Below are 70153 nucleotides of genomic sequence, written 5' to 3' on the forward strand. Positions count from 1 at the left end.
CACCCCCACAAAGTGGTTGCCAAACTCTGTTTTATAATAGATGTTTTATCTGTATGAATCTTGACGGTTCTGCTAATATTTCAGCCGTGTTGGAGGGTGAATACGCAGGCCAGCGGGTCGCCGTTAAGAACATCAAATGTGACGTAACCGCTCAGGCCTTCCTGGAAGAGACGTCGGTCATGACGTGAGAGCATTTCCTCCTCCGTTAGGAATTTATAACAAGAAAAATGTCCAGACACATGGTTGTTATTATAATTTTGTATTACGGTAATGAGAATTATTTTGTTTTAAAAAAATTAATAGGCTTTAGTTTCTTTCCCCCCCCCCCTTTTTGATATTAGGCTGAAACATGACCCATTATTCCTGACAGGTTTCTCACAAATGCTGAAATTCATAATTGCACATGCTTTATTATCTGCTTCAGTCCTCAACAAGGTCCTGTAAAGAAAGAGACTTTCTGCTTACGTTGTACGTGCAATTCAGAAATGTATTTATTGTAACAACAGTAATAAATTTTCTACAGGAAGTCTTCTATATTGTAATCACTTTCTTTTTACATTGATGAAACATCACGTTTATCTGGGATTGGCACACATATCTGCTCATTTTGTGCTGTAATTGTCCAGAAATATGGCCAGCGACTCAAAGCTTAATAAATCAAGACCACAATGTCACAAAGACTTGAAGGTTTAGGACTCTTTTCCTGCCAGACAGGAAGAAACCACCCAGAGCACCTCAGCAAGAGGCTAAACATCATTTCCCAAAGGTTCATGGGATTTATTTTCATTGCGTTGATTTGCTCAATCCATCCGTCGTCAGTGAACGATGCCATTAGATTGGTGTTTATCTGTCACCCATGAGACCGTCAGCAGATTGAATTTCCCATCTTTATTCTGATTTATGAGTCCTCAATAGGATGATGTGTAATACCTCGAGATGATTTTAAAGCTCTGTGACCTGCACTGAGGAGCAGATGTGGTCGTTTATGTGCGGGAAATCTCAAATCTGTGCTCATAAATTCAAATTCAGCTCATTCCTGGTCATGTTTTGGGTGTTTGTGCGGTGGTTTCTTCCCGCCTCATGCGGAAAAAGAAACCTCTTTCCATTAAAAACTAGGAGACACTAAGGGTAACTTTGTGTAGGATTGATTATGAGTGAGTTGCACAAGATAAAGTGATGATCTGTGTTGGAAGCGTTTGGAAAATGCCGTTGAGATGAGATCTGTGCTGTGGATTTTGCTCCCGGAGAAACCGTGTCACATGTAGCACGAATCACAGTTTTGACCCAATATAACCGGAGAATATCAATCCAAAAAATACTTGCCAGCAAAGATCTCTTATGTATGGAAACCCATTTCTGCCACATAAGAGAAAATCATAATTATGAGATAAAATGTCAAGATTGACATAAGTAGACGTGATTGACATAAGTCGACTTGTTTCATAATCTTGACTTGAATTTAGATTTTTTTTTTTTTACTGTTTTGATTTGATCAAAATTTTGACTTTTTAATCATATTTTCAATTTGTCATCATTGACTTGTTGCCATAAATTACGGCTTAGTATGTAGTCATTTTGACTTTTTATCTTATAATTGTTTTATTTCAATTTGTCAATTTAGATTTTTAAAAATTGTAACACTTTTCTCATAATTTAATGAGAAATCTTTTTTCGACTCATAATTTAAACATGTCATAATCATCACTGTCAGTATTTTGACTTTTTAATCTCAAAATAGTTTTTGTCCTAATCTTGATTTTTTAAATCTCATAATTGACTTGGTATTTTATAATTATGACTGTTTATCTCAATTTCTTTTTATGTTGCAAGTATGACTTTTTGTTGATTTCGGCTTTTCAGAATTTAGACTTTTTTTGTCATAAATTAAGCTTATCTCTCATTGTTGGCTATCTCTTTTGTGTCATAATTTTGACTTAATTTTGATGTTTCATAATTTTGACTTTTTATCTCATAATTTACTTAGTATTTGATAATTATGACTGTCTCTTTTTTTTACATAATTGCCTTTTTTGTCATGATTTAGATTTTTTAGTTCATGATTGACTTAACTTTTGTCAATTTAAATTGTCATAATTAATACTGATAATCTTGACTTTTTATCTCATAATTGGTTTTGTAATTTTGTCTGTTGATTTCAACTTTTCATAATTGTGATTTTTTTTCTTCTCATAATTGATTTAGTATTTAATAATTGTAACAATTTATCTCATACTTTTGAATTTTTACATCATTGACTTTTTGTCGATGTAAATTTGTAAATTTCAACTGATGTCAATTTTGATTTTATAATAGTTTTAAAAAGTTTTTTTTTTGTTTTACTGTTCCTTATGCTCATAGGTTAATTTGAGGTTTTCAGACATCCAGTGCAGAGGCGTGCTTTTAGAAACCAAACATTAATTGATCTAATTTAATCCTATTAAATCAACCAACATCCGTGACTCGTGACCAGTGTCTCCCTCTACTGGTCTTCTTTGGTATTACGTGTGTGTTTGTGTGCAATGTATTTGAAAATACTGTTTGGGCCTGCTTCTCACATAAAGCTATTGCTTCAGAAGACTTAAAGACTTATAGTCAAGAGAACTACTAGTTTTGTACTTTTAGTTATAGTATTATTTATAGTCACCACTATGAACAACTGTTGAATGGAAAAGATCTTTAAGCGTATGTTTTAAGTGTTGGTTTTTGTGTATACGTGCACCATGCTGTAATCTCTCTCTCAGTCATGGAAAGATTTAGCTGGTGATGTCAGAGTGGGAGGAGCCTGTGGACCCTTTTAGAATAAGGGGGAGGAGAGAACGTTTGACTGACAGGTGAGGCATCTAATCAGCCGATTAAAGGCCGAAGTGCGTCAGCGCCTCCCGAGGAACATCAGCTTTAACAACGTTAAGAGTATCAGATTAAGTGTTAAGGAGGAAAGTTTAACCTTCTTCTTTCTGGGCTGTGAAGCGGGTAAACTGTCTTTTGATCCTGCAGGGGCAAACAGGGCCATAAACACAAATTAAGGGCATAACATGGTCGCTAATGCAGCAGACATCTCTGAAAGCTGTTAAAAGCCATTAATCAACAGTGTGTTACTAACAAAAACAAGATTTTCTAATGATGTGATGTTTACCCATGCAAAAGTTGCTATGCAGTCACAGGTGTTCTGGGTGTTTTTTTGCATATTGCTGAGCAGATTTGAGGAATCATTCATGTCTGGAGCACAGTAGTTACACAATAGTTAGTACTTAGTGTAAGGGGTTTGATCAGGTCACTAATGCTAACTATGAGCACTAGTAATAGTGATGCTTGACTTAGCAAGAGCCACGTATCACAAAACCACCTAGACAACGATTAGTTCAGCAGTTTACATGTGTGACGCATCTTACTACACATTATTGCACTGACTGCTATAATTGCATTGTTTTTTTAAAGTCTCTTCCCAACAGGGGTCCCATGATCAACCTGCACGTTTGTCCAGAGAGCAAAGTGATGAAATGTGTGACTGGGTGTGAGAATCTGATGCTGAATTCCAGCGTGAGCCTCCATATGGTTGTCTGCTTAATCGCTGTACAGGTAAACTGCACACAGTCGTGTGTTCACTGGGTTGACAGAGGGGTCTTACGCGTTAATCTACAGATTACTAAAAGATGTCAGGAGAACTGGGAGGACAACACTGTGGGATAAACACATGTCAGTCACTCTGAACAGGATTCGTCTATTTCCGGGTTTATACCCACCTCCTGACATGCCATGCAAGTTCAGCTGAGGCCAAATATAGTTTTAACGATGCAGGTTTTTCCTCATATTTTGCTATTAAACCCTCACCCTCAACTTGCTTTCTTCTATGGAACATAGAAGATATTTTGAAGAATGTTGGTGACTAAACAGTTTTTGACTTCCATAATATTTTCTTCCCCCTCATACTATGAAAGTCAATGGGGACAACTGTTTGGTCACCAACATCCTTCAAAATATCTTCTTTTGTGTTCAAGAGAAGAAAGAAACTCATACAGGTTTGGGGGTGAACTATCCCTTTAAAAGCCGTTTTATTCTACATTGAGAGGGTCGCCTAATGGGGGCAGACATCTTTGAGATTACATGAGCTGAAAACTGATCACTTTATCTCGAACTTCCATTTCAATAGCAAAAATACATGAATCATACTAAGAGTTGCCGGTAACCGCAAATGGTGCATTTACGCAATAGCATCGGTAAGCAAAAATGCCACTAGTTTGTTGTGTGATCCAAAGTGAATGCTATCCACCTTATTTTTCAATGCAGAAGTAAGCTGTTTTCTGTAAATGTGCGAGACTTCTGGTTCATTAGCCGCTGTAGGGAAATAACGAGAAGAATAACAAAATGCAGTAAATGGTAAAACCGTTTGCGCTAAAAACCGGTGTGTTTGTAATTAAGATGATACATTAAAATAATATGGTAAGAAACCCCAGTTTGCAATCAAGCAGCAAATCGAGTTGTTTTGTACAGCTGAAAACACCTGGAAGTGAATGACACTGGAAGCCAGACGCATTCAATTTACAAATGACTGTGCCCGCTCTTACGGGGAAAATAAGGTGGATATGGCTAACTGTACATTAGCATTCATATTCTACTCAGTGAATCTTGTTTACTGGTCAGGTTTGCACATCTGTCACCTTTTAACAGCCCCATTAAATCAAATTTGGAGTTTTGTGACTTAGTCCTTTTCTGTTAGCTCTGAGGCTAGCATCTATATGCTAATGCACTCATAAAATTTAACATGGTGCATTTGTTATCTTGATGAGTCCTCTTGGGCACACAAATGTTTTTTTCTATAAAATCTGGATGCACTCCCATCATACAAATTAGCACTAGCAAGTAGCAAGTCATGCTAATGGCTGGGAATTAAAGCAAAAGCTATTGGCTATATATAAACAACCCCAAAAAAACCTTAACCCTAACTACACCCATCAAGCAGATTCATTTGGGTCTTAAGGCAGTTCACACCAAAAACTATAACTATGAAGATAACGATAACTCTATTAGCATCCATACCAGTGCACAATAACATTGTTTATTATATTCACACACTTTGTCGTATGGCGCTTTCAGTGCTTGCGCTCTTTAAAGCAGAATTAATTCTGATTGGCCGTCAATCTTCTTATCGTTCATCAGCTGGAAAAAAAACGCTTTGAAGTGATTCCAGTGATATTGTTCCTCTATGTCGTTATTTTTTTAAAACTAGATCTTCATCATTAATGTTATACTTATCTTCCTTTGTGTGAACAGGTCTTTATTTTGGTTAAATGTTGGATTCACCAAGTCCATTTTATGTGCTATTATCATTCACATAAAGGTTGGAGCTAGTTGTTATGGTCATGAGATGAATTGAATGAAATACTTTCCATATACAAAACATTGTGTACAACATTCTGCCTCTCGTCTTTCTCCTTGCTTCCCCCCGGTGAGCTGACACAGCTCATCTGTGTTAGCTGCTTTGCGTCTAATAGGATCAGAGGGCTTTACATTGTCATCTGATAAACCTAATCCTCTTGATAGCTGCGCTGCACCTTCTGAGCCAATTTATACTCAATTAGCGTAATGAGGAAACAAGCGCAGAGCTTCAGGAAATACATCAGTGTGATTGAATAATTGTCTCTCACCCAGTCCCATCAAACATCAAACTGAGAACTCTAATCATTGACATGAAGTCACCTCTCATGACCAAGACCAATAGACTAGTCATGGTTCCCGACTGGTTGGACCAAGATTTGACATTCCCAACCACAATTGTTTATTGTACAAAACTGAAGTTTGACGTATTCATTCTCTCAAAAAAAATTTAGAATATTAATGCAATTTTGCATTACTTTGGAGAAATTACTCAACATTGGACAAGTGCCATGCTCTCTCTGTCTATGTTTAACTAGCTTCCACCGAGAACAACCAAGTTGTGCTAAAATGCTCTAAATATATGGAGACAGATGACAATATGTAAAAGGATTGGAGGACGTATAGATGGATTAAAGGGGTCAAATTTGCCTTGATCTTTTGACATATAAGCTGTCTTTGTACCATTAAAACATCCTGCAAGTTTCATAGCTTAAAAATTATACCCAGATAGCACATGTACATCTGCAAGATGTCTGTTAAAGATCGCTTCATCTGGAAAGCATCTGCTGTGTACAAACATCTGACAGACGTCTTTAAGATGTCAGTTTTACATTCATTCTAAGTCATAAACATCTTCTAAATAGTCTAAATTATTTTCTAAACGTCTATTTGACGTCTGATAGGAAACGCAAAATATGGCGCTCTATCGAAGGAAGCCCTGCAAGAGCTAATCGCTAAAGTCACTGTAGCTGCCATTAGAAGTCCTGGCTGCTATAGAAACAGTCAGCGTTCGGATACGTGTGCTTATAACTGCGGCGTGCACACTGGCTGGTCAAGCCTGAATTATAAGCTTTTTTTCAACACTATTTGAGCAAAAGAAACAACATTTATAAGACAGTTGTTGTCAGATTTCATTGGTGATTTCAAATATAAAATGTAATCGTAAGCTTAGCGAACAGTTTTGAAGAATTTGACGTTTCCCCATTCAAAGAGATAAGAGCTGTACTTGCATGCCCGAGAGGCGTTTCAAAGATGGCCGGCGAGTGACATGCCTTAAAGGGACTTTGATACGGTTCACAGTTGCGCATTCACTTTCTGACATGGTTCACCCACTTAATGAGTCTGTCGACAATAGGACAAATGGAAGAGTGAAAGAACATTTGCTTTGATGCGTTTAAACAGCTCTTTAATGCCTCTGAACAGGCTTCAGAAGGATCTCCGCGTCAGTAACAACTGGATGGTTTATTTTTAATGGCATCCCGGATCATGTCGGAGGATTACATGTTTGTTCGGAGCTGTACTTGCATGCCCGAGAGGCGTTTCAAAGATGGCCGGCGAGTGACATGCCTTAAAGGGACTTTGATACGGTTCACAGTTGCGCATTCACTTTCTGACATAGTTCACCCACTTAATGAGTCTGTCGACAATAGGACAAATGGAAGAGTGAAAGAACATTTGCTTTGATGCGTTTAAACAGCTCTTTAATGCCTCTGAACAGGCTTCAGAAGGATCTCCGCGTCAGTAACAACTGGATGGTTTATTTTTAATGGCATCCCGGATCATGTCGGAGGATTACATGTTTGTTCGGAGCATTTTGTTTTGTAACTTACAAGGCACAATGTAATGAAGAGTTCGCAAAGAAACATTTGTTAAAAGATGAAGCTGTACTGGATCTGACTTCAGCTGCATCACAACCCATAAGTAAATGATTTCATAATGCTTTGTCTGTAAATGGTGTTGATACTGTTGCGTATGCAATGATGTTAGCCAATCACAACACAAGACCCGCCCCTTTAAAAACGGATAATTTTTAGACAATGAGGGTTGAATATATTTTTTTTTGTGCAAAAAACTTTATTAACATTATAAGTGTACCTCAAGGAACATATAAAAAAATCCATGTAATGACCCTTTTTATTCCCATTCCTTTCTAGGAACTACCATTATCCTCAAATGCCTCATGAGCCAACAGAGATCTCATGCACGTGAGATGCAGCTGTACGATGAAACTCAAGCTCAAGCTTTCCAGGTACTTCCTATCTCCAGCTTGTCCTTTGACGATTGACTCTTGCTCATGAGAGACATCTATTTGGCAACATATAGGCAAACATCTGGTTAAAGTCAATCTTTCCTGGAGGTCTTTGTGTTGGCTGGTATTGGCCACTTGCACTGGCTGTAACGTTTGGCTGATCCAAGGTATTGTAGATTTCAATGAGATCCGAGAGGTTGTTTGGAAGACATACTTTCATGCAGTCCATTAACCAAAATTTCAGACCATCTCTTTACTCTTCATATCACATCTCACTTCTGTACACTAACACTGACCCTAAACAAATACATTAGGTGAGCTTCTTCAAAGTATCTTAAGACTTCACTGAGGTCAGAGTAAATTTTCAGTGTCTTTAGCTTCATTGGAGGTGTCGCTGATTAGCCCATCAAAGATGTAGACTTCTACCAAAGATTGAGCCCAACATACCAAGAAGAGACGACAAATGCTTAATCAAATCAATGTTTCTATTGTATGTTTAATAGAAATTATAGTCTGTACTGTATTTGACACACAAATATATATATATATATATATATATATGTTGAGGTTCTCTGTTGTAATTTACTACATTCGTGTTAATGGAAGCAGTAAGATTGTTTACATGGATTCATTTGAACGTGATCGAGTTAATCTTGTTCTGAGGTCATATCTCTTAAGCACCGATCACTCATGAGTTTGCCTGGGTTAACTCTTTAATGAGTTCTTAAAAGAGTCTGCGCTCATGTCGTTTGCTTTAATTAGTTGGCTAATTATTCCACAGGTGATAGTATTACGTATTTACTGTAATACCATCTGTGAAGCGTGCAGTTCATGCCAACATGTGCTCTACGTGTCATCTTGTCAATATACGCAAATATATAAATTTAATATATTTTTTACAATTTATAATCATTGTAAATTGTATTAATATTTGATCACATTATTTATACATTTATTTAACATATTAAAAAGTACAAATATTTAAAATACATATAATTTTGTAATATTATAAATAAGAAAAATGTATGATAAAACTGCTAAAATATATTTATAATTTATTTACTAATATTTCTTATATAAGATTGAATATTTGTTTATTTAGTAATGGCTCTATCATTTGCAAGACAAAACACTTTCTCTTTGTAGACATTTTTATGTATTTATGTCAGTAACAGCTTTCCGGTGAAAGATCTTTGTGAAAACTTTCAGTTCATCCTTTTGTAGCTAAAACAATTTAATTTTCTAAGAGGAAGGAGAAATGGCTTCATTAGTGTCGCCCCCCTCCTGTGGGGTGAATTCAAGCTCCATTTAGAGCAATTACTTGAGCAGAAACCGTCTGTCAATCATTCTTAAGGGGGAAGAGTCCCAATTAATGAGCTCCTGTAATCCTCTGCTATTATTTCCCTTCTGAAGAGACACACACACACACACCAGCTCTCTGTCCAGCGGAATCCACTAGAGAACCGTGCATTCGTGTATGTTTTCACGTTTAAAGTGAGAGCAGTTGAGGTCAGTCGGGGCGTACAGTAGCAGACGGAGGCGTGCTCATCACCCGCATGTGACCCGCTGCAGGGAGAAACAGGTGGATGCGGGTCAGACTGGAGACAGAAAGAGCACGGAGCATCTCGTGTCAGAGGTACGTCCCATGCTGCGGTCACTCTGTGCTGGGGAAACTTTCTTCACTTCAATTAGATGTCATTCTTGGGTTTTGATAATATACATGATATTACATATTAAAATGTATATAATTGCTATAATATTTCTATATGCTATTATATACATGTAGATATAATAAATATAAACATTTAATAAGATGGTTATATAATAATATTTATATAATACATTTATTTTAATTTGTTTCATAAATATTTATTTTCATATTTAACCATTTAAAAACATTTCTACATAAACTAAGTTTTGGGGGGTTAGATGTTATTTAAATCTGAATTATGTATGTATTAATTTCACATTTGTCAGATTATCAATATATTATAAATATAAATGTTATGTTAATGTTAATGTCTATATGTCATATGCCTAGATAATCTGGTTTTCTGAGAATGCAGACATAGTGTGTTGTTAAATGTGGTGATATTTATTAATTATGCATAGATTTGCCTAAACTTTTTTTTTTACATTCTTTAATAGTAGATAAAAATAGAAAGTGTAAGTAATAGAGCTTATTTGAACTTTATTAGCCTATTAAATTATAAATATTAATGCAAATGAGACCTCATTAAGACACTAATAAACTCATGTTAATGAAGAAATCAATCTGAATTTTTTTTGTGCACTTTTTCAAAAAGATTGTGTCATATGCATGGATGATTATTAATTCTGTATATTAATTGGGATGATATATATATATATTTATATTATCTGTAAAAATAGAAGTAGAAGAGCTTATCTAAACTTGCTTAACCAAACCGTTAATACCTGGGGGAATAGCTTATTTATTCTATCTATAAATATTCATAGTAATGACACTAATAAACTAATATTAATGAAGAATTTGACCTGAAATGTGTAGAACTTGGCTTCTAATACATTATTTAATGCACTTGTTGATTTTAGTCTCTCATCGATGTCTCCAACCAGGTAAAACCAGTCCGTTTTGGATTCTTCCATCAGATCAAGTGGTTTTATCAGTTGTACGGCCCCATCCCAGCATTCGAATGCATTTGTCACTGGACACCATGAACATGATGGATGACAGCTGTCTTTCGCCCAGTAACTTCCATGAGATGATCAAAGCGGGGGGCGTGGCGGTGGGCACTCGTGTCCACAGCATAGATGTCATCCTGGGCTTCAACAAGGACCAGGATCCTTTGCTGAACCCTGGAGGCAATGTGGCAGCACACAAAGTTGGAGGGGAAATTCTTGGAGATCCAGGGAAGCAGGACCAGCGGGTACAACCCTACAGGAGCCTGCCACCCCTCAGGGATGTTTCAGAGCAACCTGCATTTCACGGTGAGTTGCTCCATGGGTCAAATGTCAAGTGTTTCTTGCAATTACTCCCAAAATAGCTTCGTAGGATGGCTATTTAGTACATTAAGACAAACTGTTGCTAAAACCCAGAGACCGACACAGACCAAGTTCTTATGCTGAGCCTTCCTGTTGATTTTAAGGTGACAGTGGCAACTTGCCAAGGCATTAGCATCAAACGTCACCTTAAGAGACCTAAACAAAAGTCTGACGCTTCTTTTACGTAACTTACAAAGCCAACAGCACCTAGATGCATTCTGTTAACGTGCCATCCGTAGTTTCCATTAACGCTTTGGATTGTAGAAAAATGGACACTCCTAAAGGATCATTGTTTTGCAAAGAAGTTGTTCTTTCATTGTGCTGTTGACTTCAACGTTGCCTCAGATGTTTCACCTAAAATTCCTTGGTGAAAATGTAGAAGATTGTTTAACATACATTAGGATTATAGCTCAGATAATTTGGTTTTTGGAGAATCTTGAGAAATGGTTGACGTCTCGGACTTTGGTTGACAAGAATTGGGACATCCATTTGTCGAGCATTCAATCTTCTTGATTTTTTAGGAGAAACTCTTGCAATTATAAAAAGATCTTGTTCTATGGGATGTTTTTTGGCAGTGGTGATATGCCAGGCTAAATTGAAAAGCGATCACATTTTCATGTCTTTACAAGGTCCTTTCAAACCTGAAAATAATTTGGCAATGGGGCTCATCCCTGGTTCTCATCCCCTTGTGGAATTCCCATAATCTGCTCCTATCTTAAACAAGATTGCACAATCAACAAGATTGTGCATGCCGACATAATCATTTTTCCATTCTGCGCCATTTTTTTTCCATTGGGCTTATAATCCATTATGCTTCTTAGTCCTGTGATGAGAGAATCTCTTGCATGACCCAGAGTTGACTTGTCTGTTATTTTGAGTCAGACGGGACAAGATCCTTTTGAATGGTTAAACCTTTGAGATCGCTTGTTCTCATTTGACGCGAGTTGCCAGCAAGTCTGAGCATTTTTATTGGGCTGTCTTGAATCTGACGGGCGGTGTGCTGATCCTTGAACCAGGATTGACCCTTGATTGTGTGAGTTCAGTCTATTGCGTGTTAATGATGCTAGCTCTGCTAACCCAGAAAGCTTGTTCCTGCCTGATCATTAAACCCTTTACTTCTAATGTTGCCAAAGTGAGGTGTTTAGTTTTCTTGTAATCAGTGTTTTAAGAAGTGTTAGCTATTCTAACAAACCTAAATTGAGATATTTTGTATTTTATTTCCAGTATATTTCCACATTGGAGAAGTGTATTCAGGCAGTCAGAAAGTCTATGTTCATTAGCATACACTTCTCCCAAACTAACCATGTGCTGATTGCAAGGACAGTCACCCCAGGAAGATTAAATATGCAGTTAAGTGTCCTCAAGGACACAGTAATGATAAGGGTTCACTTCACAGTCCAGTTCATTGGTTGATCTTATCTGGGATTGAACCTGCAGCATTTCAGTTACTAGTAGAACCTGCAGCATTTTTTACTAATTCAAAAAAGCTAACAGATAAAAGTCTAGTGCTATTATCGATGGGTAACACATTTAACATTTATAAATAGTTTTTGCTGATTTCTGTAGATGTTCAGCACTGAAAATGTGAAAAATGGTCTGCAGATTCAATCCTGTGATTTTGCATCATGCTCTCCTTGTTGGGCTTCATGATACTATCCCCAATTTAATGTTAACATCTATTTGGCTTGCATGTACATAACATTGCAGCTATTGTTAATGTTCACTTGTTCAGTCAGCATGTGTGCTGAGCTCGTTTACAATTGGACAGCACCAACTTAAAGAGTACGTCAACTCATCTTGTGAGTGCAGTACACAAATCCACTTGCCCTGATGACCAGTATTTTACTGGAATTAACTGAATTAGCTTGTCAACTGCCAGTAGGTCTCTCCAGTTCACCAAGCTAAAGCTTTTCCTAGAAACATAACCTTATGTTGAGGACATGAGGTAGAATCAAACGAAGCCCTTAGGTAGATTAGGGCCTGGTCTACGGGCAAACCATCAGGGGAATTAACAGGCTACATCTGTTTCTGCTTGGATCATGGGATGGGAAACCCTCAGTGAAAGCCATGCCTACCATCAGTGACAATAAAACTGCTCTAGTCCAAGCCTGTTTATTACAAGAGATTTTGTCCAGGAGTATTATGGGATTAGAATCTCAGTTTTAGAAATACCATAATCAATAATTAATTACATGCAGTCTGTATTTACCATCCGTAGATCATATTAGTCATCTACTTAATTTTACTTCAATGTGAAATGGTTGTGTGGTGTTGTCAAGAATCAGGACTGGTAATAAGCAAGGTTGCTTGTTCAATTCCAAAAGAACTTTGTATCCTTGAATATGAATCTTAACCCCAGGTTGCTCCAGTGGGATTGCAATCTTGCAGTATGTTCATAGCTCAATTCTGTTGAAACATCATGATAAAGTCTGTCTAATGTGGACTCTCAAGTTATGTCTTTATAACGTGTCACGTTATGTCACCTGTGGCTTTAGATGCTGATATATTCTCCAACAAGTGTGACGGGGAGTTGGGCGATCTGCGGAAGTCCATTGAGAGTGACAGCAAGTCTCCGGACTCGGCCGATGGGGAGCAACCCAAGAAAAAGCACCGCCGCAACCGCACAACCTTCACTACATACCAGCTCCACGAGCTTGAGCGAGCCTTTGAGAAGTCCCACTACCCTGACGTTTACAGCCGAGAGGAGCTGGCCATGAAAGTCAACCTCCCTGAGGTTCGAGTGCAGGTGTGTTTCAATCTCTTTGTGAAATTAAAAGTATCAGTTTCAGAGGAGATCATACCGTGTTGATAAAACCACTCTCCAGTGTACGTTGTGTTTCGGGAACTGGTATGCTGATCCCTACCGTGCTGGAGTTCTGGTTTCTCCTCACCTGGTTGCTCAACCAATTGCTGAAACCACCTTGCTTAAACTTCTTAACCAGCAAGGCCACATTAGTTGACCACCTTAAACAAGAACCAGCTTATTCTGCAAGACCACCTTGTTCAAGCAGCTTCATCGAAAAGATCAAGCAGCACTAACCAGCATTCATGCTGACCTCAGCTGGTCTTTTCAGTAGGGTTTCTAAACATCATCCATGACTTAAATCCAACTTTGGTTGTTTCCCAGTAAGTTTGGGAAACAAATAGTTTGATGGCACAGATGCTTTTTGTGAAACACCATCTTACTGTTTTAGGATTGCCATACCAGATTGATTATTTGAGGTATCTGTGTTTGCCCAGGTTTGGTTCCAGAATCGCAGAGCCAAATGGAGGCGACAGGAAAAAATAGACGCCAGCACTATGAAGCTCCATGACTCTCCCATGCTCTCCTTCAACCGCCCGCCAATGCACCCCACCATGGGCCCCATGAACAACTCGCTGCCCCTTGACCCTTGGCTGCCCTCCCCTCTATGCAGTGCCACTCCAGTGCACAGCATCCCAGGGTTCATGGGTCATACACAAGGACTACAAGCGGGCTATGCCAATCACGGTTTCCTTAGCCCACCCCAACCCATGGCCCAAAGCATGCAGCCCATGGCGCCACCTCCATACCAATGCCATCCTCCCTTCACTGACAAATATCCTCTGGAGGACGTAGATCAGCGCAGTTCAAGCATTTCCGCACTGAGGATGAAAGCTAAGGAACACATCCAGTCCATGGACAAAACCTGGCAACCCATGTGCTAAGACAGGGTACATCTCTCTTTAGCTTTCTTGGTTACTAATTGGTACTGAAGGCTTCTCAAGAACCATGTTTCTTGTATTGGATGGTTATCTTATTCTCCAGGTCAGAAAAAGTTGGGCCAGCGAAATGTAGGTGCTAAATTAGTTGTGCCATTTATTTATTTTTTTGCAACTGGATGTAAAAAAAAAAAAAACCTTCCAAGCAACTGTTGAAGAAAAAAAAAATCTGTTCCATATATGTATTTGTAACGCACACATTGGCATGTTTTATGTCTTTCACTGTCCTAATAGGCTTAATTGGTTTTGGAGTGGTTTCTAAAACCAGAGTTACTGAAATGTGAATATGGCATGTTTTGCATCACATAACCTCTGTCTGCAAATTCACACTTCCTCCTTAATGACTGGTCCAGATATTTTGGATTGAAACAGAAGATAAATATGGTCAGCGGTTAGAAAATACCTCTTACACAGGCAGCTGATTTTATCAAAACCCCTCTTTTTGATCACAAAGGCAAGGACAAGGGACAGAAATTATTTGTTTTGGGGGAAAAGTTTGTACGCCTCAGTGTTCATTAGAGGCAAATGCTTATTGGCAGACCCATCTCCTGTACGTGCAGAAGAGCAGAAGGGGAAACTATGCCATCACCCCTTCATGACTCCCCCTTTGTTTGGGCCAGTTGATTAAAGTCTGATCTTTTTGTTTCAGCTTCTTTAGAGGGAAAGATTGTCAGAGACTGTCACTTTAAGACACCAATCAAAATCAGAAGGTTTTTTTTTTTAGATAAAACACCATCATTGTGCTTTAAGTCTCATTTTATTATGACTCCAAGAATAATTAACCTTCAAAGGACAAATGTCATGTCCCACAAACACACAAGTGGGATTTGCTGCTTACTTTCGAAAGGAAACTCACTCAGTTCGTGTTGCCAGAGTTTTTGTAGCAATAAATCATGTGTAGTTGTGTTTGACTAATAACGTTCTGGACAGCTAGATATTGATTCCTGTCAGGAAAGGTATTACACCTTCAGGTTGATTGAATTATTCATTTGAACAAACTATGCTTACTAATAATGTTTTAAGATTAGCTGTATAGGATGTCAAGGATGAAGAGTTAGTAGATGTTATAAATACATACAGTTGATTACACCGTATAAGCCAGTTGTTTTTTCTTTAATGTTGCTTCCCACAGTTCTATTATGAGGCCCTTTGGGCCAAATGTTAGTTTACAATCTGAATCTATGTTTAGATGACTTGCACAGTTTGAATAATTGCAAAGCCAAAGTTAGACAGCAATATGACAATCATGAGTAATTAAAATGAGTATGTGTGTATGATGTTTTTTGTCCAAAAATACAAATGTGGTTCTCATGTTTGTAATGTGTCCTAGACGTTTTCACTATTACCTTTGAATCAAGCAGAGAAATGAATGTCCACAAACGTTCTTAAGAATAAACAAATCTAGTTTCTCAGAGATTTTCCATTGACTCATCCATTCCTGGAAAGATTGTTTTGAAGTCTATGTCTCTGGTTGAACTATAGGAAAGACTGTCTATTTCACAACCCCCTCCTGTCTCTGTTTCTCCTGACCCATGGCGCCGAGCCAGCCTGTTAGGAAGATGAGGTTCCAGTCAATCAGCCTGGCCCGGGAGGGGGCATTGGCCCCAGGGTCCACTGTTCCCTAATTGCCTCCTGACGCTGCTGTTCAGGCACATGTTCAGAGTGCCTGGTGCTCGGCTGTATTCATGATGTGTGAGCAATGCTCTCAGACAGATGGAACACTACGGGGCCATCTGGGGCCCCAAAAAACATGTGCTGGGAAAAGAGCAAAGGGGTGTGAACGTGGGTTCTTTCGTGTTGTACAGTTTCATATGATGATTACCAAAGTGCAGAAGGTGTGGACTTGCGGACCGGATTTTACATTTATACTTTCATGTAAATTTAGAGGGCGAAATAAACAGACAAAAATTCCATAGGCTTTAAGGAGGGACAGAAGCCAAGGGGCAGATAGTAAGCAACCACCCACCACACCCTAGCAACCGCATAGCAACTTGATGATATAAATCACTCCAAACACATTTGCTAATACATAGCAACCAGTGTTGGGGGTAACGCATTACAAGTAACATGAGTTATGTAATCAGATTACTTTTTTCAAGTTACTAGTAAAGTATTGCATTACTTTTGAATAAAAAACAAAATCTGAGTTACTTTTTCAAATAAGTAACCCAAGTTACTTCATATTCCCATTTATTCACAGACCCCTCTCCTGACCCTATGTTGAGAGAAATCAGGAGTGAGGTGCAGAGATAGAGGCAGTTCCTTTAACCTGAGGCTTATTAATTTCACTTTTGGTGTGAAAGGGCCTTTACCGTTTCTAAAACTATAGCATAAAATAAGCCAGCCCAACCCAGATGACAAAAAGTAACACAAGTAACGTAATGCGTTACTTTCCATAAAAAGTAACTAAGTAACTCAATTAGTCACATATTTATGGAATAATGCAATATTGTAATGCATTACTTTTTAAAAGTAACTTTCCCCAACTGTGATATCAACACCTTAAGAACCACCAAGAACAACCTAGAAACACACTGTAGTTCTAAAAAAAACACAAAAAAACACTCTGCTATCACATTGAAATGTCCCAAGGACAATGTAGAAATGTGCAAAACTAACTTAAAACAACCTAGCAACCGCATAACATAACACTCAGAACACTTTACCTAATGCATAGCAACACCATGGCAACCACCAAGAAAATCCTAGAACCATTTACTGTAGCTCTACTGTAGCTAAGACATGGCAATATCCTAGGAACCGCATAGTAATGTACGGAAAGTAACTTAGAACACCCTAGCAACAGCATAGCAACATGCTAAAACCATATTGAACACTTTAACTACTGCATAGCAACACCTTGCCAACCACATGAACAACATAAAAATCACATATTGCAGCAACATACTACAAAAGCTCTACGATAACCCATAGCCACATCGTAAGAATCATCTGTTGAAACTTAGACTAACCTAGCAACCACGTAGCAACATAACAATCCAAACACTTTAGATAATGCATAGCAACACCTTGGCAACCATCAAGAACAATGCAAAACCACATAATGTAGTTCTACCAAAAAATACTCTGCTACCACATAGTAATGTACCAAAACTAACTTAGAACAACCTAGCAACCGCATAGCAACATGCTAAAAAACATAATGAACACATTAGCTGCATAGCAACACCTTGGCAACCACCAATAACAAACTAAAATCACATATTGTAGCAACATGCTACATAAACTTTCTGCTACCACACAGCAATGTCCTAGGAACCACATAGTAATGTGCTAAAACGAATTAACCCTATAACCACACCATCATTCTGAACACTTGTGTAGTAATGCTAATGGTAAAATCAGTTTTAGTGAAAACAGGTTGAATTAGACATTGAAATTGTGGGAATATACAGTCCTTACCATCTGTTTTGCTGTTGTAAACGCTATACATAGAAAAAAATATTAGTACTGTGGCTGAATTTTGCAGTGATCAAGGTAGGAAGTATTAGCGATTGCGCGGATGGGAACGGAGGGTGGGAAGGCTGCTCATCAAGGTTAATGATGGAGAAAATCCCCCAATTAGAGCTTTTCCCCGCAGGCCAGGATGAGTTCAGTGTGAGGATTAGTGGCCAGGCCGAGACCGAACAGCCACTGACCGCTGCACATCTTGGCAGACGGGCGGCTGGGTTGTGGGTAGGCATGCATTCAGCTGGACTGGCACAAAGGAATCATGGGAAAGTAGCAGTTCATCCACTGCGAAAAGCTTTGTTCACCAGGTTGAGGGAAATATGCTGTTTTTCCACTCTCATGCTTTGAATGTGGGTCAGTCTGTTGTGTTTAAGGTCCATTTTATAATCTCACGTACGGATCACAGTTTTTTTTTTTTTTTTTAGTAGGTTAGATGCTTTAATAACAGTTGTGTTTTGACTAAATTTTAAAGGTGACATATCATGAAAATCTGACTTTTCCAGGTTTTAAGTGCTATAATCAGGTCCACGGTGCATCTACCAACCAAGTAAACGTGAAAAAGATGAACCCAGTAACTTTGGTTTAGGTAAGCCTTTTTCTGCAAGCATCTGAGAAAACGAACGCGTCTGATTTCGCTCCCCTGGTGGCGTGGCAAAGGGATCTCATTATAATATCACCGCCCCTTAATCTGTAAACTTCCACTCAAGGCACCGTCATTTTGACTTCGCAAGTGCTTCTCATTTTCAAAGTCCACCGTACTGATGCATATAATGTTAACCATGTAATCTACTATAGGAACGAATCAGAATGAATAAGAATATGGACATTAAAACATGAATATATACACACTGTGATTATAGATGTAGAATATAACGGTCACAGTATTGGTATTGGGTATTATAATTGGACAGCATCTTTTTCTAAAGTAGAGCTTAAAAGTACTGTAGAATAGTTGCATGAAGAAAATTGTGGCTGTTTGTTACACCAATTAAATATTAAATATTTAATTATTAAATATGATTATTTTTATCATAATGCCAAAATATGTCTCATTACTGTAATGTGAAAAAGAACCCAGTGATATATCATTAACTATTAATATTAAAATTATAGAATGTTATATAATTCATATAATACTAATATATTATTGTATTGATGTATTAGGGATGTATTTATTGTGCTGTCTTTAACTTAAGGTAATGTTTAAATACTAATAAAAATATTGTATAATTACTGTATACAGAAATTTGATATAATGTGAATCCCATTGGTATTCTATTGGATTTCAGAAATTTGGCCTGGACGTGCTTTCATGACTTCAGTTTGATGAACTAGATTTAAAATGGTCATAATATCATCTAATATCAGCAATGACAAATGTGGTGATAATTATTTGTGATCCCTGTGAGCTATAACATGAAAACACAATGTAAAACAGCATATTTTGTTGAGTGATCGAGGACGCTCTGAATCACAGGACACCCCCACAGAGTTACTGTATTCAATAAGAACAATTAAGTCTCTAACGACTACATTAATTGCATAATCTACTATTTTGCTCCCTCGACACGGCGCAGGCTGAAGTTAACAGGCTGATGGGGATGACGCGTTCCTCGAAGGGGATAATACGGGAAGCGAGCGGAATTAATTGGGTTTGATTAAGCAAGGTTTTCAATGGGACATGGCTCTTTTCGCATGACATAATTAGAGGTCATGGAGAATGGGTGGGAGGTGATGGGCTGGATTTGAGGCCTGACGCCAGTATTCTTCTCTTCAGTGGAAGTGAAAAGGGTTTTTTGTCATCCTTTGTAAACATGTGGAGTGCTGATGATTAGTTGGAAATTAAACATTTAGAGACATTATAACCTATATGGGTGATTCTTCAGTTAGGGCACTTCTTCTGTGCTCTAGAATGACTTTAAAGGTATTTTTAAATCATAAGTTATATAATAGCTATGGAACTTTTTATTGTGTAGCTTCCATGATTTATAATCAGAAATTCTACTTGGCACTTTTTTTATTAGAACTTTGAACTATGAAGAAAGGTTGAATTCGGAATGTTATAAATGTCACATGTTGGTGCAAGTTGTCACATTATATGCTATGTGTAGGTAATATAATTTATACATTTTAATTTATAAACTGCACAAATTATTTTGTTTTTAATTAATTGCTAGTACAAGCACACGGTACAATTTTTATCATTTCTATTGGGCAAAACTTTTTATGCCTCTATATTGTGCGGATTCATCAATTATGTTTGTTTTACTCCTTAAATTTTGCCATTAAATCATCCATAATTCATTTTAAAAACAGATGTGTTGTGAAAAGTGGCTTTTTGTAGATTGTTTCATATTTCCCATACTGTGTGACAACATGCCCCACTATATAACCCTTTTTACAAATATTGGTGTAAAAAGGGTGACCGGTCTCTCTATTACTCACACAGATTCTGGGTGAATCAATCCGTACCAGTGTGCCTGTAATCTAGTTACAGATGTAATCTGCATGAGAGAAAGGCTCCAGATACTACTGAAAACACCCATATATGCTGTATTCATATACAGTATAACAAGATTACATGTGAAATCATCCCAAAAGTGAAGAGTTTTTTCAGTGTGTCCTGTGCGCTGATAGACTGATCTAATTTTGTAGAGCCATCTGCAGTTTCTGTTAAAGTATGTATACACATTTAGCTTAAAGGGGTGGTTGATTGTGATTTCACTTTTTTAACATTAGTTAGTGTGTAATGTTGCTGTTTGAACATAAACAATATCTGCAAAGTTACGAAGCTGAAAGTTCAATGCAAACGGAGATATTGTCTTTTAAAATTCTGGCAGTTTAAAGCCTACAAAAACGGCTGGTAGGGACTACAACGAGCTACTTCCCGGGTTCGTGACATCACAAACCCAGATAAACCCCGCCCTCGGGAAGAGGCAACAAAGGGGGCGGGGCCATGCTGCGCTGCTTTAGAGAAGAGGAAGAGAAAGCTAGAGGTGCACGTAAAAATATATTAATATATGAATCATGATTCTGTCTTCTAACGATTCTAATGGATTCACAAGTTTCAAAATCAATGTTCTAAAGCAGCGGTTCTTAATACTGTTCCTCATGTCCCCCTGCTCTGCACACGCTCAGCATCTCTCTCTCTCTCTCTCTCTCATTCAGCTCAGCTCCAACAACTCTTCAATAATATCCTCTGCTTCTCAATCGGGCTCAAACTGATAAGCAATATTAAAGATGCCGTTGTTTACAATACAACCGGAGAACATGCCGCTGAGGTGCGGGGCGGGACGTTTAGACACGCACTAGAGGCGGTTTAGCCAATCACAACACAGAGCCCATCACCTATTTCTGAGGGAGGGGCTTCATAAAAGAAGGAAATGATCAGGGTGTTTCTCAGAGAAGGGACAGAGCGGTGTGGAATAAAGGTAAATGATGTGAAAAGTAATGCGTTTTTTTTTTAAACTAAGCATTAACACATGTTAGACTGCACCCCATAAACACAATCAAGCCTAGAAAAAAAACACTGAACCACCCCTTTAAGAATTTAGGTAATTTACATTATAGGACGAAACATAACTTATGATAAAATTACTTACAAAGCCAGAATAAGGCTTCATCTGCAGCGTTTTTTACATTTTTTTATTATTATTATTATTTGAAATAACAATAGGGGAATACAAGTAGTACAAAAATACATGAGTCTATAAAACAGTTCACCAAAATGTCAAAGCTCAACTATATATCTAATACATCAAGTATCCTCTTCAGTAGTTGAGATGTCTTAACAGCTTTACGATTGTTCTGTATTGAAGTTAGAGAATCATAAAAAAAACCTTTAAATCAATGGAAAATAGTCTACCATTTGGTACAGTTAACATACATTTTGCTTTGTGTATGTGATATTTCCCAAATAAAACAAGATTTTTAATTATATTGTCCGTTTCTAATCGACCAGTATTTCAACTAATCGACAATCCATAAACAAGACCATTATATCAGTTATAGTGACAGACTTGTAAAACATTTCAAAAAGAAACTTGGGACCAAAATAGCTTGGTAATTACAACTGAAAAACTCCTCTTTGCAAAAACAGCACAAGGGCGAGAACGCTTCTAATAAAATCATCACATTGATAATATCTATGTATTACTTTAAAGTAAATGTATTTGACTTTATTAGGAATTACATATTTATTCATATCTGACCACGGAATCTGAAATAAAAGCGACGGATAATCCTGCTCCCACTTCACCAATGCCTTTTAGGAAGAACACGATTTTCCTCGGTTAAGATTTTCCTAAAAGTCATCTGCAGCGTGAGCGTGTCCGTAACAAGTGGAAGCGGGAGAAATGCCACTGGACATTCGACGTAAACAATTGCTGGTAAATTATTGGATTAATTTAAAGGGACATAGAGATGGACATCCTACTAAGAGGGTACTGCAAGCTAGCTGGGAAAAGGAAAGGGCGCCAACGTGTAGTTTTGGATGGATAGGAGATGAGACAGCTAGAGACTTGGGGGTGAGCGAAAAAGAGTTCTGCCCAACTATTGTATGGCCTGACTTTCCAGTATGGAAGATTGAAACCATGGAAGTTGATTTTGAATTACATCAAATCAAAACGATAAACACTAGTATAGACCTTGTAGCTGAATACTACAGATATGTGGATGATAAATACAGAGACTATATTCAAATTTATACAGATGGGTCAAAAGATCCTGAAACAGGAAGGACTGGATCAGCAATTTTTATAGTTAATCAAGGAGGTGAGGAAAGCAAACGAACCACGAATGATCTGAACGTGTATACAGTCGAGTTATATGCTATCATGATGGCATTAGGATGGATTAGAAAGGAGGACAAAATTAGTTTGAATTGGAAGTGATTCATTGTCAGCACTGTACAGTCTCAGGACAGGTTATATGCAATATCAACAACATATACAAGAGTAAAGGAAACATGTAATGAGATTCAACTGATTTGGACCCCAGCTCATTGTAACGAATCAGCTCATGACAGGAAATATGAATAATTAACCATAACTAGTTATAATTAACTATTCATATATAGAACATGTTCTTTTAAGTTGCAGAAGTTATGAAGAGCAGAGGAGAAATATGACGGAAGAATTAAGAAGAGATGGGTTGGTAGAGACAGGTATTAAAGACATACTGCAAAGTGAGGTGATTAGACAAAGATAAAGTAACATATTTGTAATTTCTTAAGTAGAACGGGTTTGATGAGGAAAATATGATTGTGGCAAACAAGCTAGAGCAGTGGTTCCCAACCTTTTTCAACTCGCGGCCCACACAACCAAACACATATGCTTAACTGACCCCGCTATTTGTTGGGTTAATAACGGAGTACTCAGAAGCTAGCTTGTTAACTATCTTTATTGAATGAACTGGCAATGAACAATAAATGCATTCAAAATATCAAACATGGCTTCGGCAGTTGATTGAGTCGGCAGCGACTTACAGAAAAGGAAATCCTCTTGTAATTCTCCGTTATGTACATACCGTACATAAGCAATGAGGTTGAAAAGGTTTGCTATATTGGTCGATTCATCCAACTGTAGGGCATAAAAGGGACTCTATCGAATGTTTTTAACCAACTTCTGAGTTATGTCACCTGCCATTTCATTTATTCTTCTCTCAACTGTAAAACGGCCTTTCGCTAACGGCCTTTTCTCCACACATCACGCCAAGCATTTCTGTCGTGGCAGGTCAAATCTAATTTTCACCAATTATGTGAGAGTTTTTTTTCAGTTGGTTCTCAAAAAACTCAATAGGCTTGGACACATATTCACTGTGTTTAGTCTCCAAGTGCCGTCGTAGTTTGCTCGGTTTCGAAGCTTCATTTGATAAGACTTCTGAGCAAACATCGCAGAGCGGTAACGTTAGCTTCTTGTTCTCCGCTCCCACACACATGTGAAGCACTAGATAGTCACTACTGTATTTTCTTTTAGATTTATTTGGAGTCTTTTCAGTGTCAGGCTTACTTGTCGATGGAGAGACATCTGCATTTGTTCTTTTCAGCGACCCTGTTGACAGCCATTCATTCATGTTTGAATCTGTTGTTCTGTAGCATATGCAGCAAAACTATTTTAGAATTGGCGGTTTATTCTTAAACCAATCAGCGAGCTCGAATAGTGGAAGCAAAGTAACAGTATTTATTTTTTATTTAATTATATATATATATATGAAATTAAGATATTATGTTATGACTTCTTTTACATCTATTTTTACATGTTTTAACAATATTATTATTTATTTTAATAGTAATTGGCGGCCCCCCTGCAATACCGTCGCGACCCACAGGCTGAAAACCACTGAGCTAGAGGAAATAAAATGGAATAACATCGCATACTTCAGAAGATGGCGGTAATGCAACGCTCTTGGATGCAAGCCGCCGTTAAACCTCAAAGAAGAAGAAGAAGAAGAAGAAGAAGAGCGTTTCCATAATAATACGGCCTCCGAACGGCAGGCGACGCTGTGACGTCACGGACCTTCTGAGCGTCTCGCTCGTCAGAGGAAGTCGTCAGGATTCGGTTTCCGGTCGCTTCGTCTTGCACTGAAACACAACAAAGCTATGCTAATATAATGCTCGCAGCCGTTTAAAAGCGATTTATTTTGTTCCACACTTCAGCGTCATGTGTCATAAATGAATTCCTGGTCTAGCACGAGCGTGTAATCCTGAGGAAAATGGATATTGCCACACCGCCAGAAGGTAACTGAGTGATTAGCACGAACGCGTGTGAACTGACATTATTTACACTAATAAACACGCAATTAACTCATCAGATCAGCATCTAAGTGCTCTGTAGCTTGTGTTGACTGTCTAGTGTGGGTCAGACGGCTAGTGAAATTGCTAAATCGATTGCAGGTGCATTCACTGTCTTTATATAAAGCTTTTACAGTAATGTCAATGGTGACCAACATAGTACAAATATTATATTTATTACATTAAAACTGTGGACAGCTGGTGTTACAGTCATCACAAAACAACATGAAGGGAAATGTCTTAAAGCTCTTACACTTTGAAAAAGACCACACATATTTAGTAATACTTAAAAAAATGTAAAATATATTAAAATAATTAGGCTAGTCATATTCTCTAAAAATAATACTGTTACATTTTAAAAATATGTCCTATATTTTCCCCATCAGATCAAGAGCTGCGTAATGTCATTGACAAACTGGCCCAGTTTGTCGCCCGAAATGGACCGGAGTTTGAGAAGATGACCATGGAGAAGCAGAAGGAGAACCCCAAGTTCTCGTTTCTGTTCGGAGGAGAATATTTCGGCTACTACAAATACAAGCTGGCCATCGAACAGCAGCAGCGTACGTGAATAAACCAGTGGAGAGCATCCGTCGCATTTATTTCTGCTAACCAGTGTTATATTAGTAATATTTAAATACACTTATCGTTTTTATTTGGCTTTTATCATTTTATTTTTGTTAAATTTATGGTCTTTTTATAATTTTTTTTAGGTTTAATATATTTTTATATTAGTTTTAGTTTTTATTTATTTTTTGTAATCTTGGTGCTTCAGCTTAAACTTATTTGGCCTGAAGGTGAGTAAATTGTTTGCAAATTTACATTTTTGGTTGAACTATTCCTTTAAAGCAAAGAATGTTACTTCCCTGTGTTTTTTTGCTGCATACATGACATCTAAACTTGTGCAGCGTGATTTTAGGTTTACTTTTGTTTGCAAATGAAAGCATTCTATATAAATCTTGATTCAGATTTTCAGTTTTATTTTCAGAAGCCGCAAGCAAGTCATTTTTCTTTGTGGGTTCTTTACTTGATTTCTTTTCCCCTCAGTTATTTGCAGTCAGTTTACTACGTCATATCCCCATGCTTTCCTCGGCTTAATGTTTTCGTATTCCCGAGTTTGTCATGCGACTATCGCAAGACATGGAAAATCAGAGGGGAACAAACCAGCATGAGTGATTTCCTGCATGCTTCTCTGATCTGAATGGCTTTGCTCTGGGAACGTCCATTCCAAAGAGAGTCACGCTTCCTCTCGTAGCACTTCCCAGTGTGACCGTTCACACACATCCGTCAGATCTGGACGCACCGGCAGGCAGATGTTTGCCTCAGCGTACAGTAGGCGTGATGTTTTTTGCATCTGCGTGTTCTTGTGATTCGCAGAGCTCTGTAAACCTCCAGGTAATGAGGTCGCCGATGTTTCCGCGACGTTGCCGATGCTCCCGCCGCCGCCGATCCCGCCAACCACGCCGTCTGTGGAGGAGCTCATCCAGCAGAGCCAGTGGAACCTCCAGCAGCAGGAGCAACACCTGCTCAGCCTCAGACAGGTACATCAAGCTCTTCTGCACACCAGGGTTGCATTTATTTTATCAAAAAAATACAGTAGAAACAGTAATATTGTGATTAATCCTTCTTGTGAGGCTAAATTTAGTCGGTATCTCCTCCTAGAGTTTTCAGGCTACAACCACCAAACTTGGATCAGACCTTCAGACTGGTCTGACTCGGGTTGCTGTATCTTTTCTAACTGATCGGACTTACGGTTTTCATTAAATGGACAATCAAAACAACGTAAAGTCCCATAGACTTTCATTGAGGGGGTGAAAACTTTTGCACAATAACATACATGGAGTATTTAAGCTGTCTGTCACTAGCAAAGCTTAACGACTATTCTAGGACAACATGTTAATCCATGCTAGCAATGTGCTAATCATGTTTGTAACACGTTAAAACAGGCTAGCAATGTGTTAAAACGTGTCGCTAGCATGGATTAGCATGTTGCTAACCTGTTCAATCATGTTAACATGTTCAAACTTGCTAGCAATGTGTTAAAACATTCTATTAATGTATTAAATCTTTTAATTTATTTTAATTTTAGTTGTAGCAATTTTAGAGCTTTATCTTAAACTAAATGAAGATTATATATGTATGGAAACTATCTGAAATAAGTTTTAGGTCAACCTGGAAAAAAAACATGTGACATCACATGCAAATCAATGTGATAAACGATTTAAGTCCGAAGTAATCTAAAAGTAACCTTATATTAGCTAAAATGTAGCGTATTAGATTGGTACTAATTACAATTTTCATCATGTAATTTGAAATCAGTAACCTACAATTTATTAAATATTAAATGTACTATATATACATTATATATTATATTTAAATGTGAATATATTATTACATATATTTAAATTCTTTAATTTTCTTTTCCAAATAAAATAAACAAATAGTGCGTATTTGACATCACATGCAGACAAAGTCTCTTATGGAAAAACTGCTGTTCAAAAGTTGGGGGCTAGAACGATATTAATGCTTTTATTCTGCAAGGACTAAATTGATCAGAAGTGACAGTGAAGACATTTATAATGTTACAAAAGATTTCCAATTCAAATAAATGCTCTTCTTTTGAACTTTGTTCATCTGTGAATCCTGAAAAATAAAATGTATCACAGTTTCCACAGAAATATGAAGCAGCACAACTGTTTTCAGCATTGATGATAATCAGAAATGTTTCTCGAGCAGCAAATCAGCATATTAGAATGATTTCTGAAGATCGTGTGACACTGAAGACTGGAGTAATGATGCTGAAAATACAGCTGCGCATCACAGAAATAAATTACAATTTCACATAGAAAGCAGTTTTGAATTCTAATGATATTTTACAGTTTTACTGTTTTTATGGTATGCTTGATCAAATAAATGCAGCCTTGGTGAGCAGAAGAGACATTCAAAAACATTAAAAATAACACCCCAATTTGCATGTCAGTTTTTACATCATGTGCATTTATTCTCCAGTTTGCTTTATTTAAAGGGGCCATATGATGCTTTTTTAAAGATCATTATTTTGTGTATTTGGTGTAACAGAATATGTTGACATGCTTTAATGTTCAAAAAACACATTATTTTTCAAATACTGTACATTATTGTAGGTCCTCTATGCCCCGCCTCTCTCAAACGCTTCGTTTTCTACAAAGCCCCTCCTTCCGACAAGCGCAGTCTGCTCTGATTGGCCAGCTGACCCAGTGCATTGTGATTGGCCGAACACCGCAAGCACTCGTCAGAAATGTAACGTCCCTTACCATAATCGCCAGCTTCATCTTTCAAAATAAATGCAAAGACAGAGCCCGAAAGGGGAACAGAGTCGTGTGACAGACACAGTGATGAAGCTGGTATGTGTGCAGTACACAAGCCACGGTTAAGACAGCTGACTCACTTTGATGTGACGCTCTCTCTCTCGCGCGCACACACACACACACACACGATGCGCAAAACTCCGCATTTGAACAGTCAATAGCAAATACTTAAACTAATAACAAAAGTCAGAATGACCTCCTCATCTCCTCATCCTCCTCATTCATTTTATGGACGTTCACGAAACGTCCATAAAATGCATTGCTGTTCTGTTGTAAGTAATCTTAAAGATTCCTAAATGCATCTACTTTCGGAAGGCCAAATAAAGTGCTTTTGCTTTCGCACTGAAACACACAGCGTCTCCCTGACATGCTAAGAGAAAGGAAAACTTGAAATCGCATCATATGACCCCTTTAACCCTCTTTAGGATTATTTATGACTACAGTGGTGCTTTACATAAATAGACAAAACATTTATACACTTACACTTTAAAACAGACACTTTGTTGTCTTTCTTGACTATAAATGTGACAGCACAAAAGCAGTGTTAAGTCGCTGGGGTATATTTGTAGCAATTGCCAAAAAAACATTTTATGGGTCAAAATTATCGATTTTTCTTTTATGCCAAAAATCATTAGGATATTAAGTAAAGATCATGTTCCATGAAGATATTTTGTAAATTTCCTACCGTAAATATATCAAAACTTAATTTTTGATTAGTAATATGCATTGCTAAGGACTTCATTTGGACAACTTTAAAGATGATTTTCTCAATATTTTAAAGATTTTTTTGCACCCTCAGATTCCAGATTTTCAAATAGTTGCATCTCTACCAAATATTGTCCGATCCTAACAAACCATACATCAATGGAGAGCTTATTTATTCATCTTTCAGATGATGTATAAATCCCAATTTCGAAAAATGGACCCTTATGACTGGTTTTGTGCTCCAGGGTCACGTATGATGTTATTTTTGCTTATATGTGATTAATTATGATGTCATTCTTGGCTCGTTGTAATGTGGAAATTGATATTTTGTATGATGTCATCAGGAGATCTGAAGCCTCCAGGGGCCGGTCCCCCACCCGCTGATTACGAAGGCCCTCAGAACCGACCATCAGACTCGAACCCAGCAGCGTCGTCCGACATTCCCTCCTCTAAACCCGGCTGGTTTGAGCCGCAGCACAACATGCCAGCGTGGAACCCGCAACAACCCGTAAGTGAATGAAATGCTGTAAAATCTCACAGATCTTACGCTGTTTGCAGCTGTGTATTAATACTAACTCAGGAACTGATTATAAGTGATCTGCATTATCAGACTCCAAATATTACATATTTGTAATTAGTTTTAAAATGCTCATAATCAGATTACAGTTACTATTTTATTGGTTGCATTTTACTCACACAATGGCAGTAAATAATTGATTTTTCCTTAATTTTTTCTAGCTTTCAATTTTTTAATTCTAAAATCAATGTATGAACCCCCTGCGTTTCATTCACAACCCTTTTTCAGAAAATCCAGAAAACTCTTTGTATTTTTATATCAATATGGAACAAGAGTATCCTATTTAAATCAATGTGATAAACGAGTTAGGTTAGGAGTAATCTAAAAGTAATCTAATATTACCTCAAATGTAGTGTAATAGATTGTTACTAATTACAATTTTATTAAATATTAGATGTACTATATATATATATTATATTTAAATGTGAATATATTATTACCTAAATTTAAAGTCTTAAATTAAAGGGGTCATAGGATGCTACATGCACTTTTACAAGTTGTTTGAACTGAAATGTGTGTTGGCAGTGTGTGTACACAATCACCCTATAATGATAAAAATCCACCCAGTGTTTTTTTTTTTTAATCTACTAATCTTTACCCCTTTCTCAAATTGAGCCGATCTCAGATACCTGTCTGTGTGACGTCACAAAAACAGGCCCCTCCCACGATAGTTTGATTGACAGTAGCGTTTCAGCACACTCGACTGGCGTCTTACACACGCCCTGAGTGACTGTCATCAGTCCATCATTGTTTCACCGCCGGAGGAGTTGTAGACAAGAATGACTCCTAACAAGCAATTGAGGTGTTCTGTTGTTGGATGTAATAATTAACATAGCAGTCGTCGTTTACTCCTGACATCTGAGCCGCTGAAGACGCAGTGGATTACGTTTGTTTTTGAAGAGAATGCGCCCCCGATCTACATAAATGCGTCTATGTTCGCTTGAATCATTCGTGATCCAGCTTCACCTACAGAAGAAGTGAGTGTAAGGTTTTTTAATAAATCTTTGCAAATCGCCTTTCCTAATAATGTGCTAATTAGCAAGTTTCACGATGAATGCAGCTAAAGTAAACAGTCTCTCTGAGAGTGGCTCGGAAGAGAGGGGCGGGGTCAGCAGAGCTCATTAACATTTAAAGGAAAATGCCACAAAACGGCTTGCTCTGAAAAGAGCTGTTTTTGACAGGGTAAAAAAAGGTGTTTGCGGCCAAAACCATTGCGGCCCACCACAATATAAAAACTGACCACCACAAACGGATTTTCCAAAAGGCTTTGACTTCGTTGAATAAACATGAGCACTGCACGTGTCAAAGTCGAAACCCGGTGCGGGTGTTTTAATATCACTGTATCTCTGAAGGAAACCGACAGTCTTCAGAAAATTTTGGATGTCATTTTCATTTCATCTTGCATGTAATGTCTGATAAAGCAGTGTTTGTGAACGAAGCCCTGCGTTGTGTACAGCCGTTACCGGGGAAACCTCTATCTCTCCCGCTCTAAGCGCCTCCTGCTGGCAGAGAATGAATTTGCATATATATGCCGCCACAAATAGAGCATAATTCTGTGGGAAATGTTATGTGCTATGTTACAGACCTTTCATTAAGACCCTATAGAATCATATCAACTTGTGGAAAATGGCCATCCTATGACCCCTTTAATAAAAAATAAAAAAACTATTTTCCAAATAAAAAAAATAGTGCTTGTAGTAATTTTTTGCTCCAAAAATTCTGGATAATACTAGTATAATACTATAGTTAAAATAAGTAATACTAAAACTGAAATAAAAATACATAAAAACTAAATATAAATATTTAAAATAAAATATTTTTTAAATATTAAAAAAAATAGTAAAACTAAAATGAAAATAAAAACTGAAAATATATAAAATGATGAACTTAATTCATTTTGTCTAAGACCGTTTTAAAAGTTTTATTTGACAATATGTAATTAATCAACACAGCCACGATGCTAACATATTCAATGTTTCCGCCTCCAGCCACCATTCGACCCAGTTCAAGCCCCGCCCCCCTGGAACAGCCACGAGGGCATGTGGAACGAGCAGCGGGACCCCAACTGGAGCGGCCCTCGGGACGGGGGCCCCGCAGGCCCCTGGAGTAGCCAGAACGAGCCACCGCCCTCCTGGAGCGGCCAGTTCGACCAGCCGCCGTGGAGCAGCCAGCCGGATCAGCCGCCACCGTGGGGCCAGAGGGAGCCTCCCTTCCGCATGCAGCGTCCTCCACATTTTCGCGGGCCCTTCCCTCCACACCAGCAGCCGCCACCGTTCAACCAGCCGCCGCTGCCGCCACACAACTTCGGACGCTTCCCGCCGCGCTTCATGCAGGACGAGTTTCCTCCGCGGCATCACTTTGAGCGGCCGCCGTATCCACCGCACCGATTCGACTACCCGCAGGGAGACTTCCCAGGAGGTGAGACCTCAGCTTTACTATTTGGAAAACTACTAGAGTTACACGTACGCAGAATTAGTTTATTTTATTTATTAGTTAAGCAGTATTTACGTAAGTTGTTGAAATTAATGCAAAAAATACTGTAAGAATGTGATTTTGTGGAATAAATTTGCACAGATTCGCTGTCCTTGTGTTTCAATAATTCACAAAAATGTTTTGATGCAACTAGATGAGAAAGTTTTGTCAGAAACTAATATAGGAGGATGCGGATTTTCCACATTTATATGTATTGACACATTTTCTACCCATGCGAATTGTGTAAATCTGAGGTTTAACGTTTGAAAGTTAAGAAATGTAGACATAAATGTGTTGTAATTTCACTGTTCTGTAAAATAAAATTATGATTATTAAATTACAGTACAGTTATTGTAATTATTTATTTTACAGCATTATTGTAATAGGGATATATGGAAAAAATGAAAATAAAAAACTCTGAAAATATAAAAGTTGAAACCTTATTCAAAATACTAGTAAATACTGTAATACTGTACTAAAATTACTAAAAGGAAAGCTTAAAAATGTAATATAAATATAAGAAACAACAAAAATTTGTAAACTTAAGCTAAAATGAAAATATATAACAAAAAATTAAACCTAATTCAAAATATTAATAAATACTATTATTAATAGTTTAAATAATAAAACACTGTTTTGAATATTACAGTTATTATAAAAAGTAGCCTTGAAATACTTGAATTAATTATTAATAAAATTAATAAATAATAAATAAATCAAGAAAAAAAAAGACGCATATTGTTGTATAATAATTTAATGTTTAAATTAACCTGTTTTCCAAATAAAATAGATGCGTATTTTTATATTTTAATTGAACTGTTTTACAAAATAAAAAAAAAACACATTGCGGTGTAATATTTTAATACTTAAAGTTTTTTTTTCTGCCTTCGTTTTAAACAAGTGAAAAAATACAAATAAGCAAATTTTGTTTTCAGATTTTGCACGTTTTTTTTTTTTTATCACAAATTCTAATTTTGTATAAAACATAAAAAATTTGATTAAAAATAAATAGAATGTAAAAAATATAAAATAGTAATAGAAAATAGAAATGTCAGATATTTAGTAGAGCTTATAGTTGCATTGTACAATTTTGCCTAGCATGTTTTGTTATTTTTGTGTGCTGAAATTTTAGACTTGGCGTAAGTAGGACTCAACTTTCCAGGTATGTCGTACATTGTATTGTTCTTCTCATATCAGAGATCGGTCCGCCTCCTCATCACCACCCGAACCAGAGGATTCCCCCTCCCGGGATGTCTGATCCTCCTCCGTGGGGCGGGAACCAGCATCCCGATTTCGGACCGCCTCCTCACGGGTTTAACGGTCAGGCGCCACACATGCGGCGCCAGACCCCGGCTCACGTCAGTCAGGACGACCCCAGCCTGGTTCCCAACGTGCCCTACTTCGACCTTCCCGCAGGACTCATGGCGCCGCTTGTGAAGGTGATTTTGCATTCGACGTCAGCTTGAGAAAGTTAGTTTTTTGTCAGTCTCATGCTAAAGGTGATACTTTCTCTTTGATGATAGCTTGAAGATCACGATTATAAGCCTCTGGACCCCAAAGACATCCGTCTGCCGCCCCCGATGCCTCCCAGTGAGCGTCTGCTGGCCGCAGTGGAGGCGTTTTACAGCCCGCCGTCTCACGACAGACCCAGAAACAGGTGACGCCAGTGTGACTGCTCCTGAGCTGTAGCCATTTTTTGGTCATTTTTATTCAATACTTCAGTTGTAATAACTGAAAATGATGATTTTTCCAGTGAGGGTTGGGAACAGAATGGTCTGTATGAGTTCTTCCGGGCCAAAATGAGAGCAAGGCGTAAAAAGGACCAAGACAAACGCAACAGGTGGGGTGTTTTAATGTATTCTAACAAAAAAACTATTACACTATTAATTTTGTTAGTTTAACTAAAACTGAAATAAAATGTGAATGTTAATTGAAAAAGCTTAAGCTACACAAAAATGACAAATGTTGCCTTTACTAAGACTAAAACTGAAATAAAAACTTAATATAAAAAACTAATAAAAAACGAAAAAAAATTGAAAGCTTAAAATAAAAAAATTAACCCTAACTATAATATTACTACTTTACTACAATAGTAAACTAAAATTACTAAAAATTAAAATGCAAACTAAATACTATTATAGTATACTATATTTTAGTCTAAATAAAAGCATAGTAGTAGGATTGTAAATGAATAGATGTGATTAAAATCATTTGATGAAGTGAGGGTCATTTTACTTTAAACCGAGGTTATTGTTGGTGGTTTCCTATCTTGTTACGGAGATGCTGAATATGCCTTTCTAAAATGGTTTCATGGTGCTCGTTATTGTATTTCAAAACACAATAGCAATGTTTGCAATTAACATTATTGCCACTTAAAATAAAATAATCCCAAACGTAACTACAGCACGTGGTCGGTCATGATAACCGCTTCCACCGGCGGTGCTCATATGAAACATTGTTTACGTGAATATTACACGTGAGGTACAAAGCTTTGTTTACAAGAGAAATAATTAAGAATTCGTTCGTTCCCTCATTTTAGTTAAATCGTGAGTTAACTTGGGAACAAATGAATGAAACATGGACCGTGGCCACAAAATTAGTAAGTCCTAGGAACGAATTAACAAGTTGTAAGAATTCTTATTTTTAATCGCCAGCTATTATCGATCGTCGATTAATCGTTGACATTCCTACTACCAATACTAAAATGACACTGGAATTCAGATGTGACCAAACAGAAGTAATTCCCATTGTTTCCTCGTTGGTATTTTTATTTTTTTTTGCAGCACCCGAGGAAGTCCCTCCCGCAGTCGGTCACGCAGCCGAGGACGATCCACATCACGCTCCAGCTCCAGGTCTTCCAAATCCTCCCGCTCCAGATCCCGATCCAGATCCCACTCTCGTTCTCGCTCTCGCTCCTACTCCAGATCTCACTCTAGGTATCCCAAAAAAATATCTGCTTTGACATTTAAACCATTATTTCCAGCCACAGGAAGTTGTTGAACACATTTTTTGACTTTCTCCTGTAGGAGCAGGAGTCGCTCCAGATCCAGATCCCAAAGTCGCTCCCGCTCCAGATCTCGCTCCAGGTCACGATCTCCAGACAAGCGTCGCCACGCTGCAAAATCACGCAGTCCGACGCCACCGTAAGTCCAGTTCACATTTGAAAAGCAGATTTTTGCTTTGTGATCTCATCTGTATCAGCTTTTTCCACAAAGGTTTATTTGGATGAATTAAAATTAAATTTTTATTAAATAATTTAATATTATATTTTTCATTATAAATTTTTTTTAAAAACATTATTTAGTGAAATTTCTAATAAAAAACAAATTAAAAACTACGGAGCAAATTACCTATTTTTTACTCATTAGGGACTCCTAAATTTAAATCTAATCCCATCCCATGAAATCCCAATACAAAATCTGTTATTGTATTTCTGGTAACAAATCTTCTCCACATTTATTTTGAACTTTAAGTTAAATATTGTAACAAAAACAAAATATCTTGTTGCGGTGCTTGCTGAAAAAAATATGAAAAATGTATCCCATCCAGATTGCAGTGTCTATGACTTTTTTTTTTGTTTTGTTACAACTTCTCACATTTACTTTCACCTTCGCTAGTCAAATATCAGGACTAAAGCTACATTTCTTGTGCTGCATGATTAAAAAATTGTAAACCATTATAATTGGTGGTATAATCATTGCTGTCGTCCCATCTGACATAAAAAAATTTATGCAGATTTGACCAAATAATGATTTTCACCTAATAAATTTAATAAAATGTACCCAAACCAAATAGCGATTAAGCATGACGTTAACATGAAATACGGTCTCTCTCTGCAGCTCCACATCTGGTTTGGGTTCAGGTCCTGCTGCGTTACCCGTCGACCTCAGGCTGGGTGAAGAAAACAAAGGCCATCAGATGCTCATGAAGATGGGTAAGTGATCAACAAACACCGCCATGAACTGATCTTTCTGTTGATCCAGTGCTAAATCTCTTCCTGTTCGTCGTGCAGGCTGGAGTGGATCAGGAGGTCTTGGTGCTAAAGAACAGGGCATTCAAGACCCCATCAAAGGAGGAGACATCCGGGACAAGTGGGATCAGTATAAAGGAGTTGGAGTCCAACTGGACGACCCGTACGTGAACTACAGGCGAAACAAAAGCTACAATTTTGTCGCAAGGATGAAAGCACGAGAAAAAGGTATTTGTGTTTGTAAAATAGAGACCTAAAAATTAGGAGCAGCCTGTTTTCCAAGTCAAACATCACTAATATTGATGCTAATAATTAGGGTTAGGGGTTTGATCAAACTATTAACCATATGTATTGAACTTACTATTAATTATAACCAAGTATGTATGTTTAAATCTTTTTTTTGTCCTCAGTAACCAGAGACCCGCAGGAGCCCTCCAGCACAGAGTGATCACCCGTCACACGTGATCTGTTTTTTTTTTTACTGTAGTTGTCATAAAGCTGTTTTTCAGATTCGTTTGGATGTTCTCGTCACTCTCGAGTTTCTTTCTGTAGTAAAATGCATCAGTGCATCATATTGTAACTCACAGAAATTGTCCGTGTCATTGCAAGCATTTGCTTTGATTAATCTGAGACTCTGTACAAGCAAAATAAAGATGTTTGAAAAAGGGCACCGTGTTTATGTAAACATTTCATTTATGCATGAATGATTGAAGGGAAGCAGAATGAACAGATACTGAAAAATGCTGGTTTATTTTAGGCACGTTATTGCATGAACAATGATTGAAAAGTTTTGGCTGTTATTAATCTATGGATGATGCATCCAAAACGTTGATCATCTGTTTATTCAACTGTAATGATAGTCTCTCATTTCCTGTAGAACTTCATCTAAAGCATCTTCAGTACTCAGTTTGGGTGGCCTGTGAGCACGAATAAACTAGGAACAAAAATAAAGTCCTGTTAGCAAACTCTAAAGATATTATGAAAGAAATATATAAGTAAAAATGTTTTGATATATATAAATTTGTTACAACAGTTGTACGTCTAACCCTCACAGCCTCATTTTCTTTCCTCGTCAAAATCTTACCTCTTTAGTATCCTCTAGTGTGGTGTATTTGTAGTCGGCAGGTCCCAGTGACTCGATCATTGATGCGTAATGACGTCTGGTGGAGTCGATGAATCCTCTAGTAAGGGCCAACTGCTGCCGCAACATGTCGTTGAGTGCAAAAACGGCAGGACTGTATGCCGTCAAACCTGTTAGCATGGAAGACAATGAGCTAGTTCAACTAGGAAGCAGAAGATTTTTCTCAGTGACTAAAATGTTCTGATTGTTTATAGTAACCACTTGAGATGTTCATGTTTTCTAGGTTCAGAGTTCTTCAAACGTAAAGTGTGTAGATCATATTGTAATTCTTACTCTCGATGGCTTCAGCGCTGACTGTGTGACTGGCTATTGGAGTAGGGTCCACGTATGTCATGCCCAGTGACGGACCAACAGCAGCCATGCCTGAAAAAAATGCTGACATAAATGGGTGGATCTCACAAAAACACGTCTTTCAAGGTTTTTTGCCAGTATGGTAATGGGAATTTTGGAGGAAAATGTGCTTAAACGTCATGAAAATAGTCATGATGCACAACAAATATTCTCTTTTCTTTTGCTGTTAAGACAAAATATGACCTAGATATGTACTTGACAGTTTTTGTTAGATTCACCCAAATCTATTTTCCTCAAAACAAGAATGTAAGTGGTCCTAAACTCTTAACACCGAGGGACGCGCCAAAGAAATGATTCAAATATGATCTATACATGTTTTGACAGTTTTTGTTAGATTCACCCAAAATACATTTTCCTCAAAACAAGAATGAAAGTGGTCCTAAACTCTAACCCCGAGGGACGCCCCCCCAAAAATTGAGCTTTAAATATGATCTATCCATGCTCTTGATGGATTTCGTAAGATTCTCCCAAATACATTTCAGTCAGAACAAGAATGAATGTGGTCCTAAACTATAACCTATAATTTATAAATATAAATATGATTTAGACATGTTCTTGATGGGTTTCGTGAGTTTGACTTGACTGAAATATCGGATAATGTAAACCTACCAGAAGACCATGTGTAATTTAGTCCATCCATCTGAGTCTGTACGGCAACCTCCTTCACGTGACCATTAGGACTGGGGCCATGTGTGACTGTCGCATTGGATAAGGTAGACCTCGAGGAAGAGTCTGAGTGGCGACTGGATGATGATGACTGTGATAAATTATGGTCATCGTCATCGCCATCCTGGGATTTGTATGAGCTGTACTGGGCCTCGCTGATCAGTGAGGCATCTTTGTCTTTATCTGTGAGAAGTTCGGAGATCTCACTGGCGCTCTCTAGCGTCTCAGATGGGATCTCGCTCTCAAAATCACTCTCGTAGGCAGCCGAGGCCCCTTCTGGCGTGGGTGGTGAAGCAACATTTGAAATGTTGGATGACTTCTTGTTTCTGTCTTCCTGTCTGGCTTGTGTTTCTTTCTGTGATTAAAGACAATGTTTTTCAGCTTTAAAAAAATCTTGCGTAAATTATGTTCCGATATGACATGTTCAACACACCTTTTCTTGTGAGATTTCAGCTGCTTCAAATGGTATAGGGGCAAGATCATCCAGTGTCATTACGTTCAGTTTAAAATCTGTGGGTAGATCATCAAGAGAAAATGTTTTTAAAACACAGTGAACAATTAAATTTAACAATAGTTGAGAAAGGTTTCAGATGATTGCTAGATGTTGAATCCACAGGTGTTTTACCATCCAATACTGCACTCCTCTCGCTCAGAGTATCATCAGAATCAGGTGCCGCAGCAACAGGAAAAAGATCGTCCAAAGACCGGATCTCACTGTGATCCGTTTCAGAGGACACTGAATGTTCAGTAAACTGGACCATGCGTGACTCAGGCCTGCTGGGGGCAGGAGAAAGACTTTGATGGGTGAGAACTTTATGTCTTTCAGTAGTTGGCGAAGATACGGTGGACTTTTCACTGCTCTTCTTGTATAACTGGAGAAGAAGAAAGTCATATTGGTTTAGAATGATAGCAAAGGAGAGTAAACTGGGGTCAAACAATTTTACTGTTATAATACCTTTTTAACTGGTTGAGGACTCTTTTGTCTCACTGCATTTTGCAAGGAACCTTCTGATAAGCTAAAAGAATCTCCTAGAAGTCTTCGCATGTCCTGTTCGTCGCTGTCTAAACTGACTCTCCTTTCTTTATGTTCATTCAGACCAGATGTTCTCTCAGGAACCTTCTGCTCTCGAGGTGCGGACACAGTCCTCTTCTTTAGAAAGCGATTCCCTGTCATGCTCAGATCACTGCTGGACTGTAAAGATATACGTGTCTCTTGTGGTTCTGAGAGGTTTGTATCGATACTAGGGCCGTCGCTTTTGGTTTTCTGGTTTCTGATGCGGTTCTCGATGAGCGCTAGCCTACTCAAAGCTACGCTTTGTGAACTGCTTTGAGGTATGAACGTTCCTGCAGGAGTTCTTCTAGGAGCAGATGACACTCTGTCTCCAGTGGCATCTTTGGAGGTCTTCTTCAGAAATCGGCTCCCACCACCCAAGCTGAAACTCTCCAATGTCGTAGTCTTCGCAGGGTCCTGGTTTTCACTCTCTGATGCCGAAAAGACTTCGCTCAAATCCTGGAATTGCATCTGCCTGGACAGTGACACGAATTTTCCAGAGTTTTCCTGGGTAAACAAGAGTTATTGCAACACACCACAGACATTTAATAACGGAGTCGGTAACATGATCTCCTCATGTAATGCTGTTTTTTCTATTTATTTATTTTTAAATCTATCATTATTATGTGCTATGATTGCCCTAACCTTTGTTACAATAACATTAAACGGCATTAAAATACTGCATTATTCATACAAATTTTGCAAAGACAACATTACTTTCAACAGTGTATGGAAGCCCATTTCCGCCACTGAATAAAAAATAAAAGAGAGGTAATTGGGACTTTTTATCTCAGAATTGCGAGTTATAAAGTCAGAATTGTGAGATATAAACTCGCAATTCTGAGAACATATCAGTCTTTTTCCCCCCCAAAAATTCTGACTTTATATCTCGCGTTTGAGTTTATATCACGCAATTCTGAGAAAAAAGTCAGAATTCTGACTTTATATCTCGCAATTCTGACTTATATCTCGCAATTGAGTTTATATCTCACAATTATGTGAAAAACGTCAGATTTGCGAGAAAAAAGTCAGAATTGTGAGTTTTTATCTCGCAATTCTGACATTATATCACGCAATTCTGACTTTATATCTCACAATTATGTGAAAAAAGTCAGAATTCTGACTTTATATCTCGCAATTCTGACTTTATATTTCGCAATTCTGAACTTTTTTCTCGCAATTCTGACTTTTTTCTCGCAATTCTGACTTTATATCTCGCATTTGTGAGTTTCTATCTAACAATTATGTGAAAAAAGTCAGAATTACGAGAAAAAAAGTCAGTTGCGAGATATAAACTCCAAATTCTGAGAAAAAAATTCAGAATTGCGAGTTTTTATCTCGCAATTCTGACGTTATATCTCGCATTTGTGAGTTTCTATCACGCAATTCTGAGAAAAAAAGTCAAAATTCTGACGTTATATCACGCAATTCTGACTTTATATCTTTATATCTCGCAATTCTGACTTTTTGTTCTCGCAATTCTGACTTTTTGTTCTCGCAATTCTGACTTTTTGTCTCGCAATTCTGACTTTGTTCTCGCAATTCTGACTTTGTATCTCGCAATTGCGAGTTTATATCTCACAACTCTGTGAATTTTGTTAACAATAGATTAATTCAGTGTTATTCAGTGGCGGAAACGGGCTAAAAAGCTATCTGTATATTGATAATACTGCGCGGCCTCGGTGACGTCAGCAGAACAGTAAAGTCGTTTCAGATTTATTACAAAGAGTTAACGTGATGAATCGTGTACAATAACACAATGTAAACAGCATTCTTTTTGGTTTCATGTCGAATGCAGAGCAATTGTGTAACACACACTAACCACATCTCTTTTGTCCTTCGAGATTCTCTGTCCAGAGAGCTGAGCCTTCGCCCGCTCCAGAGCCGAACTCCTTCCTCCACGACTCCACATCTTGACTAGTTAGTAAACATCGCCAATTTGTTAAACTAGACACCGTTTGCTTTTTCACATGCATAACATAAACACGACGTGTCACCAAAAGGCCTCGTCTCGATTGAAACCGAGCAGATCGCACGGTTGTTGTTGTCTGTATCCCATGTTTACGACGGAACGCGACGCTCGTCCTTGTTCTCCATGACAACGTCGCGAGCGTTCCGAAGTCACCGGAAGCGGAAGAGGATCTGATTTCACTTCCTCGACTCGATTGTTTACTATAAACCTTAGTTATTTATTGCGTCGATTTAATGGAGTTTCATAACGAGCCATCTGCAAACCTCCCTTCAAACATGCCAGATGTGAGTTGAGGAAAATCGTTTGTAGTAGATATCCGTAGAAGTGGATTTCACTGACAAAAATAGCTATTTTTTATTGCTTGAAGAGCATACAAAATACCAAATAAACAACAGAAGAAAAAAATCTTAATACGATTCAAGGAAGTCCATATAGCAGCATAACAAAAAATGCATAGATAAACAAAATAGACACAACAGGAAAAGTAAGAAAGAAAAATAAATAAATACAGAATAAATAAGTAATCTTTTTAAAGAAGAAAATCAGTAGATTATGGCAAACGTGGGAGTTTTTCAAAAAATGTAAATTTACTGTAAAGAAAATGCACTATATTAATTTTATTTTATATATAGTAAATATTTTACATAGCAGGTTTTACGCTAAAATTGGTATAAAATTAAAGCCTTATGTCTAAACAAGTTATGCTCCAAATTTGAAGTTGATATGAAAAAAATTGAGGTTTCGCTTTGATAACGCAGATTATGATATAACATAAATAGATAATGTAATTTATTCTACTTTCAAATTTAAATACATATAAAATACATAGGCTATACAATTATGTATCTAATAAACATAGTAAAAATGAATATGTTTAGACTGTTAACAGATTCATCTCGTGCGCTTTCGAGTAGCGAACTCTCCGGAGGCAAATAAAGTCAAATAAAAAACGACAGAGCCTCAGCTGTTTCTCGCCAGTTTTTACTTAGTTTCACCTATTCATACAATACAGTTTGCAAATGTAACATTAATCGTCGCCATAATCATTCATAAATACTCTAATTTGTATAAATTATATACATTTATTGCAACCCCTCCATTGCAGTCTTTTAAAAATGCTTGAAGCTCTCACCCTTTGACGGGATTAGGGCGTAGGGCTATGCCTTTCGCAGTGACCTTCGAACTGAACATGTTCACTCCCTTCGGATTGGAATCTCACTTAAGCCCACTTCGCAGTCCACTTATATACACACACACACACGCAAAATGAATGAAATATTTAGATGAAATAATGCAATCAGCTCAGTTTGTGAAGTGAATCCATCAACAGTCAAATAAGAACCAGAGGTCAAATAGGACTCACACCAACACTAAAGAACACACCGGTGGATATCTAATTTAATATAAAAACAATATGTCACTTTCCTCATATTAGCTTTCATACAAGGTCAGAATTCATTTGAAGACCAGCTTGTTAAGTTTCATGACTTCCTGTGATAGAGGAAACTGATGTAGGCTGAATGCTGTTAGGCAGATTTACACATACAGACAAATATCAGAGTTCAGTCGTGTTTCTGATCAATCTTGACTGTTTTCAGACATTTTAAGCATTGCTATCGAGAGCTTTTCTGTGAACCGATGAAGAAAATGTCTCCGAAATCAGTTTGGTTCTGTTTGTGTTTGTGGCGTCTGGTTGGTGAGTTTGAAATGTGTTTTTATGGCTTCAGTTGCTTCTGTTCTGGTAGCATGTAATAAATGACTGGAGATTTATTACAAAGAGTTAACGTGATGAATCGTGTACAATAACACAATGTAAACAGCATTCTTTTTGGTTTCATGTCGAATGCAGAGCAATTGTGTAACACACACTAACCACATCTCTTTTGTCCTTCGAGATTCTCTGTCCAGAGAGCTGAGCCTTCGCCCGCTCCAGAGCCGAACTCCTTCCTCCACGACTCCACATCTTGACTAGTTAGTAAACATCGCCAATTTGTTAAAATAGACACCGTTTGCTTTTTCACATGCATAACATAAACACGACGTGTCACCAAAAGGCCTCGTCTCGATTGAAACCGAGCAGATCGCACGGTTGTTGTTGTCTGTATCCCATGTTTACGACGGAACGCGACGCTCGTCCTTGTTCTCCATGACAACGTCGCGAGCGTTCCGAAGTCACCGGAAGCGGAAGAGGATCTGGTTTCACTTCCTCGACTCGATTGTTTACTATAAACCTTAGTTATTTATTGCGTCGATTTAATGGAGTTTCATAACGAGCCATCTGCAAACCTCCCTTCAAACATGCCAAATGTGAGTTGAGGAAAATCGTTTGTAGTAGATATCCGTAGAAGTGGATTTCACTGACAAAAATAGCTCTTTTTTATTGCTTGAAGAGCATACAAAATACCAAATAAACAACAGAAGACAAAATCTTAATACGATTCAAGGAAGTCCATATAGCAGCATAACAAAAAATGCATAGATAAACAAAATAGACACAACAGGAAAAGTAAGAAAGAAAAATAAATAAATACAGAATAAATAAGTAATCTTTTTAAAGAAGAAAATCAGTAGATTATGGCAAACGTGGGAGTTTTTCAAAAAAATTAAATTTACTGTAAAGAAAATGCACTATATTCATTTTATTTTATATATAATAAATATTTTACATAGCAGGTTTTACGCTAAAATTGGTATAAAATTAAAGCCTTATGTCTAAACAAGTTATGCTCCAAATTTGAAGTTGATATGAAAAAAATTGAGGTTTCGCTTTGATAACGCAGATTATGATATAACATAAATAGATAATGTAATTTATTCTACTTTCAAATTTAAATACATATAAAATACATAGGCTATACAATTATGTATCTAATAAACATAGTAAAAATGAATATGTTTAGACTGTTAACAGATTCATCTCGTGCGCTTTCGAGTAGCGAACTCTCCGGAGGCAAATAAAGTCAAATAAAAACGACAGAGCCTCAGCTGTTTCTCGCCAGTTTTTACTTAGTTTCACCTATTCATACAATACAGTTTGCAAATGTAACATTAATCGTCGCCATAATCATTCATAAATACTCTAATTTGTATAAATTATATACATTTATTGCAACCCCTCCATTGCAGTCTTTTAAAAATGCTTGAAGCTCTCACCCTTTGACGGGATTAGGGCGTAGGGCTATGCCTTTCGCAGTGACCTTCGAACTGAACATGTTCACTCCCTTCGGATTGGAATCTCACTTAAGCCCACTTCGCAGTCCACTTATATACACACACACACACGCAAAATGAATGAAATATTTAGATGAAATAATGCAATCAGCTCAGTTTGTGAAGTGAATCCATCAACAGTCAAATAAGAACCAGAGGTCAAATAGGACTCACACCAACACTAAAGAACACACCGGTGGATATCTAATTTAATATAAAAACAATATGTCACTTTCCTCATATTAGCTTTCATACAAGGTCAGAATTCATTTGAAGACCAGCTTGTTAAGTTTCATGACTTCCTGTGATAGAGGAAACTGATGTAGGCTGAATGCTGTTAGGCAGATTTACACATACAGACAAATATCAGAGTTCAGTCGTGTTTCTGATCAATCTTGACTGTTTTCAGACATTTTAAGCATTGCTATCGAGAGCTTTTCTGTGAACCGATGAAGAAAATGTCTCCGAAATCAGTTTGGTTCTGTTTGTGTTTGTGGCGTCTGGTTGGTGAGTTTGAAATGTGTTTTTATGGCTTCAGTTGCTTCTGTTCTGGTAGCATGTAATAAATGACTGGTTAAATTAGTCAGAGAGGATTAACATTTATTATTCTCATATATTCGTTATTCTCATACAGAAATACACCATGATATTAATTAAAAGTATCAAAAAAAAAAAAGTATTGATTAAAAGTGAAGCTTAATCAAACCAACATCAAGTGATTTTAAAGCTTTAATCTGTGAAAAACTCTGTTCTTCAGGAGTGTTTGGTGATAAAGTGTTAGTGAAGGAGGGAAATTCAGTCACTCTAAACTCTGGTCGTACTGAAATACATGATGATGATCTGATTCAGTGGAGGTTTGGACCTGTAAACACTTTAATAGCTGAAATCAGGGCTGTTTCTAGGCAATTTGACACCCTAGGCGAAATCCTATTGAACCCCGAAAATTATATAATTATATATATATATATATAACGTCCCCTTAAGTCCTGCTCACATTAAGCACTGTTGTAAGTGAATGAATTGATTCAGCATTTCGACACCTCCGTAAGGATGCATTTAACTCGACAAAGCGGTCTAATAAAGGATGTATTGATCTCGTGAATTAGCGAATTTTACTATATAAATATTTTTTAATTGGTTGTTAAAGTTTATATGGGAATATTACATGACACCACGATCCTTTAACAATGCATTGGCGCAAAAAACGCACACCTTTTGGACAAATATGCCACAAAAGTGCAACAAATTCTGGCTAAAGAAAATGATTTTGTGCACTTTATTTACTGTACCATTATTTTTAATTGGCCTTTGAACTTAGCAAGTGTTACCTTGCCAAAGCACTGACAGAGCCCACTGATCTAATGGCGTTGTTGAGCGCTCCAAATGCAAACTTTGCATGCAACAATCAGGCAGCAATTGACAGCACTCTGGTCTAGTGGCATACAGGCATCGTCAGATTGACAGTACTCTAGCCCAATAATGTTGGGGGATCCAGTGACCATGCCACTCTTTATCACAACCCTGCTAAAAGTGCCCGTACGTGCGCTCATTGGCGCCCTTCAGCTGGTGGCGCCCTAGGCGACCGCCTAGCTCGCCTATTCCTAGAAACGGCCCTGGCTGAAATCAATAAACAGGCGGACAGATTCACTGTACATGATGATGTTCTTGACGGGAGATTCAGAGACAGACTGAAGCTGGACAATCAAACTGGATCTCTGACCATCACAACTGAACATGCTGGACGTTATAAACTACAGATCAACAGTGTGAGAAAGAGTTTCAATTTCACTATCAATAGTGAGTAAATTTGTGCAACACTATTTACCACCTATTTACAAAATAATTGATCCAAAGTGCATTCATGTGACAGCATCAGCTCTTGTGTGAACACAACATTAATGCATTGTGGTGCTCTTCTGAAAGTGCATTGCAGATCAATATTTTTTTAAATAAAATTGTAAATTATGTTTTTGTTTTGTTTTGTGCAAACGTAGCACTCAAATCTCTTCATATAATTGAGGTTAAACCACTGGAGTCACATGGATTACTTTAATGAGGCCTTTTCTACTGTTCTGGGCATTGAATATGTAAGTTGCATTTCTGCGTATGGAGGGACAGAAAGCTCTCAGATTTCATCAATAATATCTTGCAGTGAATCTTTGTGGTATGCATGTTTCATTTCAATTCAAGACTTTGCTTGTTTTGAAAGTATGGAATGAATATTGTATGCCTTTAAAGTTGCTAAATGTCTTTTTAGATGTGAATTTTTTTATGCTGCTCTGGTTTTACATCTGGTGATATTCAGGGAGAAAGTGAACAATTGTCACAATCAGACAGGTGTTATATGCAAATAATCTGTAGTAAGATAAAAAAAAAAGTGTGTGAAAAGTGGGGGGAAAAGTTTTCTAGTTTTGTTACATAATGTAACATTTTAGTGTAATTGTATTTTATGTACTGTAACATTTTAGTTTAATTGTATTGTGAAATGTTTTGCAGCTTTTTTAATGTGATACTCTGTTGTTATTTTTTTTAAAGTTTTCATTGTAATCTTTCATTGTAATTACTTAAACAAATTACCTTTTAAACTGATAGTATTAATCTTTCAATTTTTTTTCTTTCGGTTAACGGTTAAACGGTTAATATGAGCATCCCTATTCTGAACTCTTCAGTTATAACAAAATAGTTAAATCTACAGTTCATCTTATAAGGTTCATAAAGGAACCTTGAAAACAGGCCAGGTATAAGAACCCTTCTGCTACAACAAAGGTTCTAAAATGAACTGACAACATGTGCCAAATTATCAATGGATTATTATAGAACCTATAGGTTCAACTTTGAACCTTTATTATAGTTAGAAGTTCATATTTGCACTTTTTGCGCATCCGTTTCTGTTACTGGATTGCCTGCCTGGTGTTGACTTAAGTTGTGCCTGCCTACTGGATTCTGTGTTTGCCTCTGCCCTCTGGATTTGTTGATCTTTCTGGGACTGTTTTCTCCCTATCGATCTTCTCGCCTGGCCTTCAACTGTGCTCCCCTGTCCCCCGAATTCTCCAGTCCAGAGTTCACCTCATCGGCCGGTGACCGCTGTTTCAGTTGCTTTTCTTTTGTTTAATAAACGTTCTCAACTACCTTTTTTATTTGTAATTGAATATACTTAAACTAAATGACTTAATATACATACATACTTAATATCCTCTATATTGCTTTTTTTTTTTTCAAATGTATACCTTTTGGTAACATAATTAGAAATCCATTGTATGTATGAAATGTTACAGTATGAAATAAAGTTTGTTTTTATGAATTTGTATGGATTTTTTAACTTCAAAGTTAACACAAGCAGTTAAGTTAAATAGAACAATATTAATGAACAATATTTATTAAACAATAATTAAACAGTATTACATACTTATCCTGTGTCTGATATAACACGCAGAAAAGACAATATTCAAAATCTGGCATAAAAAAATAAATGTAGTAAAAACGTAGTCTCACGGTTGCAGAATGTCGCGCAACAACGTTGCTACAGCCCTTTCGCATCTTACATTTCTACGCAGTTACAATGTTTTAAACACGTAGACGGCGACGTTGCCTTTGTAAGAATTGAACGTTGCATAGACATTGTCACAACGTAAATGTGTTTGCTGGGTAGTCATCTAACCAACATGCAATTGCATAAATGTTTGCAGGAATTTCCCTCATTATAAACTCAAAAGCTGCGGGATGAGTGAAACTATGAGGTATACCAAGGGTCTTCAACTAAAATTGCTTGAGGTCCAGTAATGAACCCTCCTCGCCAGCCTAAGTCCGGACAATTATAGGCCTACCTAAAAACATTAATTGACGGTTTTTGCCAGACCAGAGTATCTGCAGGATATTTAAGCTCATATTTAAAAAAAAATGTAAGACCTTTTTTTAAGACCAGCACAAATGAAATTAAAATGACTGCAAAAAGCATGATTTAGAGTTCAGATACAGGTTTTCACAAAAACAATTTTTTTTAAATAAAAGTGATTAACTTTTCAACCTTTAAACCATTTTTTAAGAATGGGAGGCAAAAATATAAATTATTATATTAATTTAAACAATTATTATCAATCATTAGCCTATTAATTAAATAATTATTACATTTAAAATGCATTATCTTCTTGTCGATCCACCAGTTCACATTTACGTGTTTGCTGCATAAAAACATGGGCTGATTTTCACGTTGGTCTGAACAAAAACAGCGGACGGGCTTAATAAAAATGTTAATTAATTCTCTACCAGCAGGTGGCGCTTTTGGAACGGCAGAAATATTGCGGTTTCCCGATAACGACAGTAAACAAATCAGCGCAGCAGCTGACTTTGAAATGTGCAGCGCTCATATTCAATGAAATCATAACCTTTTGAAGTTTAATTGTCACATTAAGCCATATCACAATTCTTGTCTTACCGTCCCCAAATTTAAGACCTCCTGAAATTATTCTCAACAAAGGTTCTAAAATGAACTGACAACATGTGCCAAATTATCAATGGATCAACTTTGAACCTTTATTATAGTTAGACGTTCATATTTGCACTTTAATGATCTTTTTTGAACTCCGAAGGTTCAGTCTCTTAAGTATTCAGAGACTCAGCCTGGCTTCATACAACTCTAGCTCAAACCTGGCTTCCCTTCACTTTTGTCCCTATATCAATTTATTTCATTTCGGCATATGCTATCCTATTATTAAAGCGTTAAAATAAAATAAAGTGTAGGCTAAATCATTTTTCACTTGAGATTTTATAGATGATTAAAATAACTTTAAAATCTCAAGCTTTAGCATAAACTGCAATTGCAAATTGAAGAACACTATAATAGGACTATACACATATGTGATGTATCTGTCAGGAACCAGGTTTGATCTTTGTCTCTCTTCGCTAATTTTTCCTTTTGTTTCTATTGGTTGCTCTCAGCTGATTGCTGCTCATTTGATTTGCATGCGTTTCTTTTCATTTCATTTGTCTGTTATTTAGTTTCTTTGCGGGATTATTTTCTTGTGTCTGCTCACGCTAGTCACCGCGCATCCGTTTCTGTTACTGGATTGCCTGCCTGGTGTTGACTTAAGTTGTGCCTGCCTACTGGATTCTGTGTTTGCCTCTGCCCTCTGGATTTGTTGATCTTTCTGGGACTGTTTTCTCCCTATCGATCTTCTCACCTGGCCTTCAACTGTGCTCCCCTGTCCCCCGAATTCTCCAGTCCAGAGTTCACCTCATCGGCCGGTGACCGCTGTTTCAGTTGCTTTTTTTTATTTAATAAACCTCCTGCGACCCGTGGTTTATCTGTGTGTATTCAGAGCCAGAGAGCAACGGACTTTCATTTATTTCATAATAAAAAACTGCGTTAATACATTAACGCGTTAACTTGCCCAGCCCTAATATATACATGGCAGGTTGTACCATCTCTCCACTGGCATTCACTAAGGTAATGGAGATCATAATTCGGGCATTCCGTTGGGTGGTTGGAGGGGAATGTTTGAAAAATAGGTTGCGGCTCCCTCCAATCAGGGCATGCATGGATGATATGACTATCATAATAATGACAAAAGCATGTACTAAGCGGCTGCTGGATAAGCTCCAGGAAAACATCAGATGGACACAAATAGAGATTAAACACGGAAAATCTCGCAGCATCTCCATTGTCAAAGGCCAACTCACTAATGACAGGTTCTGTATAGCGGGAGAACCCATACCAATGGTCACGGAAAAGCCCATCAAAAGTCTTGGATGTTGATACACCGCAGACCTTAAGACACAAAACAGGTGGAACAACTCAGGCAAGAGACAGTCAGTGGACTCAAGAGAATCAATGGTACAGCTCTTCTGGGGAAGTTGAAATTGTGGTGCTTCCAATTTGGTATGTTTCCACAGCTTATGTGGCCAATTTCCATATACGAGCTCACTTTATCTCACGCCAAGCACCTGGAGAGACTGGTGAGTGCACAATTGAGGAAATGGATTTGGCTACCAAGATACCTTAGCAGCATAGAACTGTACGGCAATGGAGCTCATTCTCTTCCTATTTCAAGCCTTGTGGAGGAGTACAAATGTGCCAAAATGAGGCTGGAGATGACGCTTAAAGAATCTTTTGAACCATGCGTAAGAGATGCTGCTCCAACATTTGCGACAGGGAGGAAATGGAATCCAGTTACAGCGGTTGCTGAGGCAAAGGCAGCCCTCATACACCGGGAAATTGTGGAGCAAGTCCAATATTGTAGAGGGGACGTGGGTCTGGAATTATAACACCTAAATGGCAAAAGGCAACAGCAAAGGAATAGCGACCCCTGGTGGTGGAGGAGGTACGCCGTCAAGAGGAAGCAACTAGATGCACTAGAGCAGTCTCGCACGCCCAACAAGGCCACTGGATGAGGTGGGAAGGTATAGAACGGCGTAAAATCATTTGGAGTGAGCTGTGGAGCATGGAAAGCAACAGGCGAAGTTTTATCGTGAGAACCACATATGATGTGCTGCCCTCTCCAACAAACTTGCAGGTATGGTGTGGGCAAGACCCAGCCTGCCACCTGTGTGCAGCCCCGGCAAACCTCAGACATATCCTGGTGGGTTGTAAGACCAGCCACAATCAAGTACTGAAGTGCTTGGCGGCAGCAATAGAGACCAAGAGAGTGTCAACAAACGCCATCCCCCAAAATGCCAAGAATACCTTACCAAAAAGGCAGTCCGTTGTTAAGGAAAGGGAGAAAAAGCGCCTGTCCCCTGACGTAGGCCAGCTGAATATAGCCAGGGACTGGGACATGCGAGTCAACTTAATCCACAGTCTCACTTTCCCATTTGAAATTGCAGTCACCAATCTGCGCCCAGACCGGGTTCTCTGGTTCAACTCCAGAAGGATTGTCATAATAGTCAAACTGACAGTCCCTTGGGAAGAGGCCATTAACGAGGCCTTTGAAAGGAAGAAACTGTGATATGCCAACTTGGCAGCTGAGGTAGAGAAGCGGGGCTGGACAGTGAAAGTATACCCGGTGGAAGTGGGCAGCAGTGGCCAAATGACGATGTAACAAAGTGACACACACCCGGGTCTGATCAGCCTGTGGTGGGCCTGCCTCGGCTGAGGGTGTCTTGTGATAAAGGGTCGAAACACCCAATGAAGCTGGGGTACACAACTGATGATGTGTTGCATTGGTGGAAACTCCGTACAAAGGTCATTGGCAACATCACCTCAACAAAAGGTATCTTTCACCCAGGCTAAAGTTCACACAGAAACTGGGATCGTGGGACTGTGTTCTGCTCACAGCGAAGGAGAAAATGTTCTATGGTGCGGCTAAATTGTGCTGAATATTGGGATCATAACACCTAGTCCTATCATGCAAACTACTGTACAACAGTGCTTTCTAGTCCTCGAATCTGATTGGCTGATAAAAGTGTGATATTAGAGTGATATCAGAACTCCTCCAAACGTTTCACTGTTTGTATCACTCCACTTGCCATATCTTTAACAGCGAGTGTCATGGCGGATGCCCAAATCCACTATAATTTTAAAATAATACTGTTTTTGTGTCATGGAATGCAGTTTTAAGAGTTTTTTTAGGCGATAATGTATTTGTTTAGACTTCAAATATGTGAGCTCCAGGGCGTCAGCAGCTGTTCAGCACTCATGATCCCACCGAGAGCAGCCTCACCTCGGCCAGATCTTCTGAAATTCGCAGCTGGCTTTGATGTCGCTATAGTGGTAAAACAGGAGATATAATTCGTTTTGGGTAAATCTAATGGGCAGTCTTTGGTCTCATTAATCTATTGTTTGTTCTAGAGCAAATTTTGGCAGAGAGCAAAATCTCATCACGTTATATTTTATGTAACTTCAGTGCTATATTAAAGCGCTGCCTTCGTACTTTTGACTGAATTGTCTAGCAACTATTATGATGGCTGTTATTGTTTGTTATTTAATAAATCATATTTTATATACATAATAGTAGCATTTAGTATTGGGAAACTGTGTGGGTGTGTTCGTGATGGCGACAAGAGATTGTTTTATGAGTCAGCGGTAAAGACTTTATATTGAAAGAGATTTTTAGCATTTTAATGAGTTCAAAAATGCATTTATTAAGAACTTATTAAGAAGCAGAAAGGCCGTATCTCTTTGCGACCACAACAAACGTGAACGTGAACAGTCACTCAGTATTACTTGATGCAATTCACAACTATCTCAATTACAAAATTAATTGTATTCAGTTGTGTTTTAGGCACTAAAACAGTCCAGTACTTTATAGTCAAATCCATTTCTATATTGAAATAATGAAGATTTCTGTGCCACCCCAGACTGGTTGCTGCCCCCTTCCTCGGACACATGTTTGTGAATGGGCATTTGATTTACATTTGAGAGAAACTAAGATTGTAAATAAGGATACAAACCAGCCACTTTTCACTGAAAATTGCCATTGTAAGTTCAAAATAGGCCATCTGTGTAATTCAAGTAGATTCAATTAGTTGAAAACTCTTGCTACTTCATACTTCAATACAAAACAATACTAAACTTTGAAAAAAACCTCTAGATGGCGCCTTCTGATGGGGTGTTAAAGTAACTGATGATATTCAAAGAGTTAAAAGACTTGGCACAAGCTGATTGGTTCATGCTGTATATGCAGCCAATGAGCTTACTGCCTTGCATTTATATGGCTGGTTAGCATTCACTTGAGATTCCTGCAGCGCGCTTTCAGATTTCTCTGATACCCTCCACCTTCCCCAGCTCCACCTGTATAGATCTGCTACGGGGTTATTTTATATGCTATTTGTGCAGCAGCAGTATGTCTTAAATACTCATGGTACCGTATCGCCATATGCTTTGGTAAAGGAGGCAATAAATAATCCTCTGCTTCCAATTAGTGGTCATAGTGGGAATCATGACATTCATTTTAATAGTATTTGTTTTTCTACCAGGTGAAATCTTGGCAGAAATCATCCTTTTAGCATGGCATTTTTTTCATGAATTATCTCTTTAAAGGTCTCATATTGTCAAAACTGAATTACCATTTTTTCATGATGACTGAGGTCTAAGGGCTATGTAACTACCATATAAGTTTCAAAACAGTCAATCCACAGACAAATGCACATGGCCTGCATAATGTAGCTGTATGTTTTCACGATCCGTTGTGACTTCCGTAAAAAGGTGATGTCAGAACTACACAGTCGCCGCCTTCAGTCACCACCCCGAGCACTGCCCATCTTCTCACCCTTCTTTTGCCAAACCCCCAGACAATATCGTGTCCATGCCATTGCTGAGCAACAACAACATGGAAACATGTCAAGAAAACGCTGTTCAGTCGATGGATGTCAGGAAACTACATCATTGCACAGGCTTCCGAACTAGGGTTGGGCCGATAGACGATGCCATCATACATCGCCGAAGTCTGATAGACTTCACAATGTTGAACCGGCATCGTGATCCTCCCATCCCACCGTCCCCCTGAAAATTGCTTTTGAATGCACGATTTTACTTTCACTTTCACTTTCGAGATTCGCGATCGCACGTACTTTGTTTATACTATGGAGCGGCAGTACTTACCACACATTTTACAAGATTAGATGTTTGTCAGTGGTGCTCAGGATACAATTCGCCATCGTCCTCAGTCATCTCTCCTTACTTTGTTTATGTGGTAAGTGAAATTTTATGTAGCCTACTGTAGTATAACAGGCATTATGTAATGTCCGCAACCCGTAAGTAAACTTCTCACACATTATATGTTACATTATGGAGCCAGCATAATGTGAAATTATAGTTTGTAAATGGTTATGCAACGCTAACGTGTTGCTAACTTGATGCTGACGTGTTGTATCAGTAGGAAAGCAATAGTTACGTAGATTACTGCATTCGTTTTTTGAAAAAAAATATTACCATTCTGAAACATCTTGTTGTAAGCGCATTTGAGGAGGTGGTTGTTTGTCTCCTGTCGTCGCTGATTCAGAGTCTGAGTCCGGCTCAAACATGTAATGCCGGAAAACATTTCCCTCAGCAGTGGCCATCATTACATGAGTTTCTATTTACAGGTGTTTCTATTTTTCTATTTGCCATAGCAGGCTACACATACATGACCCTAGTTACCTGTGGTTGGCCTGGCCGTGCGTCACTCAGAAAACAATAGGCCAATCAGAAGAGAAGCTCATGAATATTAATTAGACAGGCCAAAATCGACCTGTTCTTAGCAGAGCTCCTGAGAAAGGAGCTGTAAAAATATATTTAGATGGTTTTTGGTACATATACCACAAATATATATTCTTAAGGACATCAAAACCTAAAATAAAACTCCAGAAAGATATAATATTTGACCTTTAAGTAAAAAACCAAAACAAAAAGAAAAACATGCAGATGTTCTTTGAAATAAATGTTACTATTTAAAAATGTGCTAAAATATTAATAATTTTGAGGCAAATTATATATATATATATATTCAAATTACCTAACTAAAAATTGAGCAATAGTACGTGTTTGAAACTAAAAATTAATAAAAAATGTGTTCTACTGTCTGGGGTCTGCCATCAGGAGTTAAAGTGGATGTTATGTGACTCTCTTCTCTTTTTTATTTTTTTTACTTTTCACTTTTTTCCCTATGGTATTAAAAAAGGGGGAAGGGGGTTCAAACCTTTGTCACTTTTTACACTCTTGATGAGTTTGTATCCTTCCATGCACAAGCTAGTAATGGGCTTGTGGTCATGAGTTAGTGTGAGTTAGTGTTGAAGGCTACTAGAATACAGGGGGGCGCCGACACTGATCTTGCATACCCCTCGGCAAATGTCCAGTTGCGCCCCTGCACACACGCATGTGCGGTAAGATGATTTAAGTGTATTCAGATGTTTAATGATGAGCAACTTTTAGAAAACGCTCAAAAACCCAAGTGTGGATGGATGCACATTAGGGCTGAACGATTAATTGCATTTGCGATAATATCGCGATATGAGAAAACGCGATTTTTCAATCGCAGAGGAATTAATAAATAATAGAGAGAGAATAATAATAACAACAGTTATTCTCTCTATGCTATTTTTCAATGTTTCAAGGGATGCAGGTGTTTTTTTCCCTGTAGGTTTTTTTAATTAAAAAAGCATTAATTTTTCATAATGTTTAGTGAAATTATTTGGTAGTCTGAGGGTGGAATGGGGATTTGGGAAAGGGGGGCAGGTTTTTTTTCTAGGTCTAAAGGGGGGCGTGACCAAAAAAGTTTGAGAACCACTGGCCTAAAGTTACCAGACAGTGTTTAGTGCAGTCCACATGTTTACATATGTTTATTACAGTGACTGTGAATGACCTAAAGTAGTGTGGTAAAGCAACAGATTTGTTTTTATATTTCTGCAATCTACTTTAGTTTATGTGATTTGTTACTGACTTTCATATTAATGTTTACACCAGGCTTATATAAACATAATTATTACATGCTCACAAGGTTGGAAGTTCAAGAAATCAGTCAATATACTGTGATTGTAGTTGTTAAATAAAAATGTCATTCATATCAATTCATGCATCACCTAATTTCATCGTAACATATAGGCCTGGCTTACAGAAAATAACATTTATGTTTAATCTATCTAATAGTGTGTTGATCATACTATACAATGATTTATAGCTTGTCTTTGTTGAATAATACAGAATATAAAGAGCTTTAAAAAATAATTGCATATTAAATCACAATCGCAATATTGGTAAAAAAAAAAATCGCAATTCGATTATTTTCCAAAATTGTTCAGCCCTAATGCACATTACCAATCCTGTTTATTTCTCCTTGATTTACGCTGGTTTTGATGCTTGTGTGCTTTCCCTTGCATCTGTCAACATGTTTGCTGATCACCTGAACATTGCCTGTCCTTGGTTGTAAGTTTGAAAATGTAAGTTCAGCAAAACCTTGTTGATTTTCATGATGTAAAAGAGGATGAACTGTGATGGAGGTTAGGGGAGGATTCACACACAACCAGATAAATAGCACAGTTCAGTCGTGAGTGTTTTCAGACATTTTAAGCATCACTATCGTGAGCGTTTCAGTGAACCGATGAAGAAAATGTTTCTCAAATTAGTTTTGTTCTGTTTGTGTTTGTGGGGTCTGAAGGCTGAAGCCCAGGGGCCTACAATTATGGACCTGGCTAATGGTAAAGTACATTTTTCATATAATAATTTTATATATGGGAGTTTGTATATATATATTATATATATATATATATATATATACATACAGTTAGGTACATATATATTTGGACACTGACACAATTTTCATAATTTTGTATGCCACCAGAATATAATTAAAATGAACCAATCAAGATGAAATTGAAGTGCAGACTTTAAGCTTTAATTCAAGGGCTTGAACAAAAATGTAACATCAAATGCTTAGGAATTGCAACCATTTTTATATACACAGTCCCCCCCCCCCCCCCCCCCTTTTTCAGGGGCTCAAATGTAATTGGACAAATAAATATAATCATAAATATAATGTTCAAGGTAGTGTTTACTTTATGTAACCACTGTTCCACAGAAGCCACCTTCTGGCAAAGAGTGAATTTGCATATTCACTTATATTCACATTTATCGCAGAATAGTGTTGTAAATGTTAATTGGCATATCAACAAGAATTTATTTATTTTTTCGAAATTCAACAAATAATCGTCAAGGGACAAAAACAATTACCTTGGGTAGGGGGACCTACTGTAATGCTTTAGCCCAGGGGCCTCTGGTTATCCGGTGGGTGAGTTTGAAATGTGTTTTTATGGCTTCAGTTGCTTCTGTTCTGGTAACATGTAATAAATTACTGGTTAAATTAGTCAGAGAGGATCAACATTCTGTAATGATATGTCCACTGAGCGTAGTCTCCTTTCATTCATTTCATTCAATATTATTCACTTAACATTTAAATAATTAAAAGTATTTTAATGAAGGACTCATCAAACCCACTTCAAGTTTTTTAAATGTTTAATCTGTGAAAAACTCTGTTCTGCAGGTGTGCTTCAAAATGCAGGAATAATGCTCCAGTCAGTTACGGAGGGAGAGTCATTCACTCTAGGCTCTCGTCTTCCTAAAATGAAGAATAATGATGTGATTCAGTGGAGGTTTCATAACACTTTATTAGCTAAAATCAACAAACAGACCAACAGAATCACTGTATTTGATGGTCCTGACGGGAGATTCAGAGACAGACTGAAGCTGGACAATCAAACTGGATCTCTGACCATCACAGACATTAGAGCTGAACATACTGGAATGTATTATCTTCACATCAATGGACCAGTAAAGAAAACTTTCTATCTCAATGTCAATTGTGAGTTAAATATATGTTTCACCTGTTTTATTTTTTGATCACCAGATACAATATTAATCCACACACCATTTTGCTCATTTTGTGTCCATTCTGTAGTTTTATATTTTTAATTTCTAATTTAAATTTTAAACTATTTACTTTTGTAAACAATCATAAAGTTATTTAGAAGTCTTAATCTGTGACAAACCCTCTTTCTGTTTGTTCTCTGTGTGTTTGGTGATGATGCAGCGAAGCCCTTGTCAGTGATGGAGGGAGATTCAGTGACTCTAAACTCTGGACTTACTAAAATAACAGATGATGATCTGATTGAGTGGAGTTTTCTATTAATTAATTTAGTTGAGTTCAATAAACGTGATGACAGAATAACTGTATATGAGGATGTTCATGACGGGATATTCAGAGACAGACTGAAGCTGGACAAACAAACTGGATCTCTGACCATCACAAACATCACAACTCAACATGATGGAATTTATAGACTACGGAGAACTGGAGGATTATATTCATCAAAAATAATCAGCGTTTCTGTCTACAGTGAGTAGAGATCATTTGTCCTGTCCTTCAAGTACTCTTAATTCATTGTCTATTTACATACTGATATTGTTAAATCATTTTGTAGTTTGAAATGACAGACCGTATAAACACTCACTCAGCACACTAAACTGAAAATAAGTTAATATTTCTCTTCATTCTCTCATGTTTTCAGCTCGTCTGCCTGTACCCGTCATCAGCAGAGACTCTTCACAGTGTTCTTCATCATCACCATCATCTTCATCATCATGTTCATTGGTGTGTTCAGTGGTGAATGTGAGTCATGTGACTCTCTCCTGGTACAAAGGAAACAGTTTATTGTCCAGCATCAGTGTGTCTGATCTCAGCATCAGTCTCTCTCTACCTCTGGAGGTGGAATATCAGGATAAAAACAGCTACAGCTGTGTGCTCAACAATCCCATCAGCAACCAGACTCAACATCTGGACATCACTCAACTCTGTCACACATGTTCAGGTATGGCATTGAGCTGATCTCAGTTTTGTGTTTTTATTCCTCAGACTCAGTGAAGCTGTGACCTGATTGGTTCTCTCTGCTCTGGTGGGCGTGGCTACTGTCATTGTTCTGGTTTATGACATCAGATCCAGAAGAGCATAATCCCTTGTGTGAAGAAATATTAGGCATCATAAATTTAAATATAAATTACTGTTTTCTAAATTAAACAATTGGCTTTCATATGGCCACTGTACTAAAGCCAAAGTGCTGTACAATTATTTTTAATTATCGATACTTATTTTAGTAATAATATTTTTTCTATATTTTAATTATCGTATGTTTTAGTACAGTGTCAGCATAAAAAGGCCAATTATTTAATTCATGTTGTCTTTATAATATCACGCTTATAATATACGAGCTCTCCAGCTGGTCAGATTTCAGCCTTTCAGAAAGCTTGGGTTATTATACATACTGTACGTGCATGCAGCTTTAGCCATGGCAAAGTTTATGTTGTTATGGGATTTAAAGTAGTGGTCTCTGTGCAGATTTTCGTCTGTGTTTCACACTAGCATAGGCTACTAAGATTTCAAATTTAGCACCTGTCAACTTTACTGACAGGTGACTCGAGGACGCACACTAATACTAATCACAATCATTAAATTTTTTTGTCACAATTATTAACATTTTGTGTATTCTTCAAGGTTTACATATGTAAACGTTTTACGCTTTTGTTTCTTTTGTCTTTGTACTTCTTTGTACTACTGCTTAATGTTTTGTTTTTCATTTTAGTGAAGCTTCATCAAACCAACATTAAGTGAATTAAAAGCTTTAATCTGTGACAAACTGTGTTCTTCAGAGTCCGAGTCTGCAGGTGGCACCGTGGTTGTGAAGGTGGGAGATTCAGTCACTCTGAAATCTGGTCTTACTGAAATTAAGAATGATGATTTGATTCAGTGGTGGTTTGGAATGAAAGACGCTTTAATAGCTGAAATTAATATTTTGGCCGGCAAAGTCACTGTATATAATGGTCCTGATGGAAGATTCAGAGGCAGACTGAATGTGGATCATCAAACTGGATCTCTGACAATCACAAACACCACAAATAAACACAGTGGATATTATACAATACAGATCAACAGTGTGAGCAAAAATATGCGTCTCGCTACCCAAAGTGAGTTAAATATCTGTTTCACCTGTTTTATATTTTAGTTAGTGCAAATATTCAATTATTAATCCAAACACCATTTCTGTGTTCATTGTGAATTTAAAAAAAAATTATTATTTCAAATGATGAACACTGTTTCTGTGTGTGTTTGGTGATGCAGATGAAATATCAGCGAAGGAGGGGGATTCAGTGACTCTGAACTCTGGTTTTACTCAGTTGGATGAGTGGGATTTTATTCAATGGTATTATAAACTAAAAGATTATGAAGTACTGATCGATTCAGTCACTCAATATCAAAACACCGCTAATGGGAGATTTAGAAACAGACTAAAGTTGGACAAAAAAACTGGAACTCTGACCATCAGAAACATCAGAACTGAAGATGCCGGATTGTATTTACTAGAAACCGGAGATGTGTTCAGTCTTTTCAATGTTACTGTCTACGGTGAGTTACGGTATCAGTTTAACCTGTTTTATTTATTCAAGTTTTAAAGTAGATCTAGTGTTTAGATGTTGATTTATCCTTAAAATGATTAAATCCATATTTCTTACAACTCATTTACATTTCTTAGAAGCTGATCTAAGTTTGATGTTTATTTTTTTCCCTCAGATTCTGTGAAGCTGTGATCCGATTGGTCCTCTCTGCTCTGGTGGGCGTGGCTACTGTAATTCTTCTGGTTTATGACATCAGATCCAGAAGAGCTGAACAAGATCAAGCACAAATTAGAAACATGATGTAATTTCTCATTTAACTATTTCAATCATTTTTTAATCTTCATGTATTTTAAATGGCTTTATATTAATCTGCTGCATCAACATTCATTCATTGGTGGCACATTTCAACTGTTGATTTGTGAACAAAAGTTACAAAATGCGAGTGTTTGTAATGATAAATACTAATGATTACTACTTTCTATTTGCCTTTATTTGTACCATCTAATCTTCATATTTGATTGAGGGATTTAAGCACACTTTCTTGTCTGGAGCTCCTCCTGGGTGAACATGAACGAATGAAAATAAAAAGAGCTCTCTCTTTCCTCTATTTTTAGATCTAGTTTGAAAGGTTTATATTTGCCTCATATAAGACTCACAGATCTCACTTTACAACTACTGATTTACGTACATCTAATGTGGTTTGATCTGTTGGTGGACAAACCGCTTCTGCATTATGGGCCATTTACACAGAATGCGTTTTTGCATAACTCTGCTTTTCCGTTGTTAAAGTGTCATGAAACCCCTCTGTTTCAGTACTGGTCTTTTACATCTTATATTTGAAAAAGACTCCAGAAATAGGCATGTCAAGCTTTGAAAAAGTGGGAGTGAAGAAGGTAGAAACAACCTATAAAACACTACAACCAGTGGTCAAATTCTTTTCAAAACTATTCTTTCAAAATGGATGATTCAATTAGAATCGAAGCAAGTTGACTGTCTTTATGAATGGATCATTAATTGGCTCACGACTCGACAAAAACAGATTCATTCAGGAAAGATACACCGCAGTGAGACGCACGACAGCTCAGCTCCGGCTCTGTTTGGAAACATTTCATTTGCAAAACAGGAAAAAAGACTAAATGTGTCGAAAACGTAACTCACTCAATTAACTTCGTCTGTTGAGCTGCTGTATAAAATTAATTTCATATTTGCACTCATGCACACCTGCTGATTCTTGTGTGATATGCCTATTACTTAACTACATCAGTTAAAGATTAAAAAATAAAAACTCACACAGGGATATTTTTCTTTCATTATTTGAATTATAGAGGCATATTCTAACTGCATTCTAATAGGCTTCATCATGCGATGAATGCTTTTGGACTCTCGATGCGTTTTCGTTTGTTTTTGCAAAGTCGCTGACATACTTGAAAATGTCAGCTAGCGTGAATTAGAACAGTGTGATCATTTCTGAATGAACGCATCCCTCATCACACATAGTACAGCACAATAACGTTATGTCAGGGGAATGTCTTTAAACCTTAATCAAGGAAATATCATACCTGATGTAGTATTGAGCGCTCTGGTTAAGTGAGGTGGGGAAAGGAACTATGGGCTATTAAGACACTTACACACACGGAGCAAATTAAGCGATGCACAGAACAATGAAATGCAGTGAGAACGCCACACATAAATTGTGATAGGATTTGGTGCGCGCCCTGAGAACCTCAGCGACCAAAGGGGTCAGAATTGAATATTGCTGTGCTAACAGATTGCCATGGTTTTGATTGAATTTGTCTCGTTTCTTTGAGTTTATTTTGTTTGTTTTGAATTGATTTGAGTTTTGTATTTTTGGTTTGAGAGATTGCCGGCAGTGATTTGTGCATCATATGTTTTCCTACCCTGTGAGGTGGGGGTTGGTAAAGAGTTTTAAATAATTTGTATAAATAAAAAGGGTATATTTATTAACAGACTGGAGGACCTTATAGTGAGTGTTTGTACCCACACAACAGAATTTTGGCGACGAGGATGGGATCTCTACTTCTGAGGTCCTTCTAAATATTATCTTTTCTGTTGTTGTGGTTTGTTTATTTTCTTTTTTTGAGACAAATTGAATCAAGGCCGTGGTGAAGACAGAGACGGGGGTCCGGGAAACGTGATGGAGGCACTTCAGGAACAACTGACAGCCCTGGAGAGGAGACTGGTACAAGAGAAAAAAGAAAAGAATAGACTGGCTACGGGAAATGAACGACTGTTAAGGGTTGTAACAATGGAGACTGGAACTGTGCGGCTAGAACAAAGCACCACAAAGGTAGAGGTTGTCTATGTACCAAGAGAAAAGAGATGTAAAGTCAATACAGGTAAATCTGAACCATTGAATGATTGGATTGAAGATTTGAAAAGTGTGTTTAAAGCTCGGAATTTGACCCCAGACCAGGCAGTTGATTTCATATGGGAACATTTAGAAGGTGAGGGCAAGCAAGAAATTAAGTACAGATCAAAAGAAATACGGTTCAGAGAAAATTTTTGAAGCGTTGCACAAAGTGTTTGGGGATGCTCAATAATTCACTGCATTACAGAGACAATTTTTTAAAAGACAACAAGGGAAGACTGAAACACTCATTGAATTCTCACATGCCTTAATGGCTTTATTAGAAAAGTTAAAATGTTGTAATCCAAAAGGTGTGTCTGACGAAGATGTAATGCTCAGGGATCAGTTTGCAGAGAATGTTAGAAATAAAGAACTTTGTAGAGAGTTGAAAAGCATGATTAGACAGAGACCAAGTCTGGCATTTCTGGATGTCCGTAAAGAAGCTGTTGAGTGGGCAGAGGATGGGTTGAGTGTTCCTGGAACATCTTTTGGGTCTGAGAATTTTAGTGTAGATAGTGAAGCAGTGACTGCAAAACACACTTCAGATCCGATGTTGGTAGAACTGCTAGGAATAGTGAAAAGTCAGCAAAGGTAGTTAAGTGATCTAACAGATAGAATGGCCAATTTGCAGGCCCCTAATAGGCAGCCGCAGGGAATACCACGAAGATTGTATTCCTTTGATCCCTCAGGACAACCTATTTGCTTCAAGTGTCAGAAGGTGGGACATATTGGTTGTTATTGTAGAGAGATTGTGAACCCCAGTCAAATACGGGGGAAGCAGAGACATTCAATGGAAAATGGATCTGATTGCCATGCTCAACAGTCAGGGTTGTTAAACTAATACCCCTTGCTGTGGAGAGCCACACAGTAAGTGAGGGGCAATCTGGCTCTATTGTTAAAGGGACCATTACAGAAACTTTTAAACAACTAGTGGGCCCATGTCCAGTAACAGTTGGGAGAATGGGGGGTGTAGAAGTAAATTGCTTAATTGACACTGGCTCTATGGTTTCTATGGTAACTGAGAGCTTCTTTAAACAGTTTATGGGGGACAAGAGCACCGATGCATTGAAGGATTGTGGTTGGCTGGTGTTAAAGGCAGCCAATGGCTGGATATCCCATATGTGGGTTATCTAGAGCTAGATTTAAGAATCCTTAATCAGATTCTCCCGAAGCAAGGGGTATTGGTAGTGAAAGATTCACCTGATTCCGAAACAAGGGAGAGAAAGAAAATGGTCCCAGGTTTGATTGGGATGAATGTAATTCAAAATTGTCATGACCTGTTGAAGCAAAAGTTTGGGTCTCAGTATTGGGTAAGCACTATATTACAGCGATGTGAGGTTCCTTTGAGGCAGGCATTAGAAATTTGTAAACTGCATGACATGCAAAATCCATCTTTTGTTAACCTTTTGGCTCAAAGCCCAGTAAAGGTGGCAGCAGGTACCCTTCAATTGGTTTGGGCTACCAGTGGATATACTAGACTCATGCCAAGGGAGCCATTGCTCTTGGAACCCTTGCTAGAGAGTGAGGGGACTTTACCAGCAGACCTTTTGGTTGTAGGATCAATAGTATTGCCAGAGAAAGGACAATTATTGGTCCCAATAATGAATGTGGGTACTAGTGATGTTATTCTGAATCCACATGTTCGGCTGGCTTCTATTCACAGGGTTGAGGTGGTAATTAGTGATGGGGATCCAGATCTAAAATGTGCTCCTATGCAGGAAGAACAAAATTGTACAGTGTATATTGAACAATGTAATGCTGCCCAGACAGGGGTAATGGTGGCTCATAAAGTTGGGATCTTGAAGTTCCCCCAGTTGAAGGAGGAACAGGAAGGCAAGGTTAGGAAGTTATTGGACCAATATGCCTCTATTTTTGTAGAAAGAGAGGGGGATCTGGGGTATACAGATTAGATTGAACATCAAATTCCATTGTTAGATGATGTTCCAGTTTGTCAAAGGTATAGGAGACTGCCACCTAGTCAATATGAGGAAGTTAAGGCTCATATCAAACAACTGTTAGAGCAAAATGTAATTAGGGAGAGCTGCAGCCCATATTCATCACTGATTGTGATTGTAAAGAAGAATTATGGATCTATTCGGATGTGCGAGGATTATAGGCAGCTGAATGCCAAAACAAGACGAGATGCATACCCACTGCCCAGGATTAAATAATCTTTGGATGTTTTGAGCGGAGCCTGTTGGTTTTTCACTTTAGACCTAGCAAGTGGGTATAATCAGGTGGCAGTGGCCGAGAAGGATAAACAAAAGACAGCTTTTTGTACACCATTTGGCCTGTTTGAATATAATTGTTTACTGTCTGGTCTATCCAATGGTCCAAGTACCTTTCAACGTCTAATGGAACGCATATTCAGTGATGAAAGCTTTCAGTTAGTGCTGTTATACCTGGATGATGTAATTGTATTCTCATCAACAGTGGAGCAACATTTGGAGAGACTGGAGAGAGTCCTGCAACAATTTCAGCATCATGGTCTTAAGGTCAAGCTTAGCAAATGCTGTTTCTTTCAAAAAGAGGTACGCTATTTCGGCCATGTCATTTCTAGTGAGGGGGTGTCAACAGACCCTGAGAAGATTCAAGCTGTGGCGAATGGGCAAGACCTCAGACCGCGAAAGAACTTCAATCTTTTTTAGGATTTGCAAGCTACTATAGATGCTTTGTTCAGGGATTTGCCAATGTTGCAGCACCGTTACATCAGTTGGCCGCTGCTGGGGAAGTACCGAAGGGTAAGAAACGAAACAAGAGAGCATACTTAACCAGTGAACAGTTTAGACAGATGTGGGATCCCAAGTGTGAAGAGGCATTCCAATTGTTGAAAAAGAAGTTAACATCCGCTCCTGTGTTAGCTTATGCTGACTTTACTAAGTCTTTTGTCTTGTATATAAATGCCAGCCATACAGAACTCTGAGCAGTGCTGTCTCAGGAGGAGGGGGGCAAGCTGAGGCCAGTTGCCTATGCCAGCAGGGGTCTGAGGGAATCAGAGCGTTATATGGATAATTACAGTACAATGAAATTGGAATTTCTTGCCCTTAAATGGGTGGTAACAGAGAAATTTCGAGATTATTTAATTGGGAATAGGTTTACAGTCTTTACTGATAATAACCCTTTGAACCATTTGAAGACCGCTAAACTGGGGGCTGTGGAGCAGCGCTGGGCATCGCAGTTGGCCATGTTTGATTTTGAAATTGTGTATCGTCCTGGTAGGAAGAATGGAAACGCAGATGCTCTGTCTCAACAAAATTTCACAGGAGGAGAGCAACGGGTGGTGTTAGAGGAAATGGTCCCCACTGCGACAGTGAATGCTATTTCTGTTTTTCCCGAATTCCAGATACAGGATATGCAGAGGCTGCAGGAGCATAACCCTATAATTTTACGGTTTAAATTTTATTGGAGTAATGGAGGAGGACCAGACAAGAGAGAGAGACAAGAGGAGCCAAAAGACACACAGGAGTTGTTAAGACAATGGGATAAAGTGGAAGAGTTTGAAGGGATCCTGTATAGAATGGTTGCAGATGCTAGAGGGGGCTGAGTCAAACAGCTTCTGTTACCTCAAGTGTTAAAACAGGAGGTACTTAGTCAGCTGCACGACCACCAAGGCCATCAGGGGATTGACCGAATGTTTAAATTAATACGTCAACACTTTTATTGGCCAGGGATGTACCAAGATGTGCAGAATTTTTGCAAAAATGGTCTCCGTTGCATTGTGTCTAAAGACATTCAGCCTAAAGTAAGAACAGTAATGAACAGGATTCAAGTGTCAAAAGCCTTGGAAGTGGTGGCATTGGACTTTACGGTGTTGGAACACTCCCAGAGTGGAAAAGAAAATGTGCTTGAAAATGTGTAATTTCTAAATTCACAGTTGCTGTACCCCCAGCTGATCAGAGGGCTGTAACAGTGGCAAAGGTCCTGGTCAAGGAGTGGATTCATCAATATGGCGTTCCAGCTCGGATTAATTCTGATCAGGGTCGGTGTTTTGAGGCTGAGATCGTGCAGCAATTGTGTAAAGTGTATGGTATACAGAAGAGCCGAACCACAGCGTTTCACCCCCAAGGTAACGGGGCAGTGTGAGCGTTTTAATAGAACATTGCACAACCTCCTCCGGGCCCTTCCTCAGGAGAAGAAATTGAGATGGGATGAGTACATGCATGAAGTGGTGTTCGCATATAATACGACTGAAAATGCTACCACTGGATTTTCCCCTTTTTTCTTAATGTTCGGTAGAAGACCGGATCTCCCAATTGACCATCTGTTGACCGGGGGTTGCAGAAGGAGGTAAGAAGGTACCGTGGAGACCTGGGTGGCAGAAAATCAGCACCAACTTCAGCAAGCTTATAGTCTGACGCATAAGCGGCTACAGAGCATAGTCACGCAGAGACAACGAAGATAGCAAGGGGCAGTGAAGGATGCTAGTCTGAATCCAGGTGATTTGGTATATCGGCGGAATCCGAGAGTGAGGGGACGAAATAAGATCCAGGATGTCTGGGAGGATTTGCCTTACAGCATGTTGGAAAGACTGGATTCAGATAAGGCAGTGTATAAGGTAGTGCCAGTGGATCGATCGCACCCACCTAAAAATGTACATCGCTTGCAGTTATGTCATTGTGGACCACTACAGAAAGAACCCGCAGTGTTAAGTGAGCATCAAGGTACAGAGTCAAGCACAAGCATGGCACAATTAGGGCTGATTTATACTTCTGCATCGAACCTACGCCTATGCGTCAGTTTTCATTTATACTTCTGCGTCGTTGTCCGCGTTGATGTGCAATACACATACACACCACTAGTCTGCAGTGTCCACGGGCATGTTGCTGGTGTAACCCACAGTACCACGGCAAAAACCGAAGAAGAAATGGCTCGTCAGAGAAGCATTATAGCCGTGACGGCGGCAAATAACTATCAAATCATTATATTATTATTTAAAACTACAAAAGGAGACAACAATGGAACAGGAGAAGATGGCATTCTTTCAATATCCACAAGGACTTGTACCACGGCAGATCAACATTGTTTGTCACGGACAACTACTGATGTATAATGCTATGTAGTATAATAAATGATAAGACACTTGTTCTTTGCTTTGTTTTATTTTATATAAGAATTAAAGTGCACATAAAAACTCAAGTACATACGAAAGGAGGGGTTCTAACAGACCAATCACAGCGCTTATGGTCCGCGTAGAATTGACGTGCAGTTATATTTTTGGAGAGGTGCATGTCAGGCTACGGCATATAGGGTGTCAGTCTATGCATAGGCTACGGCGTAGGTTCGATGCAGAAGTATAAATTGGGCTTTAGAGACTGAGTCAGATGAAGATTGGGGGTAGCTTCGGGTGGTGTTGCCTGAGAATCTGTCATCTGGGGTCACAAGTTCTGAAGAGGAAGGCTGTAAAAGAAATGTAATGGTGGGATCATCGGGACGATGATTTTACAAGGAGGAGGTGGATGTAGTATTGAGCGCTCTGGTTAAGTGGGGTGGGGGGAGGAACTATGGGCTATTTAGACACTTACACACACGGAACAAATTAAGTGATGCACAGAACAATGAAATGCGGTTAGAACGCCACACATAAATTGTGATAGGATTTGGTGTGCGCCCTGAGAACCTCAGCGACCAGAGTGGCTAAATTTGAATATGATGTTAACAGATTTGATGCACTCCTATGAGAACCTCAACGACCAGAGTGGTCAGAATTGAATATTGCTGTGCTAACAGATTGCCATGGTTTTGATTTAATTTGTCTCGTTTCTTTGAGTTTATTTTGTTTGTTTTGAATAGATTTGAGTTTTGTATTTTTGGTTTGAGAGATTGCCGGCAGTGATTTGTGCATCATATGTTTTTCTACCCTGTGAGGTGGGGGTTGGTAAAGAGTTTTAAATAATTCGTATAAATAAAAAGGGTATATTTATTAATAGACTGGAGGACCTTATAGTGAGTGTTTGTACCCACACAACACTTATTTTGTTGTCTTCTTTTTAAAGAACGTCAGAAGTTGCGCTTGAAACATTTTGCGCGAAAAATGACAAAAACGTGTGAGCTCACGCGCAGCTCATTATGCTGAGCTCAATTGACCAATCGCCCTTATTTAGTACATAAATTATTATACGTAGATAATATTATTTAATTTGCACAAGAAGTTTTACATAATACACAGCATTATTAATCTAAAGGGGATGGTAATGGAGGATGGTGGCTTTACAAAGGGGATGATTTTTGTCATTATTTTCAACAAGGGGGATGCCATGTTCAGGTGTACGCGTTTCAGAGTTAATCACAAACTCTGGTTCCAACTCTGAGTTGGGAGAGAAGGTTTATATCGAGTTTAGTGAGCCCATTGAACCTGATCTCCTATCAGGTTGGCTTTATCGGGTTTTGTCAACTCAAGCTTGTGTAAATCCTATCCCGTGGCAAAAAACAGAGAAACAAATAGAGACATAATTTGCGTAGCTGCTGTTCCAACCAAGCAAAATTGATTTGTTTAACCCAAGCTAAAGAATAATAATGTGCATTTGATCAGATGTAACTGCAGTATAAGATTATGAGATGCATTATTTGAATGCTTGGCCAAAGAGATGTGTCTTTAATCTAGATTTAAACAGAGAGAGTGTGTCTGAACCCCGAACGTTATCAGGAAGGCTATTCCAGAGTTTGGGAGCCAAATGCGAAAAGCTCTACCTCCTTTAGTGGACTTTGCTATCCTAGGTACTACCAAAAGTCCAGAGTTTTGCGTCCTTAGGGAGCGTGATGGATTTAAACAGAACTATTTTGAAAGTGTTCTTCGTATTTCTGTACAGTTGTATGTTTAAAGGGGTCATATGAGGGGTCATCTAAAAAGAACATTATTTTGTGTATTTGGTGTAATGAAATGTGCATTGAGTTTAAGGGTTAAAGGTAAAAAATGCGGTTTAAGGTTAAAAAAACACATTATTTTCCACATACTGTACATTATTGTTTCTCCTCTATGCCCCGCCTTCTGAAACGCGTCGATTTTTACAAAGCTCATCGGTCTGAAAAGCGAGGTGTGCTCTGATTGGCCAGCTATCCAGTGCGTTGTGATTGGCCGAATACCTCAAGCGTGTGACCGAAATGTTACACTCCTTACCATACTGTGATGCCATGTCCAGCCAGAGCGTCAATTCAAAAACATTAAAACCCATTATAAACGAGGCATTTGTTGCATCCAGTGGGGACATATTTGCAAAAAAAAATGTTCCTGTGGCCCAGTGGTAGACCATTGCGTTAGCAGCGTAAAGGTTGTGGGTTCAATTCCCAGGCAAGGCAAGTTTATTTATATAGCACATTTCATACACAATGGTAATTCAAAGTGCTTTACATAAAATAAATGAAAAAATAATCACAACAATAAAACAAGGAATTTAAAACTATGAAAATGATTAAAAAATTGATTTAAGAGGTTTAAAATGAATTTAAAACAGTTAAGAATAGAAAACGATTATACATAAAATACAGTGCAATTTTTTTTCTTGTTTAACTGAAGAAAGTTCTGGCACATCCAACTGTGAATTTCATCAATGCATTGGCAGAGAGATTCAATGGGGCTCTCTCCCTTCTAAGTATGACACTTGACCAAATGACACTTGCTTGCATTGATAGACATCTTTAAATAGAGCAGCTACACCTCCACCTCTCCTAACAGTCCTGCAGACACTCATGAAGGTAAAGTTAGGAGGGGCTGTTTCATTGAGGACCGTTGCACTGCAGCTGTCTTCTAGCCATGTTTCGTTTAGAAACATAAAATCCAGGTTGTTTGTGGTTATTAAGTCATTGATTAGAAATGATTTATTTTTTAGTGAGCG

The 70153-nt window shown here is 38.0% G+C and overlaps 5 protein-coding genes across 8 annotated transcripts in view; 4 read left to right on the forward strand and 1 right to left on the reverse strand.

Moving 5' to 3' along the window:
* LOC107549390 (megakaryocyte-associated tyrosine-protein kinase-like) overlaps positions 1-188 on the forward strand; it is a 6645-nt gene extending 6457 nt beyond the window's left edge. For all 3 annotated transcript variants that reach the window (XM_016230455.1, XM_016230456.1, XM_016230454.1), the window contains one exon: positions 85-188. In XM_016230455.1, the coding sequence (XP_016085941.1) occupies positions 85-188 (104 nt within the window). The remainder of the gene's footprint in view (positions 1-84) is intronic.
* The window catches only part of LOC107549385 (retinal homeobox protein Rx1-like), a 20373-nt gene extending 4378 nt beyond the window's left edge, over positions 1-15995 (forward strand). The window contains exons 2-5 of the mRNA XM_016230449.1: positions 9243-9257; positions 10220-10591; positions 13141-13391; positions 13886-15995. Of these exons, the coding sequence (XP_016085935.1) occupies positions 10297-10591; positions 13141-13391; positions 13886-14332 (993 nt within the window). The 5' untranslated portion in view covers positions 9243-9257; positions 10220-10296 and the 3' untranslated portion in view covers positions 14333-15995. The remainder of the gene's footprint in view (positions 1-9242; positions 9258-10219; positions 10592-13140; positions 13392-13885) is intronic.
* Positions 15996-24369: 8374 nt separating this feature from the next.
* LOC107549356 (calcium homeostasis endoplasmic reticulum protein-like) lies at positions 24370-36382 on the forward strand. The gene is made up of 13 exons (XM_016230403.1): positions 24370-24593; positions 25034-25207; positions 26022-26212; positions 29004-29204; positions 31262-31691; positions 32943-33184; positions 33269-33402; positions 33499-33585; positions 34529-34681; positions 34772-34888; positions 35585-35679; positions 35758-35943; positions 36126-36382. The coding sequence occupies exons 1-13, from the start codon at positions 24569-24571 to the stop codon at positions 36161-36163; spliced, it is 2073 nt and encodes a 690-aa protein (XP_016085889.1). The 5' UTR covers positions 24370-24568; the 3' UTR covers positions 36164-36382.
* Positions 36383-36425: 43 nt separating this feature from the next.
* cunh19orf44 (chromosome unknown C19orf44 homolog) lies at positions 36426-43068 on the reverse strand. Of its 2 annotated transcripts, none has more exons than XM_016230434.1 (8): positions 42770-43068; positions 38829-39431; positions 38499-38745; positions 38307-38383; positions 37817-38228; positions 37130-37219; positions 36800-36966; positions 36426-36649 (listed from the first exon to the last, which is right to left on the reverse strand). In XM_016230434.1, exons 1-8 carry the CDS (start codon positions 42857-42859, stop codon positions 36560-36562), a joined length of 1776 nt encoding a protein of 591 aa, XP_016085920.1. In that variant the 5' UTR covers positions 42860-43068; the 3' UTR covers positions 36426-36559. The 2 variants fall into 2 exon arrangements, with proteins under 2 accessions (XP_016085920.1, XP_016085919.1); XM_016230433.1 differs by lacking the exon at positions 42770-43068 and adding an exon at positions 40747-41053.
* A 12994-nt stretch (positions 43069-56062) lies between these two features.
* LOC107549378 (uncharacterized) lies at positions 56063-60233 on the forward strand. The gene is made up of 7 exons (XM_016230440.1): positions 56063-56211; positions 57054-57371; positions 57600-57905; positions 58078-58377; positions 59213-59527; positions 59682-59966; positions 60132-60233. Exons 1-7 carry the CDS (start codon positions 56115-56117, stop codon positions 60146-60148), a joined length of 1638 nt encoding a protein of 545 aa, XP_016085926.1. The 5' UTR covers positions 56063-56114; the 3' UTR covers positions 60149-60233.
* The last annotated feature ends 9920 nt before the right edge of the window (positions 60234-70153 follow it).

Source organism: Sinocyclocheilus grahami, unplaced genomic scaffold (assembly GCF_001515645.1).
Source record: "Sinocyclocheilus grahami isolate Dianchi unplaced genomic scaffold, SAMN03320097.WGS_v1.1 scaffold370.1, whole genome shotgun sequence".
Taxonomy (NCBI): Eukaryota; Metazoa; Chordata; class Actinopteri; order Cypriniformes; family Cyprinidae; genus Sinocyclocheilus; species Sinocyclocheilus grahami.

What these genes read in the sequence shown, in the direction of transcription:
- cunh19orf44 (XM_016230434.1), bottom strand. Translation starts at nt 42,859, where the DNA reads ATGTGGAGTCGTGGAGGAAGGAGTTCGGCTCTGGAGCGGGCGAAGGCT. An exon ending in CAGCGCTGAAGCCATCGAGA is followed by an intron (nt 36,967 to 37,129) that starts GTAAGAATTACA and finishes CCATGCTAACAG; the next exon opens with GTTTGACGGCATACAGTCCT. An exon ending in CACTAGAGGATACTAAAGAG is followed by an intron (nt 36,650 to 36,799) that starts GTAAGATTTTGA and finishes TTTTGTTCCTAG; the next exon opens with TTTATTCGTGCTCACAGGCC.
- LOC107549356 (XM_016230403.1), top strand. Translation starts at nt 24,569, where the DNA reads ATGGATATTGCCACACCGCCAGAAG. An exon ending in GCAGGGAGACTTCCCAGGAG is followed by an intron (nt 31,692 to 32,942) that starts GTGAGACCTCAG and finishes TTCTCATATCAG; the next exon opens with AGATCGGTCCGCCTCCTCAT. An exon ending in GACCAAGACAAACGCAACAG is followed by an intron (nt 33,586 to 34,528) that starts GTGGGGTGTTTT and finishes TTTTTTTTGCAG; the next exon opens with CACCCGAGGAAGTCCCTCCC.
- LOC107549378 (XM_016230440.1), top strand. Translation starts at nt 56,115, where the DNA reads ATGAAGAAAATGTTTCTCAAATTAGTTTTGTTCTGTTTGTGTTTGTGG. An exon ending in TTTCTATCTCAATGTCAATT is followed by an intron (nt 57,372 to 57,599) that starts GTGAGTTAAATA and finishes GTGATGATGCAG; the next exon opens with CGAAGCCCTTGTCAGTGATG. An exon ending in TATGCGTCTCGCTACCCAAA is followed by an intron (nt 59,528 to 59,681) that starts GTGAGTTAAATA and finishes TTGGTGATGCAG; the next exon opens with ATGAAATATCAGCGAAGGAG.